Here is a 63,285-nt window from a genome sequence, read left to right as displayed (position 1 = left end):
AATTGGTTGTTGATTTTCCAACAATCAAGTTTGATGTCCGATTGTTCCAGGATAAGGGCCACCCTCAGTAACACGTGGATATAAAGAAAAGAGTGAGAGCATCTGTATGCTACGGGTTTCATTTTGTTTCTGATGCATTTACCTGAAACTACAGATGAACTTGAAGTGGCTTGGGTTTCTCTTTTTCCTGTGTAAAATATCTCCAGGAGCCTCAACACAAATCAAGGCTGCGTTAACCCAACATTAATTGATAAAGGCGTTTGTTGTGCAGCTTTTCCCTGTTTGAAGCTTGTCACATGCGCTTGACTTAAAGCTGACTTTACCTGGCAAAAATTACTGTGTGTTTCCATGGTCAGCAATTAAAAATACTGGATTAGAAAACTCAGATTTCTTTAACCCATTACTTTCTGTTTCTAAGAAGGATTTTGTTTGGATCTGTTTTAACAACGGCTTCAGTTACTGCTGAGCTTGGTCCTTTTAATGTAGCTTATGACTCCTCCCGGTGTAGTCAGCAGAGACAGCAGTCATATTTGTTGCCATTTCATTGTTCATATGCTGCAAGTTACCTCAGGGTGGGTTTTGTACCTTGTTTAGCACCTTCTTAATGTCTTTTTCTTTTTTTTCCCCCCTCTCCTTTTCTTTGGCCCATGCTCAAACACCAGCTTTCTGGTTTCTGTGAGTGACAGCCCTTTGTTGTACCAGGCGGCACATGGGAGGAGGACTGAGCCCGTGGCATCCCGCAACATGAGCGGGGATCCCTGGGGGTACAGTTTTTTTACTTAACGTTGCTGACAGGATCGGGCCCAAGTTAATATCAGTACTCTGCACTTGAATGCACCTTTTGTCTAAACCTGTGTGATTGTGGCTGAAGGAGGACCGTGAATGGGTCAAGACCGAAACCCTGCACACTGGGAAGACGTCGTGATTTGAGCACCACGAGGAAGGGAGATGCGTTTGTAGGGGCGTGAGAGACGGAATGAATGTGCGTGCGCTGGCTCAGTCTCCAGTACTTTCACAAATTTTGGTCGTATTTCTTTTAAAGGAAAGGGAAGAACTAGGTAAGTTTTATTTATTTAATGGCTCTGCAGTGTGCTTTTTCTTCAAACAAGGCAGAAATACTTGTCTTTTATTTCTATGTGCTTGGAAATACCATTCTGGTTTTGGTCCTTCAAGTAACAGACAGAGTAACTTCAGGTTTCCTTGTATGCAATCCTACCCCTATGAGCCAGGGAGTGGCAAAACCTGCTCCAGGGCCTCTTCTCTGGGCAGAGTAAGTTTGAAACCTTTCGTGTGGCCCAGCAGTGCATTGTCTTGCTGCTCTTGGGATCTGTCACATGTCCTTCCCCAATGCCTCTCCTAGTGGGGGCGTGGGGAGGAGCAGAGTCCCTGGGATTTTTTTAGGGATTTTTTTTTTTCTTTGAAAGGTAAAGAGTGAGATATTCCTCTATCTCAAAGAACAGGACCCACAAAGAGAGACCTGAAAGATTTTCCATAGCCTGACTGTCCAGGCCTCATTTTTGCCAAGTCCTTTTACACTGATCAAGGAAAGTGAAGAGGCTTTAGCATAAAAAACAATTGGGCTCTGTCTGTAGCTTGTCCTGACAATGTCCTCGCTCTTGTAACCTGGGGTCTGATGTTTTCCTGCAAAGTTCAGTAAAATGGTTCTGATTCATATTGGGAATCACTTTTTAATTCATCTGGAGCTCATCTTAGGACACTAAACCTAGGTGGTGCATCAGTTCTCCATGTTTCTTAAAAATAATAGATCGAATATTTATTTCACTTCAAAGCAAGGCAGCTTGTGCGAGTTCAGCTGTGAAATGGGCTGCCAAAGTGTGGTTACCGACCGAATGACAGCCACTGGCCTGTGGAGAGCAGGAGGGTTAGGAATGACAGCCAGTCCTCAACCCCGCCTAAGCGCGCTGCAGGTCTGGGTGTTACCTGATGAGACTCTTGATCAAATTGGTTTCCTTAACGCGGTAGATCCCGAAGGGGCTGCCTCAGGTGGCGAAGTGAGATCCGTAACGATGAGTGGCTCCGTGGGTTGTGGATGATAAAGTCAGGGGTATTGAATCAGCAGCTGCGCTGTGCGTTACATACTCGTCTAAACCTTGAGGAGGGAAGCAAAACAGCCATTCTTGCTCTCTTTAAATGGCATCGTGTGTGCAATGGTGTATTTGGCTTTCAAGACAAAGAGGTGAAAAATTAAGCCCTGGCTTCCAGGACTTTATAATATAAAGATGTTAATCCTGCTTAACATTCCAGCCGTTCACTAGTACCACATTAGTTTCCTCTGCTGGGCAAACTACACTACTTTATGATGTCTTTGAAAACTAGAGTGAGCTTGTAAGCTTACATGGACCAGTGGCAATAGTTGAATGTTCCTAAGTCCATGGGGCCTGATGGGATTCACCCCAGAGTGCTGAAGGAGCTCATGGATGTTATGGCAGGACCCCTCTCGATCACATACCAAAGATCTTGGGAGTCTGGGGAGGTCCCTGCTGACTGGAAGCTGGCCGGCGTTTCTCCAATCTACAAAAAGGGTGTGAGGGAAGAACCCAGGGAACTACAGACCTGTTAGTGTAACCTCAGTTCCTGGAAAAATTATGGAGACGATTGTACTGGGTGCTGTTGAAAGGCATTTAAAGAGCAGTGCGATCATCAGGCACAGTCAGCATGGGTTCACAAAGGGAAAGTCCCATTTTGCTAATGTGATATCCTTCTATGATAAGGTCACCTGCCCAGTGGATGAAGGGAAGGCGGTGGGTGTAAGTTTTCTCTGGATTGTAGTGAGGCTTTTGATACTGTGCCTCACAGCATCCTTCTGGACAAGTTGTCCAACTGTGGGATGAGCGGGTTCATGGTGCGCTGGGTGAAGAACTGGCTGAAGGACAGGGCTCAAAGGGTTGTAGTGAATGGGGCTACATCTGGGTGGTGACTGGTCACCAGCGGTGTTCCTCAGGGCTCAGTTCTAGGGCCAGTTCTGTTCGATATATTTATCAGTGGTCTGGATGCAGGAGTTGAACCCACCATTAGCGAGTTTGCTGATGATACCAAACTGGGGGGTGCCGTTGGCTCTCGAGGCACAAGAGGCCTTGCAGAGGGATCTAAATAGGTTGGAGCGTTGGGCAACGGTTAATGGGATGAAATTTAACAAGTCCAAATGCCAGATCCTGCACCTAGGATGGAGTAACACAGGGCACAAGTGTATGCTGGGAGAGGAGCAGCTGGAGAGCAGCCCTGCAGAGAGGGACCTGGGGGTGCTGGTCGGCAGCAGGCTCCACAGGAGTCAGCAGCATGCCCGGGCAGCCCAGAGGGCAAACTGCGACCTGGGGTGCCTCAAACACGGCAGAACCAGCCGGTCAGAAGAGGTGATGATCCCGCTGTGTTCAGCATTGGCGCAGCCTCACCGTGAGTGCTGTGTGCAGCTCTGGGCCCCACCATTTAAGAAGCTTGTGAAGGTCCTTAAATGCATCCAGAGAAGGGCACCAAAGGTGGTGAAAGGGCTGGAAGGCCTGTCCTGTGAGGGGGAACTGAGGACTTCGGGCTCAGTTTGAAGAAAAAGGAGGCTGAGGAGCTCTCTACAGCTTCCTGAGGAGGGGGCATGGAGAGGGAGGTGCTGATCTCTTCTCCGTGGTACCCAGTGCCAGGATGCGTGGGAATGGTTCAAAGCTGCGCCAGAGGAGGTTTAGATTGGACATTAGGGAGCATTTCTTACTGAGAGGGTGGTCAAACTCTGGAACAGGCTCCCTAGAGAGGTGGTCAATGCCCCTTCCCTGTCAGTGGTGAAGAGGCATTTGGACAATGCCCTTAGTAATATGCTTTAACTTGGTCAGCCCTGAATTGGTCAGGCAGTTGGACTAGATGATTGTTGTAGGTCCCTTCCAACTGAAATAGTGTATTCTATATCTTTATTCCTTCATATTGATTTCACTATTAATTTAACTGGTTATATTGAGGTTAAATGCGATCTGAGTCTTCACAATAGAATATGTCAGCTGTGATTCTGGTGGGGTTTATTTTAATGTTGTACATCATTTTTTGAAGAGGCAGTAGCTGTGTCAGTAACTTTCATGTGCCCCTTTTCTGTTTACAAAGACGACCAAAAATAGTGACCTTGTTCACGTGATACCTGTAGCGCAGGTAATCGCACCACAGGCATTTTAGTGATACAAAGATTATTGTGACTTTGCAGGAACTGCACAGTTTTGCAGTGTGTGGCTCAAAAGTAATTACCATGTGACCCTCAGTCTTCTCTAAAGGGTTGTACCTCGCAGTGGTGTGACAGGGCATGGTGATTCCTGCGTGATCACGCCACTTTGTCGTCCTTCTCAGGACTTTTTCTGAAACTTGCCATGACCAGGATGGAGAAATGTAATTTCATTGCCCTCCTTGAACATGGCAATTTCTGTTGAAGTTCAACCACATACCAGTGTGAGTCTTTTGATGTGCCATAAGTGACGCTAAATGATCCTGCGGCATTGGTGTGGGGTAAGGAAGAGTGCTGTGAAAAGGATGGCAGACCTACCTGCGAGACCTTCATATAAACGCTTTGGCCCAAATTCTTTTACACTGATGACTGGCTTTTAGATCGATTTAATTAAAGGAAAATTGGCTCTGTTGTGCAGTCTTTTGGTCTAATTGACTGTCCAAGATGGTTTTTGAATGTTGAATCTGGCCAGGTCCCCTGGTTTAAGAGCAGCTTGTGAGTTTGCCACAGGTTTCAGCTTCTCACGTGTTTGTCCTCATATGCCTTTAGGGAGACTGAATATTTCACATCAAAAGAGAGAAAATTAGCTGTTAAGTAATTTTTGTTAGTTTTTAATTATGAAATTATTTTGGTTTTCCTCTTCACTGTAAACTAATCACCCCTGCCGTTCCACATCGACCAGGCTTCTTACATCTAGCCTTGTAGGTCGGTCTCTGACACAGGTCGGTGTTTCAGCTTCCAACTGCTGGCCCCTTCCCAGGACTTTGGGCTCTGCTCTCAGGAAGAGGAGCGACTACAACGTCTTTGCCATTGAGTGGAAATTATTCTTTCTTTTCTTTTCCTTTCCCCTGCCCTTGAAGCTGTTGTGTTTAGGTATCCGGTTGATAAGATGTTAAGGAAGGCTCACCTTATCTCGATCTATGCTTGGCGGGGGGGGGGGGTGTTGGTGTTGAAAAAAGGAGCCTCTGTAAGTTTTGCAGATCAAATTATTCTGTTATGAAAACAATTTGACAAGCAAATACATTTTCTTCAGCAAACATCTATGACACCAACAATTTATCTTTTTCTCCGAAGAATTACCTGGCAATTAACAGTTCCTTTGTTTTTCAAGATACATTTCAAAAAGATTTTGTGGGTTTCATTGCAATTTGTTAGCCTGAGAATGGCATTTTCTCTTCCATAATACCTTTTTGAAGGTTACTTACACTAAGCAGGGGTTTGTTTTGGCTTTGAAGAAAGGAAAAATGCCCAGTACTTCTTATTTTAGCAAAATAAGCAGCAGAAGGGAAAGGTTCGGCACTGCTGGGGGGGTGAGCAGGGGTGGACTCCCCCAGCTGACAAGCATGGTGTAGCTGAGGCTCTCAGCTTGGCCTAAATGACATCAGCACACAACGGTACAGAGCTGGATTGCATGTGTGTCGGTGTAGTCCTTGCTTAATCCCTCAAGAAGCCTAGGAGAATGAGAGCATAGTCAGACTAAGTTGAAAGCAGGCAATAAAATAGTAGTGTATTAGCATTTATGTACCTTTTCATTGAGAGAAAGGACCTCATTTAAGAACAGGTAAGGAAATGGAGAACTGAAGTGATTTGAGCTGGTGGCTGAGCCTTACTGGAATGTGTTTTCTAGCTCCTGCTCCCAGCTCGAGTCGCTGCGCTGCTGCCCAGGTGGACAAGCACCTCTCTGAAAAAAAAAATTACGCTGTGCTAGTACAGAGCCTCCTGAATTTTGCACAGATTTCCTACTGCACTTTAAAGCCACGCTGCTGCTGCTGTGGTTGGTGACTGTGGTGCTGTGGCAGGAAACAAATCATGTGGCAGGGCAACTGCAGAGGGCATTGCTGAGGAAAGGGGTCGTTTCATTATTTCTGATCTCCTGTTGTCTTCTCACCTCATTCAGAGGTACTTGCGCAGTCCTGGCTCAAGGACTTGATCAGAAACTCATGCTCTTTCTGAATGAGTGTAGTCAGCTGTGCTAAAAGAGCTGTGATCTGCTATTCCGCACATAAGTTTTGTGCTCATCACTCTAATAACGATCTCACTTTGACTGGAAAGACAGAGTAGCATTGTATCTATTTATTTATACCAAATCAGCCAAATTTGTGTTGTTTTCTGATACAGCGATATAAGGAGCTCCATTCTTTATCATCACCTCACCTAAGTTGTCTACTACTGCTGTTCCCTTCTCCCGCTGCCACTGATCTCACACGGGTAGCAGCCACATGGGCAGGAGTGCCAGTGCAGACACAGGTTTGCACGTGAGGGTGTTTTCAACTTCCTGCCACCCCTGCGATCCCTACAGTGAATCCAAAACCTCAGAGCACCAAGACTTTGTGCCCACTAGTTATACTGAGAGCGAGTTATTCTGTGAACTAGTGAAAGATTCAGCAGAGGATTTTGGTCATGACAATACAAAACTGTTTTCTCTCTGCGAACAAGCCCTGCTGAGTTACACAGAAGCCATTTATTATTTGCTGATACCAGTTTTTATGAGATAAATTTAAAAGAAAAAAGAAAAGCATTTCTTTCTTCCTCACCAAAAGTATTTTTACAAGTAGGTTTCCCAGTTTGCAATATGCGCTGCTGTTCCAGCAATCTCAAATGTGACCCAACCAAGCTCGCAGTGGGTTCTACCCCCGTTCCTGCCTGTTCACTGTGAGAAGGGAAGCAAATATGGATTTTGCCACAGGAGATTAATCAAAGATGCTGTTGCCCTCCATGATGTAAATTATTTATATTCAGTCCAGAGTTTTCTGCTGTGCTTCTGTTTTATACAGCTGTAAATTACTTGGATACAGTCCCAGTGGAAAGTCCTTACTATTTTGTAATGGAAAAAAGGAACTCTGCAGTAGAAATCTGCAATGAATGAACAGGAACATCATCTTCCAATTGTAAATAAGATCTTGTTCTGTTTATTTTGACATCTTTTTACAAATGTGTTGCATTCAGGTGTAAATATCCCAAATCATGATCTTGTTCAGAGTTCTGAGATTTCTATTGTTAAATGTAATACTTTGTTTAATAGTTGTAATAATTATTTGTATAGATATGAACATGATAGTATTTTATTAAAAAAACCAAACCATTCATTGAATGCTGTGTTCTTGTTGGTACAGCTTCTTTCCCCAGGGAAAGCCATGCATTTCACTCTTCAAGATAGGTGTTAAAAAAAAAAAAAAAAAAAAGCAGCACTTAGTTTTGGGACTGGGGTTTTGCAATTACAGTTCTCCACTGCTGTATGTTCTCTGCATAGATCAGAGTTATGCACCACTTTATTCAGATGATACATAAAACTACATAATCCAGAAGAAACATATACTGATAATGAAGTACCTAAATAACACCTGGCAGATGCTGTCCCTGCCCCTGTGACAGTGATCACTGCCTTAAGAGACAACTTCAGCTTTATAAAATGCTTCTCATCCCACACTGCTGTGCTGGTTGTGAAGTGGTCCAAGATAGTTCTTTTGGCAGGATGTGGTTTGGGTGAGACTGGTACAGAGACACTGCAAGGTAAGTAAAGGCTTTTTGGGAGGCTGCATAATAGAGGAGGAGGTGACAGAATTGCTATGAAACAATTCCTTTCGGAGGCTCCAGCATGCCTTGCTTGTGAACCTCAAAATTCTCATGGACATGGAAGATACCATTATGGAAATTTTTTTTTTTTAATTAAAATTCAGCAGTAAGACAGATAAGCTTCTATTTCATTACTTCAGTGACAGACAGTACCTGTAGTTTAATGAGGAGGCTGTGTTCAGAAAAACCAAGAAGATGCATTAGGACTAAGGATGCTCTGTGGGCAGTCACAGTAACCTACTCTCAGCCCACTTTCCCTACCCTGAGATCTCAGGTTGGAGAGCTGGCAGGCAGGGTACATTGCACCCTGCACAGTCAACTGCACCGAGCACTGCCCGAGAGCAACAGCCCCAACTTCAGTGTCTGCGTGTTGCCAGCACACTGCACAAAGGTGGAGGTTCCTGCTGTAGCGACCTGCTCTTTGCTGTCATAGTAGAGGGGAGGGGAAATGGGACACGAGGCATCTGAACACCTTCAAGGATGGGCTGATGCCCTCACCACTGGCTCACTGCAGCAGATGCAGGTGCGGGGCTTACCTGTGGGAGCTGGAGCAGGGCTGCTGGCGCAGGTTCCACCGAGGCCTCAGCAGCACCCCTGGAGCAGTGAGGTCCCCCTCGGTCAGCCCTCCTCCAGCTGCTGGGGGCCCCTGGGCCTGCTGGGCTCATACAAACTCTTGCTGCAGCCACATGCATGGGTACATGAGGGAAACCACATACAAAAGCTCAACTGGAAGTGGCTCAAAGTGTTTCTTCCCCCCATCTTAAGCATACCCACGGGCAGCATACCTCAGTCTCAAAGACACCCTGTTAACACCATGGATAAACTCAGTATCTCCCTGCTGCCATCATTGCTAACTGGCCCCCACCCCCGCAAAGACTCTTTTGCTCAGTGTAGATGCTGCTGTTTTAATAGGCACAAAAAAATCTACATTTTACCTGTGGGCAAGTTAATATTGCTCCTAAACCTGTGCCTTCACATTTCACAGCGCAGCATACTGCCCCTGCCTTGGCGGTGCTTCTGCCATCCCAGATGTTTTGGTGGGAGTTGTAGCACTGTTGGCTCGCATGATCCCGATAGCTTCCCTATCCTGTGAGGGGGTTTTATTGTTATTATTATTATACTACAAAAGCTGTTTCTGACCGCCTTGAGTTGTACCGGGCAGAACAACAACTTTACCTACGTTTCCTAAGAAAAGAGGGACTATATGGTTGTACCCACCTTCTCTCTGTGGCTTAGATCGACACAGCTGTGGGAGCAGGGAGACACCTTCAGGTGCCCGGGAGCTGTGTGAGGAGAAGAGCGCAGCAGAGGCAAGAGGCAGGTCACTTTGCTACCGGGGAGTGGGGAGGCAGAGCAGAGCCTGCTCAGCGGCCACTTACTGGCTGTGCACCACCCAAAATTGCTTGACCCAACCACAGCACTGCATTGGCTTTTACTTGGGAAAAAGTTAGAGGCCCAGGCTGGTGCAGGCCCAGGGAAGGCATTGCAGGTGGTGCAACACAAAAGTTATAAAAAGCCAAGTGTTAGCAGCTCTTTTGCTTGTAAAAACCCAACAAATGTATCTCACGATTGGCAAGTGAGCCTGAGTATTTGATGACCGAGCGCAGAAAGCTTAGGGCAGGCATTGCTGGGCAGGCACAGCTTCCACCACGTACAGAGTTACTTCCCACCAGGCCAACTCCTGCTTCCTTCAAGCCCCTCAGCCCCTGCAGTGAGCCACTGGATTCACCAGAGAAGGGAGCTGATTCCTTCCCTCTCAAGAGTTGTCACAGCCGTTCGTGCTCAGCATAGGAGGGACGAGCACATGGTGGGGGAAGCAGGGACCCCGCTGCCGGCCCGTGGGCAGCAGAAAGGCCCCCCCCCCCACCTCCTGACACAATTCACATCAGCCGCTCTGCTTTTCTCCCTCCGCACCCCTGACTAACACTGTGACACCTGCAAATCAGGGAACGTGAGGCCCCCACCTACCCAGGGAGCAGTTCTTCCTCCAGGTGGCTGCCCTCGGGGAAGAAGGGCAGCAGGACTAAAGGCACAAGCCGCATTTCAGGTGCGGAGGGCTGCATAGCCCAGCTTGTCTGGGACAGCTGGGAGACACAGAGCTGCCCGGGGGCCCAGCCAGGCACCCCACCAGCCAGAGCCATCGAGGCACCCCTGCAGCCGGCGGGTCAGGCTGGGCCCTGCGGCCGCTAGGTGGGAGAGTTGAAGAACGAACAGGAACCGGGAGGCGGGGCACAGCTGAGAGGAAATGTTAAAAATTAATGCACCAAGCCGGAGACACAGAAGCAGCAGGGAGATGATTCTGCCGCTTCCATCTCTTAGGCTTGAGGTGTCTTTCCTTGTGTTTAATTATCTCAACGTTTTTCTGCTTGTTCTGTGCTGTTCTCCACCCTTCTCCAACCTCTCCCTCACTGCTACCACCTTGCCATTGACATACTGTGCTCATCTCTGCTTAGCTCAGGAAGCCCATATGTCTACCTCCTACATCAAGCCTCCAACTGCTGCTCAACATTAAATAGGAATGTGAGAAAAAAATAGAGAAGATAACCAGCTTCCTGGCTAGAAACAAATACAGGCTTGGAACAAGGTCTGAGACTACAGAGAGAAGGAATATCTTTTATGAAAATGTGTGTCCAAAACTGGACAAATTTTGGGACACACAAGCCATTCTTCAGTCTAGCATAGAAGCTATATTCCTACTACCCCAACACCTTGTCCTACATCCTTGACTTCTGTGCACCATGAAGTACATCAAGAGCGAGCAGAATACCCTTGTACAAGAGGAAAAGCTAGTCATCTTTCTCCACACCTAAACACAGGGTAAGGGCAATCCTGCAAGGCAAGAGCCCATCCTGCACCTGATTAAGCAGGTGTGTGAAGGCAGCACAGTGAGCAAAGAGGACTTCAGGTTAGACTCACAAACAGCAGGATCCAACACTCCAAGTCTCAGTCCCTCCCCCAAAATACCTGCTTGTACATCAGTTCTGATCATCTGCCAAGATCAACAGGTTTTTGAACTAGCATCCCTCTTCTTCATATCCCTCTGGCTCAAGGGGACTAAGGGAGGCAGCATTTGCTGGTTCCAGCAAAAAAAAAAAAAAAAAAACACCCTACATTGGTTCCCTGGCCAGACTTGCCCACTCCATATGAAAATATTCAGTGGGCTCTGGAGTTCTTAGTGTGGTGCAATTGCAGCTGCACGGTCTGACTGCAGCATGGACACCAGAGAAACCAGGCAGTTGAAAGATAAAAGGCTAGTGAAGTTCCTACAGGAGGCAGATGCTCTAACTGTTAAGCCACAGGCAACAGCAGGGCATATCTCATAGAATCATTAAGGCTGGACAAGACCTCTAAGATAATCAAGTCCAACCATCAACCCAACACCACCATGCCCACTAAACCATGTCCCAAAGTGCCACATCTACAGGTTGTTTTTTTTTTTTTTAAACACCTCCAGGGATGGTGACTCCACTTCCCTGGGCAGCCTGTTCGAATGTTTACTCTTTCAGTAAAGAAATTCTTCCTCATGTCTAATCTAGACCTCTCCTGGCACAACTTGAGACCATTTCCTCTCATCCTATCACTTGTTACTTGGGAGAAGAGACCGGCCCCCACCTCACTACAACCTCCTTTCAGGTAGTTGTAGAGAGCAATAAGGTCTCCCCTCAGCCTCCTCTTCTCCAGACTAAACAACCCCAGTTCCCTCAGCCGCTCCTCATAAGACCTGTTCTCCAGGCCCTTCACCAGCTTTGTTGCCCTTCTCTGGACACACTCCAGCACCTCAATGTCCCTCTTGTAGTGAAGGACCCAAAACTGCACACAGCACCTCACCAGTGCTGAGTACAGGGGCACAATCACCTCCCTACTCCTGCTGGCCGCACTACTGCTGATACAGGCCAGGATGCTGTTGGCCTTCTTGGCCACCTGGACACACTGCCGGCTCACGTTCAGCCGGCTGTCAACCAACACGCCCAGGTCCTTTTCCACCAGGCAGCTCTCCAGCCACTCCTCCCCAAGCCTGTAGCGCTGCATGGGGTTGTTGTGACCCAAGTGCAGGACCTGGCACTTGGCCTTGTTGAACCTGATAGCACTGGCCTCAGCCCATCGATCCAGCCTGTCCAGGTCCCTCTGCAGAGCCTTCCTACCATCAAGCAGATCGACGCTCCCACCCAATTTAGTGTCATCTGCAAACTTACTGAGGGAGCACTCAATCCCCTCATCCAGATCATTGATAAATATGTTAAACAAGACCGGTCCCAATGCTGAGCCCTGGGGGACACCACTTGTGACCGGCCACCAGCTGGATTTAACTCCATTCACCACAACTCTCTGTGCTCAGCTGTCCAGCCAGTTTTTAACCCAGCTTAGTGTGCACCTGTCTAGGCCATGAGCCACCAGCTTTCTTAAGAGAATGCTGTGGAGACTGTGTCAAAGGCTTTACCAAAGTCCAGGTAGATGACATCCACAGCCTTCCCTTCATCAACTAGGTGGGTCACCTGGTCATAGAAGAAGATCAGGTTGGTCAAGCAGGACCCGCCTTTCATGAACCCATGCTGGCTGAGCCCAGTCCTTTGGTTGTCCTGCACATGCCCTGTGAGCACCCTCAAGATGAACCACTCCATAATCTTCCCCAGCACAAAGGTCAAGCTGACAGGCCTGTAACTCCCCAGATCCTCCTTCCAGCCCTTCCTGTAGATGGGTGTCACATTGGCAAGCCTCCAGTCATTTGGGACCTCCCCTGTTAATCAGGACTGCTGATAAATGATGGAGAGTGGTTTGGCAAGTTCCTCCGCTCCCTCAGTACTCTCCGGTGGATCCCATTCAGCCCCATAGACTTGTGAGTGTCCAGGTGGCATAGCAGGTCATTAACTGCTTCTTCCTGGATTATGGGGGGTTTATTCTGCTCTCCATCCCTGTCTTCCAGCTCAGGGGGCTGATTACCTTGAGGATAACCGGTCTGAGAATTAAAGACTGAGGCAAAGCACCTTTAATCACCCCAGAATAGCCTCCCACCTTGACAAGCTCCCACCTTAGACAAGATCTATGCATCTCCCTCTAGGTCTCAGAGAAGCAAAGCAAGCCTTGCCTCAAGTAGAGGCTTCTTTTGGTTTAGTACTTTATGGCAGTTGGTGCTCAACCTACTGGTGCTGGTGGGCTGCGTGCAACATGTGCCCCCAATACCCAGGGATTTATCCTGCCCACCATAACACTGCTGTCCTGCAAACACCATCCCACACAAAGCCTTGTAACCCACCCTGAAGGCACACACGGGGCTCAAACTGAACTTTTCCAGGCACTTCATAGAGCAAGATACTGTTCATGCAAGGCCCATGACGAGGACTCCATCAGGAAGTTTTCTCCCCTCCTTCTCCTGCTACTTCCCCGAGTTGTGGCCCCAAAGCACTGCCCCACTTGCTCACTAGCTCACCCAGCAGCAAGTGATGTGACCACCACACGAGCACATCAGCTCCCAATGGATCTAGCAGCTCTTCGTGCAGCTTCCAGGTGCCACCATGCATCAGGGCTCGATCTAGCTGTGCCTTAGACCCCTGCTCCTGCTGCGAGGGCCAGGACTAGAGGCAGAGAGCAGGGAGGGAGCGGGTGGTGCTGGCAGCAGTGCTATCACTGCGTGTTACCACCTGACCTCCAAGTAGAGCTCTGGAAAGAGCACATCCGGCACACCCCAGCTTCCTGCACACCCCAGATATTATTACAACAAATTTCGGTTTCACTAATCAGGGAACTGGAAGTGCAGCACTTGGGCTCCTACAGCAGCCCTTGCATTTGCAGGGAGGGGGACAGGGCAGCACAGAATACATGATGCAAAAAAAAAGCTGTCAGGTCAAACATTCATGCACGTCTGGGTACAGAAACCCAGGTGGCTCCATGTACACAACATGTTTATTACCATGCTGGGCAAGACAGAGCACCACAACCCCACCAGGAGTCCCTGACAGCAGCATCTCAGCCTTGCCGCCCACAGCAGTAATGATTTGGGGTTTTTTTTGCACCCCAGACTTCCTGGCAGCCTTTCCTTATGGGAAGAGAAAGGAAGCTGCAGGCAAGCCTATGCAGCTAATATTGGATTGTGCCATTTTAGACACACCAAGAACATATGGCAAGGCTGCAGGGTGGCTGAATGAAAAACATGGACTATCCTCAGCTTGACACTCCTCTGCTGCTGCTACCCAGACAAAAACAAGTGTCACCTCCTTCCCTGTAGCCCATGCTGACACTGTTAAGGAAGAGAAGCTCATGCTTTGCAACAAGCCTGAGAAACCTACCCCTCTTTCAAATACAAAACGTTCACGACTCCATCTGCATGGCAAACCTGCAAGTCAAGCCCAAAGCACTGTAATACACTGCAGCACACAGAGACCACCACCACCTTCTGCATGCCCTGGCACGCCCAGCCTGAAACACAGCTACATCTCTAGAGCAGTGCAGCCCTGCTCAGGAACGTAACGGCTGGCAGCCTCTTGTGTCATTCCTCCTCCAGCCCTCTTCACTCTACCAAAGCGGCTACAGTGACAAACCAGAATGTCTGTTCTTTATTCTGTTTAGCCTCACAAAGGCAATTGATTAAAAGAAAAAGCACATCATCCGCACTTATGCTCAGGAAACTGTTTGCAAGGGTCCTAAGGATAACAGCAGCTGTATGACACCACTGAGCACCCCCCTGCCCCAAGTGCTCTCTTTGCTGCTGCTGAGAGCTGGAGCAAGAAGAATTCAGATCAACCTGCACAGCAGGGAACCAGGAACATTCGTTTTATTGACCATCTTGACAAACTCCAACTTATAAAAAAATGAAAACCAGCTAGTGCAAAAGCTTTCCAGGAGATACAGACTTCTTGGAGCAGAAAATTACTATAATATTCTGCTTTGGTAAGCACAAATGGAACGGAGCCTTTGCGTCGCTGGGTACATGCACATACACCAAAGGAAAAATGCTCAGACAATGACAAGAATAAGGACAGCATGCCTCAAAGAATACTTTTTAATTCAAAATTAGCAAAACAGGTCACACTTTAGATGCAAGGCCTGAAATAATTCACACCTTATTCTTGTTTTTTTAAATTACTAAGAATTGAGGAAGAATGCAGAAGCCATTTAAAAACTTATTTCAGATGCAGAAAAGTTGGAGAGGGAAGAAGTTTGGTTCAGAACTTTCGCTAGAGAGCTCAACCCCAACTGCCCCCAAATCTCCTCCACACTCCCAGCCCATAAAGGAACCTGCTTTGCCAAGTTTGCCCAAAGCAAGCTTGTGGAAAGAGAAAGTCTGAGGCTGCTGGACAGCCTTCCCGTTCCACCTTGCCCCTTTAGCAAGGCCACACAGCAGGAGCCAAGGAGCTGCCACAGAACAACCCAGCACGCAAGGCTGCAGCTTCACCTCACCACCTCTCTTAGGGTCGCCCGAGGACAGCACTTCTGGTGCTATGAAGGAGACCATTACACTGACAAGCGCCTGCGTAGGAGCCGCCAGAGAGAAGCGAGGCTATTTGATACGCGTAAGTGAGAGAGGCCGCCAGAGCAAGGTGGGAAGTTCTGCCTTTGGCAGAGCACTTGTGGGCAGCTCTAGTCTGCCATCTCGCTCCAACACTGCGGCCTCTTGGACTTCTTTCTCTTGTTACTGTGGCTCCCTGACAGCTACAGGAGGAGCCTCTCCAACAGAAAAAGAAACCAGTCTCCCACCGCTGCCTCAGTTTGGAGTTATTTGCTCGCTTGGCAGCTGCAGGACAGGAACAAAGTGCTCTCCCAGTGCTGCTGAAGGGACTCTCCAAGGGCAGCAGCCTGCAGGGCACAGACACTGGCTGCTGATGCAGGAGGAGCTGCATCGCACTTGTCAAGCCTGCTCACTGGAGAGGAAGAGGAGCACATCAACAGGAAGGAATGGAAGCAAAGGCCTCAAACACACCTCCTGTTTCCTCCCTTTTCACTGGCTCTAGCACCTGCTGCACTTATAAGCCAGAGGGCTGTGCACTGGCCTCGGCCGCTGGGTCATGCCTGCCCCAGAGGATACAGTGGGAAAGGAGCAAATGTTGTCTTCCCTCCCGGTCCCGCCTCAGTTACCGCAGCACCCTTTTGTGCTTGCTGTGGGATCTGGCTCCCCTGCTCCCATGCAGCTGTCGGCCACAGAAGCAGGCTCATTCCCCACAGATGCCAGTGGCCTGGTGCCTTTGGCTGAGGGGTTTGGGACACCCCTGCGCCCCCGTCCCCTGGGGACTCAAAACACTGGGATCTTGTCCCTGCGCACCGTGTCCAGGTCATCATCCAGGGTCAGCAGGACCTGAGGAGGAAAGCACGAGGCAGCTTCAGGTCTTGCTGGCCAGCCCACAGCTGGGAAGAATGACCAGCTCCTGATGGCATCTCATCACAGGGAGTCTCCAGCTGGGCCACGTCTCCAGCAGGATAAGGAGTTATGACAGCAGCCCATGTAGATGTGCCAGATTACCTTTGCTTGTGTAGTGCTCCCAGCAAGTCACTCTGGCAGAACAGCTGACAGGTACTTCTGCCTACAGTGCTGCAAGGACCTGAGCAGGTAATCCTGCCCCAACCACAACAGAGACGCTGCCTGTGAGCTGGTCACTCATTACTAGCCTCTGAAGAGCCATACAGGAGGCAGCAGGGTAGGAAATGCTTGACCAAAGCTCAGGCATTGCATGTGGCCAGGCAGCTCCTTCGCAAACAGTTTGTGCCTTGCACAGCACAGGGGATACCTCCACCTTTGCCACCACACAGACCATCAGGCTTGAAAGGAGGTACCAAGTAGAGGAGCACAGGAGTCAACTACGGAAGTGAGGGCAAGCTCAGAGTGAGCTAAGCTCCACACCAGTGACACTGCTGCCTGGGTCAAAGGGAGTAGGGTCCCCTCCTGGGAGTGACTCTCAAACCCATGAGAGTGTCGGTCACACCAGCAGCCTCTCGGGTCCCCCACAACAGCTGTGTAACCCACTGCCCCAGAGGGAATTTGAGGCTAGGGAGCAACAAGCCGGAGGAGAAAGCCTGATCCCTGATCCCACTGACAAGGAGCATCGCACTGTGAAGGATGTCTAGAGGCAGAGGCAAGCAGATGAGTTGGGGCCCTTGGACAGCTGCAGCTTCAGGCAGATTGAGAGGGACAAAGAGGAAGAGGAGAGGGTGAGGCCATACAGCAGAGCAGGAGGCTCAACAGGACTCACCAGAAAGGAGAAGAACAAGGCAGCCGCAGAGAGGAAGTGCCAGACATCATGGTCATCGAAGAAGCCCAGCAGGATGCACGGTCGGTTCTTTTCCCGGGACTCTGCTGGAGTCTCCTAGGGGAGCAGGCAGGGGGTCAGGACCTGTTATCCACTCACACAGGGCCCTGGCTGGCCATATTTGGACCCTCTGGGGACCGCTCTGTCTTAACCCTCCATGCAGGAGCCAGAAAAAGGCAGTGTGCTGGCTGGATACATGGTGAGAGCAGGGCAGGAATGCAGTGTTATACCTGGATATAGATCTAGGGCCACGGCTAGGAGGACGCCTCTGGTCTCAACACCTGAAGTCCTGCATCTCACAAGCTGCACAGCCTCCACCAGACCCCCCTGCAGCAAGCCCCTCACTTCCACAGAGATGGACACAGAATCTTGTTAGAAGGCATCCAGTCAGAATTTAAGAGCCTCTCAGGCCAAGGAGAGCCCCCACAATGCCAGGCAGGTTATTCCCCATTGGCCATCTGCTCCAGGGAGAAGCCTTCCATCCAGCACTAGTTTTTCAGGATTTGCCTAGTTTTGCTTTCAAATCCCCAGCTCCTCTTCTGTGAGGGCCAGTCACCTCCAGACCACCTGGGTCATAAATAGTCTCTCCACAGCTACACACATAAAGTCATATTTGGCTCAGCACAGCTTCCTGTGCTTCCTTCTCAGTCTGCCGAAGGAGTTAAACCCTTTCAGCTCTCCATGAGCAGCCCAAGACTCTTCCCTAGAGTATTTTTTTCTACAAAATGAACAACAGGATGGAAAGAAGATGATAAGCGGAGATGGACAGAAGGAACTTTACCTCCCAGCTGCTGAGGGTCTGGAAGAAGAAGTAGAGGGCAGCTGCCCACACCACTGCTGTGGCCACGATGCAGAACAGGGGGATTGGCAGGAGCTTCTCAGAGCTGCGGAGCTGCAGACAGGGACATAGCTTCACAACACACCCCAAGTTCTTCCCAGGGGCCGGAGCCATGCATAGGGCTGACACATCATCCTGGACCATCTGCATCTTCAAAGGGCTGTCCACCCCAGAGAGACACAGCCCAGCCACCCCCTGAGATAGCTATACATCATCCCTCTCCAAACACCAACGCCTTGTCCCACCCTGAGCCCCACAAAGGGCTCCTCCACATCCCTCTGCAGCCCCACAGGAACCCAAACTGCAGCCAGAAGAGAGGCCCGTCCCTTCCCCTTTGGAGACAGGCACCCCAGGGGCAGCTACAGTTCCCTTCCTTTACCTTCATGATGATGTAGAAAGCCAGATACAGCAACAGGTTACAGATAAAGATCCCCAGTATATAGGAGGCGAAGTCTCTGGGCCGATACACCAGCCCAAAGATAGCACTGAGAGAGAGGGAAGAAGGGATATTAGACAGCCTCTTTCACTGAGGACAGGGTACCTCCCCAAACAGCCACCCACTGCCCACCCCCCCCCCCCCAACAGCCACCCACTGCCCGCCCCCCCCCGCCCCCCCCGAGGGTCTAGGACAACTCTGCACAGGGACAACTCTGTGTGGGTCAGCAGATTCCACTGGTCCTCAGCACCACACCAGTCCTTCCTGGCGCACAGCGAGCTCTGCAAAGCCCTTGAACATCGGCAGGGGCTCCGTGCAGCGAGCCCCAGGTGCCTGGCAGCGAGCAGCATCTCACAGGAGGCGGAGGGGGCACCTCCCGCAAGCTCATTCCCGCCGTGCCTGCAGTGTGCGTTGTGTTAGGGGGAGGCGGTGGCCAGGCAAGGGGGTGAGTGGCAGCAGAGGGGAGAGCAGCTCTGGGCACTGTGGTGGATGCCAGTCAGTTGAGCACTGCCTGGCAGGAGACGCTGCCATTTTGTTGGCCGCAGCTTAGGTTCGGTGTCGCCGTCGTCCCCCCCCCTCCTTTTTTTTTGCCAGGGGGCAGAGAGTACTTGTTTTGTGGAGCTTGCTGCGCAGCAGGGAGGACCAGCAGAATCTGCCGACCCACGCCGAGTTGTCCCATTTCCCACCCCCAGACCACAGGACATAGCAACACTGCCACAACCTTGCAATTCCTTGGAGGAAATGCACCATTCACCTCTGCTCCCTGCCGAGCAAACTCAGCCATGGTCATCTGCTGAGAGCGACTGGAGACCCCAGAGGACAGGCAAAGGTGCTGGGTTGCTTCCAAACACACCTCGACCAATAGAGTTGGCCAGACATGTACATTTAGTAGAAGGCATGTCACTTCAGTGAAAAGTAAGATCTTAGGGCAATGATTGTAGGTCTCATCCAAGAGCTGATCCCTCCCATCCATACAGTTAGTTCTGAGCCAGGCTCTGTGACTAATGTCTGTCAAGTCTCCTGCGCCTTGGCTATGCCAGAGACCTCCCAGCTACATGGAAAGCGTGTGTACAGCACAACATGGCACCACAGTACCAGGCCAGCCCTAGACAAGCTTCCTCAGAGGCAAGCCATGACCCAGCACCTGCTGAAACGCTTAGGGATGCTTCACTGTAGTGCTGCACTGCATCCTGTGCATCTGCCTACCACCAGTGCTCATCAGATCAAGCTCCTTGCCAAAACACGTCAGACGGGCCCCAGCACAGGATTATTGCACAGACACTGCTGCATTTCCCATCACTTCAGGCCACCTGTGTGTCAACACCGAATCCTGCCCCACATGTGCGCAAGCATGCAAGACACCAACACCCCACTACTTACAAGGACCAGTTGACCAGGTTTCCAACAATGAGCAGCACCATCCTGTCCTGAAGAGAAGACACTGACATTCACAAGAAAGCAGAAGGAAATGCAAGAAGAGGCCTTTGCCTCAAACTCAGAATATCATTAGGCGAGGATTTGGAGTTTGGTTCTTGCAAACACACAAGCACCTGGCTCTGAAGTTTGCTCTGTGGAAGCTTTTGCCACATGAAAATTGCTCTGGCCCTCACAAATTTGAAGAAAATGTTGCAAGGAGGAGACTAAACATCTAAAAAAAAAAAGGACAAGCCCAACTCTTGAGGATCGACCTCAGAAGGTTCTGCAAATCCTTTGACCATTTCCACTGTTTTTCTAGTTAGATTCCTTCCCTCCCACCATTTTACAGAAAAATTATTGCACAGAGCAAGGATGTGCTTGAAAGAGGCAGAAAGGGAAGCCTTGGATAGCATCCTGCCCATATCCACAGACCTTTTTTTTCACCCATCTCACCATTAGCTAGGGAAGCGCTGTAACTACAGCAGGCAGAAAGGTTACATCTGTGGGGCATGTGCATTTATGCTTACAGCTGCTTTCATGATGTAACTAGTTCAGGCTGGCCAGGCTTACTTTATGCCCAAGTGCACAGAGTTTGCTTGCAAAACTTGCCTGACACTCATTCAGAGGTGGGATAATAAATAATTTAAAAAAACCCAAAATAAAAAGGATGATCATGGATAAAAACTTCATTTGGCTTCAAGCGCTAATGAGCGCACAGTGCCAAGAACAAAGTAATCAGCGGGACACAAGGTAACAGCTACCATTTCTTACTTTTTTGCTGTCTGCCCTGAGGTGCTGTAGAAATAGCAATAACAGTTGCTTAAGCCACAGAGCCAAAATAGTTGCTGCCTTCCCTGGAGAGGCTGTTCTGCACAGAGGCTCATACACTTTCCTTTGAACAGGTGCCCGCAGAGAGCAAGAGCAAAGGCAAATCCTATCACGCTTGTATCGCCTTTGCTCTGATGTTTTCACCAAACCTGAGATCAGGGGAGGCCTGGAGGTGGGGGGTAAACCACTCAGCAGAGATCTACACTTACCCAAACACTTTGGAGGGAGGGCAAAGAAGGGAAGCAGGGAACATCACTTTTTCAAATAGCCACACCTTTTTGCTTTGCGCATTGCCCAGAAAGTGAGCAATTGCTGAGAAAGGTACTGAGATTAGACATCACCTACCATGTACATTGGTCGACTGCACTGCTGGATACAGTCTGTGTACAGCACCATTGCTGCCCGTCGAAATATCCCCAAGTCTGTCAAAGAAGAGGATAAAAAGCCAGAACAAACAGCAGAGTGAGCTCCAAAATGCCTACAGGGGAAAGACGTGGACACGCGCTGGGTGACAACAGAAGCCCAAACCTGCAGATAGTCAGGGCGTCAACAGATTAATTTCACACCTTTTGGAAGCAGTCTGTGCTGAGCATAAGGGCAGCCACCACAGGATGTGGATGGCATTTGTCCAGAACAACAGGTTAAAAAAAACAAAAAAACAAAAAAACACACACACCAAAAAAGAAATCCCTTCAACACTAGCACTGCCCAGAAGTCAAACAGGCCCTCTCTGTATGGGTAAACAGGCTGGCTTTGCAACCACATCTCTGGAAGAGGTGTGTGCGCAGGAAGGGGTAAAGCACCTTCCATGGAACAAATGGAACAAGCTGCCAGCACAGGGAAACAGCAGAAACAGATCCCACAGCCCTTAGAGGGGCAGAGCACACTCGAGACACTCTGCTTCACTAGAGACCCATCAGTGGCAGTGGAGACGGATGGACATGCATGCACACACCCCCCCCCCCCCCCCCCTTCAGCAACAAATGCAGATCTTGAAAAGGCTCCTGCACCAAGGTCAGAGCTCTCCTGGGCTATATCACCCCCCTTCCTGCCAAGGAATGGGCCTGGCAGTGCTGCTGGCAAACCGACTTCACTTCTCCAGAGCTGACCCCAGGTGGCATGCAAGCCTGCCTCCCCACACATGTCCATGCATCCCTCTCTGCTATGCCACTGCTCAATCAGTTCAACAGAGAAAAATGAAAGCTGCTGACAGTTACCTGAGTCAGGGCCATCTGAGGCAGACAAGAGCAGAAGAGGAAGGAGAAACACATTTGTAAGCAGAGCACAAGAGCCAGGTTCCCAACCAGACCCTCTCTCCCCTCACCCCATGACAGGGTTTTATGTAGCTCATAGCTCTGAGCACAGCACTAGGGAGAGCTGTAGCAGAAGGACAGGCTCCCTCAGGGTCCAGCTCTTCTGCCACCACAGAGCAGACAGGTCCTGCTGACTCCCATGGGTCTGGGAAGCAGCAGCACAAGGACTTCAGAGGCCAGGAAGAGCATCAGATGGGTGAGAGGACAGGATAGTCCAAAACACAAGCACAGGCCATGAGACTGTGCTCACAGATGTGCTGCAACTCCTGCGGGTGAGGACAGGAGGCACTTGCACACCCTAGAGCAAGATGTTTTAGTCACAGCACTTACCGATTTTGAAGCGGCCCATGTAGTAGATCTGGGTGCTGAGAGCCAGTGAGGCCAAAACGTGGATCATTGAGAAAATGACCCAAAACCACATGTCATTTTTCCCAAAGACCTGAAAGCAGACATATTAAAACAAACTGAGCCCTGTTATCAGCAGGTTGATGCTTTTCTCTCCTATGTCACCATGGGGCATTAGACAACCTCACTGAATATGGAAGAGAAACCTCCAAATCTTCAAACCCAAAAACCAGATCTATAAATCCAAACAAAGCCCAGAGAAGCAAGAGGAGCTCAGCACTTCTGGGGAGCAGACCATTCTTTCTGAAAACCCCTTCAGACAAGGGTGACAGCTTGGAAGGACTGCAGCTGGCCCAGAGAGCAGAAATGCAGGGACTCTCAGGCTAGGCAAGCTCTCCCTGCTGAGCTGGGCAGCAGCTTTCTGGCCAGGAGCTAGATTTTTACAAAGGCAGTCAGGGAACCAACACTGTAGCAGACAAAGAAAGGACAAAGCTGCTCTGCAGGCAATTGCACCTATTTTACACTTTCACTTTATTTAAGAATTGGAAGTGACATACAAAGGCAGGTGAATGCTATATTAAAACTTCAGTTTTTCAATTGACATTAAGGAGTCCAGAAACTCGGGTCTGCCATCAGGCTGTGACCAGACACTCCCCTCCCCTGGGGCACAGCACGTGCCTGAATTTAATTTTTTTTTTTTTTTTGGGGGGGGGGGGGGCAGGGGGAGGGGCAGGGAAGCAAGCAGAAAAGCTGCCTCTGCGAGAATGAAGCAAAGACAACATGCTCTGCTCTACCGCTTCAAAACACCCCACAAGAAAAAAAATACATCCCATAATAAAAACCCAGTGTTTTGAGCCTGGATGTGCAGATATACCACAGCTGTCAAGAGACTCTTGGAAAGTTCCAAGTTCACCAGCTGCTCCAGCATGCCTTATCCCACAGCCTCCTACCCAGACACCTTCACAGAATCAACTGTTATTCTGCGTTATGTCAGGCAGCGAGGGGCTGCCAGCACGCTGGGACCCAGCTGCTAGGTTCAGAGCAAGAATTCAATGGACTTTGCCTGGTAACTGCCAAATGAAAAGGAACAACCCAAAAAAAGAAAAGCAGAGACCTCCAAGGTAAAGCCCAGGCTAGGGATTCAGGCAAGCCGAGCTCAATACCTACAATGCTATGAGCAAATAGGCAAAGACCTGCACCAGCTTCACCTGTCAGCGACTACTGCCACACAAGAGTGACCTTCTTGTAATTCCTTCTGCTCCAGTACCCTTCTATAGGCAGGTACTCCAGAAGCTTGCCCAGGAGCCCCCCAGCCATTTTTCTAGCCCTCCACCTCTCTAAAGACAGCAAGGCCAACTTGCAGAAGCTGTGCCTAGCAACAGAGTTTTCCAAAGGGGAGAAAGAGGCAGAAGCAATTAGGTAGAGGACACCTGTCTCAGAAGTTCAGCCAGTCTTACTTACCCCACAGGAGAACGGTTGCATGCTTGGTCACAGACACCTGGATGCATGAATTTCTCCTCTTGAGGGCATGTGGTGGGCAAAGCCCAAAAAGCAGCCCACCTAGAGGAAACTGCTCTGCTCTTCCCCTCACTGCAAGCCAGGGAAAGGAGTAGAAAAACCCAAGAGTACTGGGAATTCAAATGCTAGCAGCTGCTTAACACACCCTTATCCTACCCTGCTGCTCTCCCCAGTCGTTTGTCCACTTAAGCTATGTTCCCAGCCAAACCACCTCCATCCCAGAGAAGCAGGTAGGTAAGAGGGAGCCATACCACTCCAAGGACAGCCAGACAGATGACCACAGCAAACGAGGCGTAGGCAGAGTAGGCGCTGGCATTGATGTCTGGGTGGCGGGTCTGGTAGAGCTTGAGCATGCACAGTCCTGCGATCATGTACATGAAGGAGGTGTCTATGGAGGGAGCACAACAGAAACAGTGAAAACAGGTAGTGTCAACAGGCTGAAAAAGCTGCTCTGAGTGCATATAAAGAAGTGCAGCAGCAGGGCCAAACCCAAGGCTGGCAGGCACAAATCCCTGATGCTGCACTTCGTGCTTTACCATCTTGCAGTAAATCTACTATGCTCTGGGGCAACAAAAAGGGTCTCAGAAAATAAGTGCCCACAGTGCAGCACAGAAACGGGCAAGGAATCACACAATGGTTGAGTTCAGAAGGGACCTCTGGAGGTTGTCCAGTCCAACACCCACTGCTCAAGCAGGTTCAGCTAGAGAGGGTTTGTCCAGGACCATGTCCAGTCAGGTTTTGAGTATCTCCACAGAAGACTTCACAAGCTCTCTGGGCAACCTGTTCAGTCTTTGACCACCCTCAAAGAAGGGGGGAAGTATTCTCCTGTGTTCAGATGGAGTTTTCTGTGTTTTAACTTGTGCCCACTGCCTCTTGTTCTGTCACTGGGCACCACTGAGAAAAGCCTGGCTCGCTCATCTTCATTCCCTCTCAATGGGTATTTACGCACATAGACAAGATCCTGCCTGAGTCTTCTCTTCCCCAGGAAGGTGAAGGAGCCCACAGAGGAAAGTTCCCATTGAGACAGCAGACAGAGGCTTCCTGGGCTTGAGCACTCAGGCTGTGCACTTGCTGTCTTCAAACACTGAGGTGCAAAAGCAAAGAGAGATCTTGCCAGCAGTGCAATACCAGAGTCCCAGGTTCTGGAGAGAAGGCTGAAAGGTGTTAGCTGCCAGCATCCAAAGCCTCACTGCCTCCTGACTGAGCCCTGGAACAGGTGGACTCCAGGGCGGTTGGGAAATGCCAGCAACTCAACAGGAGATAGAGCATGGCAATCCTACCTCCAGCTCAAAAGGAGAAAGGAAACTCAGCTTACCAAACTGGAAATTGGAGTAATTAGGGCAGACGTGATAACAGGCACTGAGCACCCCTTCCATCATCAGAGCGATGCCCATAGCATAAAAGAGACCAAAATGCTTTGGGATCCCATAGTCCTGGAAGAGAACAGAGCTGCGTAGTGAGTACCCTCACTGTTCTGATGACAAGCAAGCTTCTGCACTCTATCACTTCATCCCTCCTAATCCCTACGTGTGTCCTTCAGTCATCGTGCAGCAGTGTGCTGCGTGCAACCACAGGCCACACTGCATAGCCAGGAGAATCCAACAGGCAGCAAACTCAAGTTAATCACACAGAAACATCTGGGTCTGAAGTGTCTTGGTGCTGACATCTTGAGACTGAAAATCTCTGTCCTGTACCTTGTGCCATGCTACACCCTGCTCAAGATTGAGAGAGCACTGGGGACCTGGAGTAGCAGCCTTGCTCTTGTCATCAGTAGGCAGTTAAAAGGATCTGAGGAGCAGAGCCCATCAGCCCAGGTGAGCAGGCATCTCCATCTCAATCAGGCTGAGATCTCATCTGAAAACTGTTAAGCAGCAGACCCTTAAAACTGCTGAGGGATTTATTTGCTACCAAGACAGTGGAAACAGAGCTGTTTGTCTCCAGAAACCACCAGCACCACTCCCCACAGGGCTGCAGATTTCTCATTCCTCTCCCAGAAGATACTGAAGAGACTGCAGAAGGTCCAGCTACAAGCAGCTCTGCTTCAGAGCTAGAGGCAGACAGACTCCTCTGGGTTATCATAGGCAGCTCTATTCCTTCTTGCTAAAAAGAGTGCCAAAAAGGAACTCTTGATTGTGTAAGACAAATCAAACCTCACTATAATCAAAAGCATCTTAGGACACTCCTACTGTCCCAGTTCCTCCACAGTGAGTGCTGGAGGAAAAGCCACAGCCATGGGCGTCGTTCCTCTGCTCATGTCCTTGCCCTCACAAGCCCAGGCTGGGTCACCACAGCAGTGTGGACACACTATAAGCAGCAAAGTACCGGGGTGTTTAAGAACATAAGCATCCCACCTAGACACTTTTTCAGAGGAGGAGAAAAGAGGAGGATTCAATCCTCCAGCAAGGAAGGCAAATGGAAACGCACTGTGTATCGCTCTGTTTTTCAAGTTCTCCCCGTCTTTCCTCCCTCTGCTCAGCCCCATGCAACCATGCTGCCTACCAGGGTATAGACATCTTTCATCTCCATGGCCCGACGGTGGAGGATGTCCCTGCGCAACACAATGAGGAGGAACAGAAAGCCCAGCAGCATGTGGCCCACGTTGCTGAGGATGTTATTGAAGGCACTGCAGGGAAAAAAAGAGGTTTAAGACAAAGGCAGCACAGCAGCAGGAAGCTGAACCCTTGGCCAAGATAAGCTGAATCCATTTAGCTCCTCCCCACCACCTTCCACCTCAGCAGCTGCCAAACACCTGCCAGTTTTACATCCTGAATGAAGATTTTAGGTTGAATAGTTCACCTGCCCCAGTGGATTTAACTGCAAGATTCCCAACTCTGGGCTTTCTCTGCACTCCCACATTAGTTCAGAGAAATGCTGTACTGAAAGGACTCATCTGAACTTCTTTGCAGAGCTGCTGTTCCTTGGATACAAACAAAAGTGTCCAAAAGAACACAGGAGCACCTCATTGCTGTGCCATAGGTTTGCTAGGGGAACCCAGGTGCCATATGTTCCTGGGTGCACGTGTTTCACTGCAACAGAAAGCCAATGCTGAGCAAAACAGAAAGCTCAGAGTCCTAAACTCTCAGTGGTCACATCAACACAGTTACTGTAAGCCTGGCAAAGACAAAATCCTGACCTGGGCAGAGCACAAACACTCAGAAGGCACAAGACAATAATGCAGTGACCGCAGGGCTCACTCACCTCAGCACCCCAAGGGGATGAGCACACAGAAAGTTGTAGTAGCAGATGTCCTGATTGCCCGTCACATTCACTACCTGGACAGAGAGGAGGTGGGAGACCTGATATTAGCAAATCCTCCCTGTTCTGGAGGGTCTGCTCCGTGCAAACACTGCATGTACACAAGGTGTACCAGGACACAGCCCAGCTCTAACACTGGCACAGGGGAGTACTGACATGAAGTGAAGATTTTTCGGGGGGGACAAGATACTGCCACAGGCCACAAATCTGAAAACCGTCTTCAGAAGTGTACTGTGTGCACTCAGTCCCTAACAGATCTGCTTGAGATATCTGAATAACAGCAGGATAGCAAGGGTGGGGAGAAGGGAGGAGAAGTCACTCATATCACAGAAAACCCTACTTGCTTTCAGTTGTCTTTTAGAGATAACAGCAGATTTCTCATGCCTCTAAAATGAAACGGGCCTCAAATGAGGAATCAGATGAGCAGGAAAACAGCTGCATTCCCACTTCCCAAGCAAAAATAGCAGAACTGCAAGCTCAGCGAGCCAAGCCAGCACCAATACTCAACACATGGTCCAGAGAAAGCAGCTAAGATACACTGCCCCTCAGACAGAGCAGGATTCCTGGGTGATCCCAGTTTCACTGTGACTGTTATCCTTACACCATGCAACCAGAGAGCAAGTTTAAAGGCAAGAAGACTCAAGTGTAGGGGATAGCCACAGAGCCCAACGCACCGTCTGGTAAGTGATGACGAGCTGGATGACCGGCAGGGCATAAAACACTGCAATGGTGATGATGTTCCTGCAGAGAGGAGACAGTAGCAGCAGTTACACACACCAAAATAATTGGTGCACACCCAGGACAGAGCCCCACAGTGCTTGTGGAGGAATGTGTACACTTCAGTTCTTAAGGGCGCAGTCCCTGCTCTCCCAGCTGGAGCTTTATACCTCTGCTTACCATCTCCTGAAGCAGAAGAGGCAAAGGCACTAATGCAAACAGGAGGCAAATATTAAGAGCACAAGAAAAGCCAGGATGTGGACCACAAGCTCATGTGTTCCAGTGCAAATTTCTCCCCTTCCCCAGTATGCTCCAGCACACCAGTTGTTACCACACTTTAAAGCAATTACGCAAACCAGAATCCATTGCCAGGATCATGTATGCACTGGTCCACAAATATCCTTATTTGAGGTGTGTGGGGGTCTGCAGTTACTGGCTGGAACAGGTCAGAACGTGTAACAGAATGGCTGAAAGAATATCCTCAGGTCTAAAGTGTGGTTCAGAAGAAGGGCATGTGGACAGACTTCACAACCAGAGACTGGGTCCAGAGCTTGGGCCTTACCAGTTTGTCTTCTCCTTACCAGAAATAGATTTTGTATTTTTTGCTGACAATCCTTCGGTCCTTCCTGGACAAGTCTGATAGATAGAGGAACACCTAAAACATTAGTGGGTGGGGAAAGAGGGAAGAAAATAGAGAAGAACTAATGAAGACTTCAGAAGTCAGTAGAAGATCTTGACATACCTGGACAATAAGCAGCTTGATGATATTTGGACCATTTTTTACACAGCAAGATTGTTGTATCCCTTGATTCTACGGGGAACGAGTTCTGCAAAACCCTCTGACCTCCAGGAATGACTCTGACCACATGGAGCAGTGCAGAGTGATAAAATGAGGCAGTTTGAGAGCTGCTAGCTTAAAGCCCCTCTACATCCACTGTAGTCACACCACTCATACCAAATAACTACCTACTATTGCACATTATTTTCTCCCTATGCTGTTCCACCTCCTTGGACTTTCTGGGAAACTCTGGGCTTCTTCCTCCTTTCTTAATAGTTCCCAATACATTCTGATTTTCCATACTGAATCACTCATTTCAGCAGCACACTTAGCAGGAAAACTTTCTAGACTCTGAAAAAACATCAAGAAGCACATTCAGCTTTATTAGATTAAACCCACCTAAAAGGGAAGCGGAAACTTAAAAATCCTGGCAAGTGACTAGTGCTGGTCCTGGCCCAGATGTGTCCATGACCCAGCATCACGGCCACAGCTGCAACACCAGCTGTACCTTAGTGCGGATGACATTCTTATCACTTTCGATTTCTGGCATGGTGTCAAAGTCACTCTCCTCCTCCACAGAGCTGTCTGTGTCAGAACCAGCTGGCAGCCCACGCTCAGGGGAAGACAACGGACGTCCACCACTGGAGCTTGATTCATCTGGAGCAGAGCAGGGAGAAGGAAGCAGGCAGGGTAAAGGCTAAATCCTTCTACACACAGCAAGAAGAAATCTGCCCCAGATACCAACCACAATCTGTTGGGAGAAGCTGATACGGCCATTTCACAGAACAAGCTTTTCCACAATCACAAACTTTCCTAAAAGTCTCAGATTATCAGCTAAGGACAGTTTCAAGGATCATCTTCTTGCCTATGCAGCATTTTGGTTTTTCCTCTGCTTATATTCTACTATTATTCATCTCTAAAATTTTCTACTCTTTACTAGCTTGGGCTCTGAAATCTGGAAGTCTGAGACAAGCCAGAAAGCTCTAGTGAAAGCAGCAGACTGTTCAGGGGTCAGAAACAGGCTGACCTAGTTAATCTCCAGATTTTAGATAAGCTTTATATAGAAGCTTTTCTAAAAATATTGTAGAACAAAAGACAAAGAGGAAGAAAGTAAATTTTTCAAAGCAGGCAGAGTATCAGCTTCTCTCCCATTGCATCCATAGTATTGGCCACCTGCAGGTCAGCAGGACCTGACTGCACTTCCCGTAGGCTGGCCAAGCTCCCAAGTCCATTGCCCATACTGGCATGAGCAGAACACAAGTTTCTTCCTCATTTCCCAAATGCTTTTAAAGCATTTCCTTAGGAATTAGGGAAGACAAGCAGAGTGGTGCTGAAGACCTCAACTCTATTCCAGGATTTAAATCCTCCTGAATTTTTCCTAAACCTCATGAAATACCAGTTCTGTGTTTCTTTGTCAAGCATTCAGAGATATCGTACCTTCGCAGCCCAACAACTGGGCGACATTTGTAGCGTCAGGGGTGTCTTTACACCACAGTGAGCAAAGGCATCCTGAGCAGGGACCAAAAAGTACACAGAGCTGCTCTCATTTGAGCAGCTGCCGCACACTGCCCTGGACCTGCACTATTTCACCCTGCAACCTGAGTCCCCAAGCTGTCAAATGCAAGCATTATACCCCAAAAGTCCACTGCACTGAGCTATTCAATACCAATCCCTCCACAGGAGGGAAAACTGTTGTAAGGAGACTAAGAAACACTCTGGCAAAAGCAGGTATTTCCCATCATCTCATATTATCTGGACCCTTGGGACTTTTATTTCTCCTCTGCAGCCAGGGTATGGTTCACTTGTTGACAGCATGACATTTCTCCCCTAATGAAGCCTCTGGACTGCAAGAAGCTCTGATTCTGTCTTGCCTTGCAGCACACAACCCTTCAGCCTTCCAGTGAAAGGCATGCTTTGGTCTAAAGGCAGGCTTGGTGAGCTAATAACAGACTCCTAGAAGCTTGGTTGGAAGGGACCTTTGTCAGTGCCTAGTCAGCTTCCTGCCTGAAGCAGCATTGTCACCAACACCTATCAAGTGACTGTGGCTTTGTCTAGCTGAGACGAACACTTCCAATGACAGAATCTCTCTAGGCACCTCTTCCAGAAATTGGCCGTCTTTTTGATGTAGATATTTTGCCCTAAAGTGCAACCTGAACCTCCCAAGCTGCAATTGTTGTTTTTTTTTTTTTTTTTTCAAGTAGTTGAAAGCTGCTTCTAAAGCAGCTTGCAGCTTTATTCCCTTCCATCTCTAAGCCACCTTAAAGTGCTTTCCCCTGCCCCAGGCAGAACCCTCCCGTGCCCCCAGTTCTAGAAGACAGCGTACCGATAGCACCATAGCTGCTTCCCTCCGGGGTGCTGGCTGTGATGGGGTGCGAAGATGTCATAATCCCAGATCCTGCAGTGGAAACATACCCAAAAGGGACAGTTAGTTTCATGTCAGTACTTCAAAACACAGCTCTGAGGTGAATACAAATAGCTTAAAGAGCTTGAAGGGCTTAGGAAAAGCAGCATTTCTCCAAACAGATGGCAGTCTCCCTCTAGAGCATACTGTGCAAAAGGGAAATTCTTGCTTTGCAATGTGAAGCAAACCCATTCCCTTCAGCCTCCCCACACAGGCTGCCAGTTTGACTCACAAAACCACAAGCCTCCCTCCAGCACCCTGTAGGGATCACATTATGGGGCTGCAAGACTTGGCGAATTCCAGAGCAAGTCTCACAGTATTCAGAGCCCCCTTATGGATCTCTAATTCTAGAGCAAGTCTCACAATATTCAGAGCCCCCTTACGGACTTCTAGTTCTTCTCCTTCCCCTCCTCACACATTGATCTATTCAAATATTGCTACCTCCAGTTATCCTTGCAAGAGTCACAGATAGCTTTTGGCAAGACAGCCACTACATAGTTTTAACGAAACAAGGAGAAAGCAGAAATGCTCTGTGCAAAAAAGTGGTCATGAATTTGTGCTGATGACAAGAGGGACAAGTCTTTGAGGGCTGAGAAGTCCCTGCTCCCACCCACACATCTAAAGCAAGGAGGGCTGCATCTCCCAGTCGGGTTGCACAGGGACTTTCCCCACCTGGCTTCACATTCTCTTTTTGACTGGTACCTGTTTGATCCCTCTGTGGTTGGGCTCAGCTGCTGAACTGGCAGCAGACAAACATGTCAGGAAACACAGCCAGCTGAACTCCCTTCCCAGAGGGGTCGAACACCCACTTCCCCAAAGGGGAGGGAGCATGAGCAGGAGGAGAGGGGCCACATCTTCCAGTGGTGGAAAAGAGTGAGACAGGTCCAGCTGTTTGCAAAGCTTTACCCTCATAACAAAATAGCACGGCCAGTCAGCAGCAAAGGGACACAGGTCATGGGACAGTATTTAAAGCCAAGCAGCCTTACTGCAGCCTGGCAATGACCTGGCTTCCCAGTATCTACCTGCCCCAAAATGACAGGCACAGTCAGACTCCTCTTTCCAACTATACTGGGCACTTCTGCAACACCTTGTGTAGGTTTTTATACCATTTCCATTAGTTACATATGTAAAACGCCCCATAGCTTTTCCCTGCCTGAGCCCGATTCCTAGGTGGGGAGCACGCATACAGCCATGACATTTGATGTTTCAAGTCCAAATTACTGCTTTCCTGTGACACGTTCACTGTGCTTGTTGGGCTGTGGGCTAAAGCTTGACCTGCATTTCAGCTTCTCTACCCTCCTGCCCCACTGCTCTGACAAGGCAACAAACAGCTCAGAGAAGAATCTGAAGTGGATGACATGGCTGGACTGAGCACCAGAGGGACGGCTCTGGCACACTGCAGCCCCCTGACACCCCTTCAGCCCTGAGCTGGGATTAGCAGGATGTTGTTGCAGGTTGCTGCAGGAGCAAGATCCACCTACTCTTCACCTGTTGTGCACCCTTCCCTCTCTCATGGCAGTTTTTGTTGTTGCTTTAAAGTCATTTGGAAAAACAGATCGCTGGGAAGACGGTGAGAGACACATTTCCCCACGCTCATGGCACCAAGGCACATGCACAGTTCCTACTCTTGTTGGTCCTACCCCACAGGGATGCTCCCTCCTTATTTTAGACCAGGCTTTATGCTCTCAAGTGACCTGTCAACCTTCTTTCCCAAGTTACCAAAGGGAAGATTTAAATCTGGGCAAAGCAGGGACACCAGGCTGCTTCTAACAGCCACTTTGGACCCAGTTCAGCCACTAATTTCAGTCCCCTTCCCAGTGTGTGAGTGAGTCAGCAAAGTAAATGTACCTCACTAGGTGTGGTTCCTCCAGCTATTGCCTCCACCAGACAGTGATGATGTGGAGTGGGAGGCGTGCCACAGGATTAAAAAAAAAAAAAAATTAGCCACAGAAGCTGGGCATAAGATGGGTGACAGGAGCCTTTGCTCCCAGAGTTGCAGGATATTCAAAGACAAAGAGCAGAGACAGATTGCTCAGCACCTCCATCCACACTTTTTGACAGGGAAGGGGAAGAGAAAGGGGATTGATAGAGAAGCCAAGACTCAGGAGTACTTTGGAGGAAGAGAAATTCCAGCGGGTGGGAAGAAAAAAAAAAAAAAAAAAAAAAAAAAAGAGAGAGAGGGAAAGCCAGCATGCCCTGAGTGATCTGGAGGATCAGGAAGATGCTAATTACCATTTTGTAGGCATCAGACACGCTCAGAAGAGACAATAGAGATAGAAACAGCACATGGGTAGGACATTGTCCCTCCCCAGAGGAAAGGACATGGCTGTGACATGCAGTGCCAGGCATGTGCAGGTGGGAGAATGTACAAGGGAGAGGACAGGTCAGAGAAGGAGCAGGTGCCTCTGGGAGGAAACCTGTGAACTGTGAAGGAAATACACTCCCTCTGTCCTTCCACAAGGGTGCTGTTCAGCAATCCTCCCTGCACAGGAACCCAGTTCTCTGCCCTCCAGATCCATGCTAAGCACAGCATCTGTGCCCTGCAGCTTCTTTGGGAACTTCCCAAGTACCAGAATTGAACTTCCACCTCTCATCAGAGCAGCTTGGAAAGCAGCTTCTAAACTGCCTTCAGCACATACACCCTCAGCTGCAGCACCAGCAGCACTCCCTGGGGCTTCTGGGCTCACCTGGCTGAGACTGCGCCTCCTTGCCTTAGGCAGGGATCCCTTGTCAGCACCCTGGAGCTCTTCCAGGGCCTCAGGCAGGTCACTTCAGCTTCCCCAAACTCCCTGACACACAGGCCCTTCCCATTTCTCCAGTGCCTTAAGACCTGCTGTTGTCTCACAGCTGGATCCATCCCAAACGACTTAAAATTAGAATATTTTTAAGCACATTTTTACAGTACCCTGCTCATTAAGTTGTGAAGAGAACCTTTCACATACATTCCGCATACAGGGGGGAATATGTGGATCTCAGCGGCTGAAGAAGCCACTCCTCAGAATCCAAGTGCCCCCAGGTACTTGGCAGAAATATTAACCAAAGTAATGCCAGGTCACAGTGAAGTTCCACTGCTGATCCTTTAAGCACAGCTCAGTTATACTAGTATGCCTCTTTGGTGGTATATAGCAAACTGGACAGACTGAAGAAGCTGGGTATTAAAAAAGGGAACACACTAAGAACATTTCAGTGCTGCCAAAACATAATGTCCTCCATTTCCCCAGAAGAGAGGTACAAATGATGATGCCTTTATCCTCAGACCAATGCTTTGAGCTACTTTGCAGGCACTAAATATTTAAACAAAATGAAACGGCCAGCCTCTCACACTTCTCCAGAAACCAGAAACTCCCAGTGTGTCCCCTCGGCATCCACATGACAAAATTTCCACCTTTCACGGGTAGCCTCTCAGATGCAGCTATGTTTTTATAATGCAGGAATCTGCAGTATGTTGAAATGTGGGTGCAGCATAAAGTAAACTGAATCCAATACCAAAGTAAATAACATAAACGCCAGTACCTATCTATATTAGTCATTCATTCACTTGGTTGTCTGCAACTCCCAGTTATAAACAAATTAAAATGTAAATTAAATTAAAAAATTAGAGACCACGTGCTTAAACCAGGCAGAGGAAATATCAGAGCATAAGAGCTGACAAACTCGAAGTGCCTTGCTGAGGAACGAACAGACCTGGCACCAGGAATATTAGCCTGTAGCCAGGTCTAGCAAAGGCTTGCCGTTCCTCCACCCCTCTAAGAGCCAGTTCCTCAAAGTAGGAGTCATGACCAGATTCAGGGGAGCCTGCTTCAAATGCCGTCTCTTGTGAGGGCAGAGAGGAAGCTCTAACATCTTTCATCAGCACCAGAGACTATGTGGTACATTACAGGGAAGAAGGCTTGAAGGGACGGAAGGTACTTGACTGACAGCCTGTCCCTTGCCTGGCCTGGGTCCTGTCCTGTAGTTCACTTAAAGCTGTCGCACAACAGAAAAGAGATCTTACCATCTTCAGGACTCAATCTCCCAGCTGAAGCCTTCCTCCAAACCCTGAAAAAGAACAGGCAGCACTCATGTGATAGCCAACAAACCCCATGACCTGCCAGCCGTGTCAGGATTATCTAGGATGCAGAAAGGTAAATATGGTGCAAGCTCTAAAAAACAAACCAACCCAACAAAAATAAGCCACAAAAGAAAAACAAACAAAACCAACAACAACAGAGAAAATACTGTTTGAACTAGACATGGATCAGTCATGACTGCTGGTTGTCCACCTCTCTGATTTCCAAAGCAACAGAGTTTGGGGTTTTTTTTCCTCCCTCAACTACCCACCAGAGGTAGGACAACCAGTTACATGACCATCCCATCCTACACTGCTTAGCGTGTTGGGTGAGACTCTCAGACCACCTTCCCAAACCCAGATCTTCAGGGGACCAAGCACATAAGAATCTACTGAAAGCGCAGCAGAAGCTAGAGGTGCACATCAGCACGATGCTTAAGCAGCCAATACTGCCTCCTTCAATGAAGGTGCCAAGCAGGGTAGGGTAAAAAAAAAAAAAACAAAAAAAAACCCAAAAAACACCTATGCCCCCAACAAAGAAAAAGTAACAGGAAAAAAAGAGCACACACATGTACACACTTAAGTAATTTCATTGAATTGTTCCGATGAAATGTTGTTTCATTGATGTGTCTTGAAGTTAAGTCATGTGCCCATCTTGAAGTTTTTATTTCAGAACATCAAACTTTGAAGAACCCCTCATCTGAAGCAGCTTTGCCACATTTGGTCTGAGGAGCTGGCTGACAAGCGTCGCTCCCACAAAACCAACCTGCTATCTGCTGAAAGCCTTATATATCTCCTCTCATGCCAACCTTCACCCAGCAGGGCAGGAAGGAGTGTTGAAGGGGCCTCCTTCTTCTCAAGCCTCCATGCTTTGGACAAAGGATTCGCTTAACCATTGTCACTGCTTACACAGGCAGCAGTGACTGATCCCAAAAAAATCCACCATCCCCGTCACCTTAAGAGCACCTGCCCACTGCCCCACCAAGGCTTTCATCCTGTGCTAGCTGTTACCTGCCCCACAGAGGCAAATCTCACCTCCCTTTTAGGCTACTGTCCCATTCCTGCCCTTCCAGTCCTCTCTCACTCAAGAGGACTTCAAGGTCACCTCCAGTGAGCAACAGGGGACCCTGGGGCAGCCAGGAAAAGTTTTGCCTTTTTTTTTCCTCTCTTTTTTTTTTTTTTTTTTTTTTTTTTTTTTTTTTTTTTTTTTTTTTTTGTGCTGCAGGGCACAAAAAGCTGTAGGGCAAACCCTTAGGTTTTCATCATTGCCATGACCCCCACAGCAAAGGAAGAAATTTTTTTCTGGCTGACAGTCAGTAGGAGCCCATCGAGTAGTCATGGACTTCTTTGGCTTCTCTGTTCAGACGCTTGCCACCCCGCTCACCCCAAACATACTGCAGGGTGAGGCATCTCTGGGGATGATGAGAAATAGCAAGGCTGTTCTTGTAAAACCCTTTGACTTACCTGATGTAGTGCACAAAAGCAACAACCAATGAGCCCAGGTAAAAGGAGAGGAAACCTAGGAAGCTGAAGAACATGGCCTGGACATAAATAGACTCTGAGGAAAGAGAAGGCATCAGTCAGCTCACAGAGCAGGGTCAGCCCCTCTCAGAGGCAGCACTCCTGTCCTGCTCTTCTCAACACCACCTGGTGACAATGCCCAGCCCCAAACAGCCCGTCAAAACCCATCCTCTTATCTTCAAGAGGAATTGCCAGAACCTGTTGCAAGGTGCCTCCCCATTTCTTCACCCCAGTGCTACCTGGTGTGCCTGTGAGACCACCCTGTGCCACACAGCACCTCCCAGAAGGGACAAGGGCTCCAATTGGTTTTGACTCCTTTGCTGGTGCTTTCTGCACCATCCCATCAGGGGGCTGCCAGCCCAGCCATACCATTCTATGCAGAAGTGCCAAATCCCCCTGTAAAGTTGCATTGCTCTTCCCAAAGACACTGACTTTTAATAGAGGGCACAACCGTCACTTGAAGGTTCTTTGTCCGCTGCAGGTTCCAGGTACGGTTGACATTCCCTGTGAGATGCAATGTGTACAGCAAATATAAAACCAATGAAACATTAATGATCTCTGTCCCTGATCTTGGTTCTGCGCACTTGCAAAAACACCAGGGTCTGGCCTTTTGCTACAATCAGTGTGTGGTTTTGCTCTAAACCTTTCTCAGACTTAGCAATACACAGCCTTTTCCATGTGTTTCCCCTCCTCCTCCCTTATCCACAACCTGGTTTTTGGACGAGAAATCCTTGCTTGAGCCTTCGATACATTGCTTAAGTCTGGATGCCTGAATCCAAAGGACATCTCATCTGCTATTCATGTAGTCCCCAAAGAAGTTTCTCTCACTACAGATACTGGGACACCATTTTTCCCTTTGGCCAAATCTCTGCTGGCAAAACACTTCTGTGCAGGATGTCATGCTAGCAACTTGCTGTGTTTCAGCAGGGCTTAGCACACCCTGCCAATACAGCTCTGCTGACAGCTTTAGGATAAGATAAAGACATCCAGAAGGTGACAATTCTTTTTTAGGGGAGAAATTTCTGGGGATGGGGGGCTGTTGAGGGAGCCCAGTGTATCTGTTGGTTGCAGTCTTGCTTCTCCTACATGGAGGAAGCCACCCTGCTTTGAGGACAGGAATGCCCCCACTCCAGTTACAGCCACTACGAGTGGTGGAGACTTTGCTTTTACCACTGTCCAGGAAGTGGACACAGTGTTTTCTGGCTGGGAAAGGCATTAGAACAAGTCTCTTGTAAAATTATTCTCCCCAAATTACTAATTTTTCCTGTTCCCCCAAGTCCATGCCTATCATAGATCCCAAGACAGCAGCGGGAGAAAATGTTTTCTGCAGGAACTGCCATTTGGGCCTCCATGTAGGCAGAACGATAATACAGTAGGGAGGAACCAAACAAAACACTGACCAAAAAGCTGTAAGCAGCATTGCCTGGATGTCTTCAGTATCTACCAAGACACCAATGACTTCAAAAAGCACAAAAGCACTCTACTGGAGGCACAGCAGAGCTGGAGGCACAGCAGCAAGCCAGGCACTATATTAGCCAGCCACCTCCTGGATTGATCAAGACTTTTAACCTACCAGACAATATTAAATTTATACTTCACTCTTGCTCACAGCTACTTGAATGAGACAGAGCTATATGACCATCCTGTGTCATCCCACAGGAAGGTCCCAAACAACTCCCACTGCTCCATCACCCAGTTGCAGCAACCAAATCCACCTCCCAGCACAACTTACCATGAATGGAAGAAGGCACAGAACCCCCACAGGCATAATCCTCTGGCTTGATGACGAACACAACGAAGAACTGCTCACCTGGGAAGTCCTTTCTCTGCACGGGACAATGCAAGAAGACAGAATCTGTGAAGTGTGAAGGAGTCTCTCCCTCCAGTGCAAAGCAGAGGCGGTGCTCCAAGAGGTGTTAGATCAGGTTTTAGTTGCTACACAGGCAGCAGCCTTAGTGACCTGCCTGTTCTGGACAGAGCTTGGCTTCTGGGGATGCTCCCCTCCTCCTTCCTGACAATAAGCTGTCTAAGTTCACCAGTATGCAGTACAGCAGTGGCCCGGTACAAGCAAGCCAATATTAACGCATTTTTTTCTTTAATTAGTGCAAAGAATCTACTTAAGCTTTGCTTATTAGATACTATTGTATAAAGACTCTACTATCACCTCTCAGTGGGAGAAGAGACAAGATTTGAACAGAAGACACCTGGCTGCAGCCAATCTGATCTAGAGCCTCAACACCTAAGATATAACACATGCACCTAAGGGAACATAAGCAAATTGTGTAGTAAAAGGTAACATTGCTTCTTCCACTTATATCAGCTGATCTAATAAAAACAAAGGCTCACAGCCATACCAGAATCAACAAAAGAAAACTAGGAATGCATAGGACAACCCACTGGAAAAAAAAACACAACACTGGGACAAAAATCAGCATCTCACCTGCACTGTTATGGCCGCCTGCTTAGTCATAGACTGGTAAACACCGTTGAACTCCACATTATGATCCAGGTCATACACTGGGCACTAAAACAGACAGAGCTAAGGGTTAAACCAGGGACAATATCTGAACTAATTTCACAGGGAGCCAGCAGGAGAACAGACAGTACAGAAGAGCGGAAAAAGGCCCTGCTCGGGGTGACAAAGGGAACAAAACAACCAAGACCCATTGAGAAGTTAGAAAAGCTGCTCTGCAGACACCCGTTGTGGTCTGCACTCGCCAATCTCTGCATTCTCACAAGAGGGCTGCAGTTTAATCCCAGGAGAGGATTCAGCCAGATTGATCACTCCACCATTCCCACAGGGCAGTGCATACATTCGGCTGTACTCTGGTTGTGTCACAAGCTTTGCAGTCTGTACTATATGCCAAGTGCTTGCCCTCGTTTTACTCTTTCCCACTACTCTTAATACCAGATAGGTTGAAAACGAGCTGTCACAGTCTCCCCTCCTGCCCCTCTACCATTCAAACACAGGGACATGGGCAGGAGTTGATGTTATCCATTTCTCTCCTCACCCCAGGTATTAAAGGTGACTGCCAGGACTTCAGAGTGAGCAGCCAAGGCACCTTGCACCTCTGTCACTACCTTGTCGCTTTCACACTGCAGGTCCCTGCATCATTCAGGGAGGTGGGAAAGGAGGATAAATAAGGGGCTATCTCCCAGCTACAAGCAACAGCCAACCTCCATGACAGGGAACAGCTGTTCTCCTCGTCCCAAGAAAGGGGATGGGTAATTGCATAGAGAGGAAATCGAATTGGAAAAGAGAAGACACCTCATGTCTAGAAATCGGAAGCTCCCCATGCTGCCTTGAGCCAGGGGAGAGCCAAGGGAACAGCACTACCCCCCTCCCTCAGCTACCAGCATCCCATCCAACACTACTCCATGGGGAGACAGACCTATGTCACAAGGCACGAGGGGAACATAAATGCCCTATAGATAGGCTGCAGAGGAACAGCTTGTTCACCTATTTGCAACAACAAAAAAAAATCTCTGTATGAACTGATTGAACTCAGCATTTCTGTCTTTGTCTCCTTCCCAAAGCATTTTCACTCCTCTTTCGGGGCCTCCCTTCACCACCACCACACTAGGGTGAAGTCCTTCCTAGGGCTTTTCTCTCTGTTGGGGAACAGACCCCCCTCACAGCAGGACACAGAGCTCCAGCAGCCAGCACCTTACCCTTCTCTGCTCACACTTACCACAATATCCTGGACGGAGACGACTGAACATGGGTAGACTGCATCAGACACCACTTTAATAATGACTGAATCGACATTCTGAGGAAATTTGTACAGAAAATACTGAGGAGAAAGCAAAGTGGTGAGAGTTACAGTCCAGAAGTCACCCCTGCCAATAGCTTCAGTACCTGCACAGCCCAAGCTGGGCTTTGGGAATGGATATAGAGGGCTTTCACATACACACACACACACACAAAAAAACCACAACAAAAAATCAACCATCCAAATTTCACATATTAGGACCTTACACTACAGAAGAGCAGATTAAATATATACAGACAACTCTCCCCCTTGCACAGCACGCTGTTAGTGATTGACATCTTCAACATACAAGACACAGCATAGCTTCTGCTCCCCTTAAACTTTTTTCCACCTGATCAAGCTAAAGTGACTTCATTTTATACCCTACTCCATTTTATGTTGCTATGAGCAATTTCCAGATGTTTCCATATTGCTGGCTGTGCTTTATACATGGAACATATCATGGAGTTCATCTCAGATGCGTTGCCTCAAAGACAGACTGTGAAAAGTATTAGGTCAAACGGTTGAAACTCTGTCAAGAGTTTCATGAATAAACGACTGATACTTGTTGTAGGATTTCAGTTTTTTGGTTTTGTGGGCAAAAGGTAATGGGTGTTTTCTCACTTCAGCTTTGAAAATAATCCAGCTGTAGCTCTGAAAAAATTTAGGAGAGACTAACAACTGCCAATATTCCTACTTTTCCTCTAGGGGAAAGGAACGGTGTTTCTTGAGCTTCCATGCTTTGAGCAGGCCCACAGGACAGTCTGTGGGGTCAGGAAATGCCCTTCCCTGTCCTGGCAAGCACCTTTTCAGATTTGGGCAAAAGATGTCCCAGGCAACATCATTATTTGCATATTTTTCCAGTAAGAGCTTGATATACTATGCCAACCAGCTGCTGGAGAAGTAGAGTTTCTGTGCCTGCCCCAGCAGGCAGGCTTGTTGCAAGGGTTTCCATCATTCTGCTTGGAGCCCAGACCCTGAGAGCTCAGGCTCACAGTCACAGCTACCACAAGGGGCTGATGGGCACTTCACCCAGCCTTGGAGAGGAAGCAAAGCTGAGGACTGCCAGCAGATACCTTCTTCCCTTCCTTATAGTCACCTGATGGCCACTGCTGCCACCCCAGAAGCTACAGAAGCTCCAGCTCCAAAAGCATAACCTGAGACATTCCCAGCTGGTGAACTCCCTTTAGCTCCCGTAAACCTTAGTGCTGAGCAAGGGCCAGCCATTTCCTATTTCCCTTCCCCCATCCCCTTCCCAGGAAGTAGGGCCCCCAGCTGGAACGGCAGGGATAACAAGAAATCACCCAGGCTTTTTCCAAGTTTGCCATTTCTACTAAAGCATTTATTCCCATCACCGCCCTCCAAGCAGGGTCCCTTCACTCTGAGGCAGCGCTGGCTCCAACTGCAAGTCCCTACAAACTGAAAACTCACCAAGCCGGTTTCTTCAGCACGTTTTATCTCCACCAAGCAATGACGCTGGCAGTCTGACCTTCTTGGTTTCCCAGGTGCACTACCCTTGGAAAGCTCTAGATCCTTGAGGAAGTCACCCATGAGGACCCTTCTATAATTTTCTTATTAAGCCATGCTTATACTAGAGTACAGAATTAACATGAGGGGCATTGAGACCTACAGTTCTCTGCTGCACAGATGGTGAGGGATATAAAGACATCCAGACAACACTCCTGACCTATACGAGTATATCTAATTTCTTCTTCTGCCCTCAGACATGAGCTGGGTTCCAGACAACTCCTTCGGTTGTTATGCATGTCTTTTTCCAGTCTTAGAGCTATTCCAACATGCAGCTAGATTTTGAATTGCCTCTTTTTTTTTTTTTCTTCCCCCCCCTGCAGACTACTTAATACTTCGATTTACAAAAGCCTCAGCATTATATAATTATATATTAAGAAGCACTTATCTTCTACTCTTTACATCTGGTCTGTAATTAAAAGTCACAAATCTCATTATTGAAATATTACTATATAAAAATTTTATTCCAGGCCAGATCCTAAACACCCTACATTCAAATTACAAGATCCTAAGTAATGAGGGTTTATAAAGAGCCACCACCATTCCCTATGCTTCTACAGTATAAAATACTGCATGTATCTGCAAATCAGCTTAAGACATTTGACAGAAAAAAAGATTAGCTGGGATGCCTGGTAATAGGAAATCTAAAAATCAAGTGGTGTTACTAACAGTGATAGCAACAACAAAAATGGAGTACCAGACAGCCTGGGTAAATTACATACTTTCCCACCTCTACAAGCTCCCGTAGCAATATAGTTACTGCAAACAGCATTTTCATTCAAGAGAGGACTTCCAGTATCCGCAGGGCTCTAAACGAGGCTGCTCAGCTGGATGTGCTATACATGTGCTCTCTTCTGAGCTAATAACCAGACTTATCAGGCATTTAATTTATCACCTTGCAGCTTGACTTGGTGCCCTGAGCAAGGAACAGCAGTCTGAGATCTGCTGTACCTTTACAGCTTATTTATTTATGTATTTATTTTTCTCCAGTAAAGACTGCATCTTAGCAAGTCACACCTGGGCACTTGAACCGGCACTGGCTGGAACAAGGCACTGGCGCACACAATATCATTTCCCATGAAGTACAGCAGTCCAATGGCCTCTGGACTTCTTTATGTTTCTGGAATTTCCTGACACCATTCATTGCTGTGGTCATGGGTTTTGGCTCAATTAATTGCTTTGCAAGAGGACTCAAACGTGCCTCTAGAGGGGCTGAGGCACTGCTACCTTTTCACTATATCCACAGAAAATTCATCAGTAAGGAAGTTTCCCTGCATCCTAAGAAGGAAACAGCCTAGTCATATAAGGCTTTTGCTATCTCTAACAAAGGATCACATCAACCATTACCATGTGGTAAGACATACAAGCAAGCCCACACAGGACTCCTCCTTACCTGGGGCTGGGAGGGGCTGGCAGTGAAGTTAAAGGCTTTGTTCGTCCTAGAAAAGAAATGTCAGTATGTTGAAGCCTAAAACTTTTTCAAAGCTGGAATACACACAAAAAACCTTCAGATTAAGCAAAAGAATTTTTTTTTTCCTGAGAAGGGAACAGTAGGCAGATGGACAAATCCATGTATAATAGATACATGAAGAAATAACATTTGTATTCTCACATCCCAGCTTACTCAAGTTGGAAGTTCTTGAGCCTGGTGACTAGCAGCTCATACGCAATATTAAATGGTGCCATGGAAGCGACATCCACAAATATAATCTGGTCAGAGGGTCCTGTCTCAGGTGTTGGCTCAGAGGGACAAAGGGTCCGACTCACTTCTTGGTAATTGTAGGTTCTTTGATAGCTACAACAGCCAGGGGAAATTGGATGGGAGAGAGAGAGACAGCAGTTAAAAAGTTGTTCTGCAGTTCTAAGAATAATGTAATTTTTCCCCTGCTTGCATAACTGAAATACTAATCTGAAAGGCCAAAACCATTCCGTTTTTTGTTCAGAACTCAAACTCCACCTCTGTGGCCTCTTGTGGTCTACACAAGGGACTGGACATCCCTTTCATTTCCCTTGAGATTGGCTGTGCCATCTGCAGATCTGGCATATCTGCCATTTGCTGGAGGCAGAGTGCGCAACAGCAGCCTAGAACAGCCACTGCTGTAACCATCCCTTGCATCAGGCAAGACACTGCAGGATGGCTGCTGCCTGCCACCAGGACTTCAGTCACAGGTTGAAGATCCATATCTGAGATGGTCTAAGGTGCCTGCAAAGTCTCAGTACTTGTAGCCTAGCTAGCGCTGAGGTTGCTGGAGCTACACAGCAGCAGCACTTTCACAAAGATCACACTCCCAAAACAACCACCAGCCCTGAGAACAGACTCAACTTAGGTGTACTTGGGGCGAGAAACAGAGGAGTGCCGTTGTTCCCCAAATACACTGTAAGCCAGCAGTTAGGGTGCTCTTTTGAGACCTTGTTCAAACCCTGCTCCAAACCAGAGACCGAGAACTACTTGCAGGCACCATAAGCAACTGTGGAAATGACAACACTACCATTTGGTAGATTCACTGTCTAGCAACATAGGCAGATCCCCAGCAGACAAGCCTCCCAGTACTCCAAGTACATATTTGAGAAACTAAGAGAGAAGAGCAGGTGGCCAAGTAAGGTTACCTGCCAAATCCTGATCTTCCTATGTTCAGCTGACAGGGAGCAAGCATGCTTTGTTGCGAGGACAGTGGTTCAGGCTTAGCTTGAGGCCTAAAGTTTTGCTAAGTGAGCCAGCCTGAACCACTGTCCCCGCACTTTGCAACCAAGCCGTGCAGTCTACACAAGTAGCAAGATCTAGCACTTGAGGAAGGCTGATGATGGATACTGTTGGCAGACAAGTGTGTAATAAGGAAGAGATTCCAGTACTTACAGGCCTCGAAAAATTAGTGGGACCTGCCATGACAGCACTCCTTTCTGTTGGCGAACTACAAACAGGACAGGGTATTGGAGGTTCTCAGAGCTGCTGTTCACATACACCCGCACTGCATCTACCTGTGGGAAGAGAAAAGAGATTAAATGTGTTAGCTGAAGGCAAAGAACAAGACAGCTCCAAATCTAGGTGAGAGAAGCCTGTCCCCCTTCCTCAGTCTGACCTAGATGCTGGCAACATCCACAGGGATATCAACAGTGTTTGTCACTGGACTGGTTATACAGATCCAGAGGTCATTTACAGAAGTGCCTCCTTGCTGCTGCTCTAATCCGAAATCACACCCCTGTCCCTAGGTCAAAGGTGACTATCAGGCAAGACACAGTGCACAAATGCAGCAGACTCAAGAGGAAGAGTTCAGTAGCTTCCACTTACCCAACTGGGAGGAACCTGAATAACTTGTGTTGTAAAACTAAGCAAACACACATAAAACATAGTGTCAAGGCTACAACCGAGAATTTTCTTGCTTGGGACTCTTATGTACCCAACTCAATCAATGTCACAGGGAAGGCCATGAAGATGACTGAAGACGACATTAATAGTTAAGGATGGAAAAGCAGATTAGCAGCTAGCACCTGGCTCTGCTATAAATGATACTGAGATGACCATAACCCATATATATCCCACCTAACAAAACAGGAATACATGGCTGACTGCCCTCAACCTGGCAAGGAAGGCTACTTGGGTTTGTGAGCAAGGGGTTTAATGCAGCCCACGGCACCAGCAACTAAAATTTCTCCTTACATTATCTGGCCACTAGATTACATCCTACCTCTGCGACCATGATCTGGATGCAAAGGTAGGACAGCTGTAGGGTGGAATGCCCTCAGGTTACTATTTGCTTTAAGAAGCAAGCAAAAGGCAGATTGTCTGCATCAAAGGGAAATGGCACCGCTTCCATTTGAAAATAATATCTCTCCAGAGCTGCATAAATTGCTCAGAAGAGGGTATGAGAATGCAACTCATTAGAAGAGAGAGTACATCTATTAGAGGCCTTTAATTGATGAAAGCATATTAGGTAGATAAGATTTACACATTTTAAGCCCACCACATCTTGAAAGATTAGAATGGACCCTCACTAGATCAGTGAAAGTCTTTTCATAGATATCTCGACATTATATCCTCCAAGAAGAGTAAAGGTAGAAGGGGGGTGCCACCTTCTGAAAAAAACATACAGAGTTAGCAAAGTAGCAGAAAGGCAGCTACCTGAGATGGTACCTTATGCTTACACTGAGGACACCAGGTTCAGAGAAAGGGTTTACATCTGCAATCGCAAGTCTAAAAGAAAATTTCCTATTTATTTTCATTTAGCAATTCAAATCTCATATGGGGATTTAGTTTACTGGAACATCTTTTTTTAAAGGCATAATCATTATCAATTTTCCTGCCATCATCACCATAATATAGAGGCTACAGCCACCAATTAAAAAAAAAAATTAAAAAAGCCTTCAACAAAAAACATAATAAATTTAATTAAAAAACCCTTGAGACAGAAAGGCAAACACTGGAATAATTTTCCATTGCCTTCTAGTTTCTAAACCTTTGTAATACTCTTTTAGCATGCCTTTCGTCTTTTCTTTCTGACCACAAAAACTGCATACTCAATTTTGTTTCCAAGTATATTTCACCATAGGGTGCTAAAACCACATTAAGACAAACACCGTCACAAAGGAAGACACCTGAAGGGTATCACCACAGTAGGTCACCACCACCAGACAGCACTGGAAGGTTACTCTGTGGCTTCCTCAGTCTCTGTGTCCACCCTGCTCAGCTGGAGGAGCCAAGCTGGAACACTTTTATGTAACTGGGGAATGCAGGGACTTGGCTGAACAAGCTGCTGCTTGTTTGTGGGTGTTTGCTGTAGTCACTGTGATGAGGAACAGGGACCCAAATGAAGCGACATTGGAACTGAACAAGAAAACAAAGCTAAGGATCATGAAGACATGATGGTCAAGCCAGAGTCTTGCAAACACACAGAGCCACTCTTCATCCATAGGAAAACCAACTATCGTTGCAGAAAGGACACATTCCAGCTACCTGTCCAGCAGCTTTTTGCCTATGAAACAGTTAGAGCAAGCCCACCTCCACAGGTGAAGTGATTCACACTGACTCTGGTTGGACACACTCTGTCAACCCTCCAGGGCTCAGCCCATCAGCACAGTGCAATGGGGAGCTCACACCAGACTTGCAGCAGAGAGCACTACATACAAGCTAGACGTTGGGAAAGTCTCTTCTGCACTGAATTCACAAATACAGAACATAACCCACTACATCGATTATGCATATGCTGCAGATAGTCAGGTCTACTTCCAATGAATGCAAATGAATTGTACTCATTTAAAGACTTAGAAAGTTGCATCTCTACTTCTTATAAATTCTCAATTTAAGAAGTGTACTGGCTATTTGAGGTATATTCTAACGCTGAGCGGTATAAAAAAAAAAAAAGTACTACTTGTACAGTTTGCCCAGGCTTTGGACACAGAAGTGAAAGCTGCATACATGTGAGTGCCTCTTCCTCCCACCTTGGATCTTCCCTTTCAACAAACTAAGTATTTTCAATATTGATTCTAAGAGGAAAAAACACAAACAGAAACTCACAGTCTGTTTGCAAAAAGTCAGCCAAAAGAAAAAAAAAAAAAAAAAGACTGCTCTGAGGTATCCTACAAAACACAGGAGAGTGCTCTGTCTTTCTGTTATTAAAAAAAAAAAGTATGGCTTTTGATATCTATTAAGATACAGTAAGAATAATTCTGTGATTTAATCTTAAGCCCTTTGGAAATCCCAGCTCTTCCCACTGTTGCATTATAGTGCCTGTGCAGCAAGTCATTTATCTCCAGTGGCATAGTGTATTTTCCAGCTTTATTAGTTTCGCGTGCTGCTTGGCTTACACAAGTAAGAATACACACTACCTGCATTGTACAGTGTATTATTTGGGAGCCATGGCCATGTAATCAAGTACTGTTTCATAAGCACTGCCAACACAAGGCTGAAGGACTACTTTTAATACCAGTATTTCATAGTCCAAGACATTCATTAGACATTTTACGTAATCTTAAATGTCAGTTGGGCCAGTTTGTGAAATTCCTAGATTTTAACATGAAGAGGGGAATACCACACCAAGACCACATCCCTGAACACTTCCACATATGATGATGCAAGGAAGTGTTTTCTTAATATTCACAAAACAAAGCAGAGCCCTCAATCCTGTCCAAAAAGGGAGGATTTGTGCAAGGTACTGAGGTCTGCCATCGCATCCTTCCTCCCAAAGGAGCTTCATAAGACCCTTGGCTGCCTCGCAGAGCTCTGCATCAGATGTAGGGAATGTGCTCTGCTTCACAAATGAGCGAAGTATTGCATGGGCAGACAAGAATGACCACCGCCTACCCCTTTCACATAGCTCATAGCCAAACAGAAAGATGAGAGAAGAGCCCTCACCTACTCCAGGAGTACACAACAGTAGGGTCTGGAGCCTTATGGAGATGTAATCCCAAGCATGCCTTTGGGTGAACAAGATCACCCAGCCAGCAAGGCTGCTCATGGGGACAGCAGCTGGGAGCTTGTGGCTGGAATTAGGCTGCCTTACAGATGTACCATGCTGCAAATGCTGCAGCTCTATTAACTTGACTTCCTTCCCCACTAAACCAGACTGGAGAAGGGGAACAGGGCAACAATGGAAAGATTTACTCCCAGGCTCCACCTCACACTCTGTAAATCCCAACAGAGGACAAACCTTCGTAACCGTGCTATGTCTCCACCTCAGCCTTGACTCCTATGTTGCATTCTGCCAATGTGGCCCAGAACCTGGGAGCAGCAAGTACCTGCACAGCGTCGCTCACTGCTGGACAAGGCAGGCCCTTAACAAAGGGGACATGCAAGTCTTGGAGTCTATTTCCCTTGGGAGCCTCTATTAAGAATCCAATTTGAAATGGCAATTCCTGACCTTGAAGGAGACAGTAAGGGTAACCTCTCAGTGCCTAACAGGACACAAGCATCCCATCCTCACCTTTTGTAACCCTACCATATCTTGCTCAGGGCAAAGTTACTTAGGGTTCAGTCAGCTTCTGGACATCTCCGCAGATGGAGACTCCACAACCTCTCAGGCAACCTATTCCAGGCTTTGACTGTCCTCACAGTTAGAAAAGAAAAAATAATTTTAAAAAGCATGTTTAGATGGAATTTCTAGTGTTTCAGGTTGTGCCTATTATCTCTTGTGCTGTCACTGTTGTCCTGGCACCCACCGAGAAGAACCCACCTCTCGCTTCTTCATTCCCTCCCCTCAGGTATTTACACACATTGATGAGACCCCTCTGAGCCTTCTCTGCTGCAGGCTGAACAGCCCAACCCTCACAGCCTCTCCTCATGGCAGAGATGCTCCAGCCCCTTCATCATCTTTATGGCTCTGCACTGGACTAGCTCCAGTAAATCCATACCTTTCTCATACTGGGGAGACCAGAACAGCAGTCCGGGTGTGAAAGCTTTGCAGCCTTGTAACTGCCCAAGGCAAATCTGTAGAACATTACTCCCCTCTCTTTTACAAGACAAAGCCACCTCTGTAAGAATTTCCTGGACAAACCCAAGGTTTAAACTTCTCATAGTGTGACTCATTTGTGCTCCATTCACACACATTTTTACCCTGACACCCTCCCAGTAGCCTTAATGTCCGTTGCTGAATCTAGCCAAAAAATTCAGCATTTTTGTCTCCTGTGAAAGGAAAGCTAATTAAGACCATGGCTGCAGGTGCAGTAACACAGCTGATAAATTTTGCAAGCTGGACCTAGTCAAGGCTCTACTCAGCACAGGCCTCCTGCTTCCCACTGCCACTCCAGTTTTTGCTCCCAAGGTGGCTGGAATGTCCCTGAGCAAGAGCTACAGACCTTACGAGCACAGGGTTACAAATTGCCTCCTCTTTGCTGACAACACTGGTACTCTCTTCTCTCTCCTCAACCTACAAGTGAATGCACTGAGCATATCTTTGAGATCTCAAGCCTCTTCCAGATTAGATGCTATACCAGTCTGAGCAGTCAAGTTTCCTTTAAGGAAGCAGGGGGTGGACAAAAAGAAAGAGAGGCCTGCCTATGAATCCAAGGCTATCAGATGTTTAACTAACAATAAGCAATGCCAAGATTAATTCATTCTGTTAAAGACTGATCATCTATTTTCAGGCAGCCTTGCTATTGTGCCACTCCAGACGCCTGCAGGGACTGCTCAGGTAACCAAAGACTTCTGTGAGTTTTATCTTCCCGCATAGAGTTAATACACAACTATTGAAAGGCCTCTTTATTTTGCAGTGACATGCTGTATGCCCACAGCAGTAATCATCTCCATGTTTCAGATGCTGAGAATCAATTGTGCAAAAAGAGGCAGAGGGGTGGAAGCAACGTGTTTGGAGCTTAACTGGGTACAAACAGTGACTGAGACATTCAAAGCCTGAGATCTGCTCCCTGTACAGTTTCTACTGCATGCCTCTCAGAAATACCAGATTAAGAGGGACAGTGTCATAAAACCTGCAGCTCACAGTACACAACTCTGTCACCCTCCTGCTGCAGTACTGAATGGCCAAGAAGCTGCCTCATTTCCAAGTACTTGGGGTGCATTCCACACACCTCCCCACTAAGTCACTTCCCTCTCTTTCCAGCAGTTGCCCAACAATGCTTATGCTCCCCAGATGACAGATCTGGACAGCACTCAAGCATTCCACTCTCCTCCTCTTTGATGCTCCACTGATATCTCACCTGGAGACCCTAACCTGTTTTTCAAATCCTGGTCGTCCTCAAAACTTGTCTTTGCAAACAGACCTCAAAGCAACTTTGTTCATGCAATTACATGAATTCTGATCCCCAGGTTACTATAAAATTAGTGGAACTGACCTCCCCAAGATGATACCTCCATCTAGCTTGATCTTTGATTCTGATGACCAAAGCTCACGGCAAGAGAAGTCTTGGAGGATATTAAGTGCATGGCTTACCTGTGCCTCTTGCACCACTATGCCAGAGAAGGCCTGCAGCATTTACCTGACGGTATCAGAGCAACAGCTGCTGCAGAGCAAACGTTCAGGACTAAGATTTCTGCTCCACATCTAGGCCAGTATCAGGAGACAAATCCTGCAGCTCACAGCCTACTATAAGAAAGGATTTATTGCTGCCCCTGTGGCACCTCTTCACCACAAGGGCAAAGGTACAAGCCACTTACATGTTTGGTGCCCACCATGGTATAAGGCTCAACCATACAGTACCTCTCAAAAGGACGTTGCTGTAAATCACAGAATCCCAGGTTGAGGTTGGAAGGGACCTCTAGAGATCACCTAGTCCAACACCACTGCTCAAGCAGGGTCAGCTAGAGCCAGTTGCCCAGTTGGGTCTTGGGTATCTCCATGGATGGAGACTCCACAACCTCTCTGGGAGACCTGTTATAGTGTTTGGTGACCCTCAGTTAAAAAAAAAAAAAAATCCCATCTATCCTATAGAAGGGCAAGGGAAGGGAGACAAGAGCCTTGGTGATTAGTGCTTTCACAGGGAGAAGCCTGAGAGGGTGGAGAAGGTCCTTTCCCTCTGCTGTGATCCAGCAGTTAGGCACCTCGTTTGGTTTCCCTTCCTTCACAAAACTAAGCTGACTGTACACCATCAACAACATTTATTCAGCTTTGCTGCCATTTCCATTACCTTATAATATTGCTAGTGTTATACTAGTAAGAAATAGTATTATCAGGAGGAGGGACACAAGATTCTCACGGCTCATTATTCTTTAAAATCTAAGCACTGACTCTTATTTCTTACCGACATGAAAACTGGTATACGCTATATTACCAACATACATGCCTTCTCTCCACCTTTCCTGTGTTCAGTGCTCTGTATTTGCTCTCTGTAATAGCTTGTTAGAGCTCCTTTCAGGTGCCTTGAGCTCTTTTAGTTTGGTAATATCTGGGGCAACATCCAGCTGCATGAAGGCAGGACCACCTCTGGCCTAAGTATGGGCTCACAGGTACAGTCCCATCACACTTCTTTCATCCCTCTCACCTTTCTCTCTACACTCTCCACAGGCAAAGCTGCTTCCCAGGCCACATTCAAATAGGGCGCTTCAGACAGAGAGGAACATCCGAAAGTCAGAAGTAACATTTACAGAGCAGCTTATTAAGAAGATGCCAATGTACTTCAAATTTTACCTCAATACATTAACAACTCATTTGCAATTACTTTCTCTGCTTGTCCTACATTTTCACATAGCCCAGACCAATCAGGAGCATCACACCACCTAACCCCACCAAAATATTTATAATAAAACCGAGGGAAAAAAAAAAACCAGAGCAATTAAGAAGTTGGACAGATGGCAATTGAGGTTCCGGTCCATCTAGTTATTTACCCTGCCACCATCACCACAGTAACATGGGGCCTCTCAAGGGCAGATCCTGCACTTCCAGTGGAGGGATCAGATCCCAGCCTCAGGATGCAGCTCCACTTTCCCCATCACAGGCATCAGGGATACAGCAGCAGCACAAAGCTTGAGTTGATGGGCCTTTGCCTGACACAATAGCTATTCCTTCAAAACATGGCAATCAGACAGGTGGTATTTGCCTGTGGGCCAAGCCTGCTCAAGAAGTTCCCAACCAGTGGTCCCTCCAGATTCTCCTCCCCACTTGCAAATGAGCTTGGGGATATCAGAGCAAAAAAGTTCAGGAGAATCTAGGCACAATTATGAGGAAGCTTGGGACAGTGAAGAAAGGATTAACAGTTAACTGCAAGCGGGGCTTCTCTCATTTGCTCTCAATCACTGATTTTGTGCTACAGAGTGGAAGGAACCCTGATTAGCGTGTTGGAGAAAGACATTTTGCCTGGCAGGGTGAACTGTCTAGCAGAAGCATCACAAGGGACAGGGATAGCAACGCAGCACCTGTGAACTGATCTGTGTGCTTTTGCAAGCTTTTACAAATTAATCTACCTTAAATTTTTAATCCATGTTTTGCTTCTAGATTCTGTTGTCTTTATATACACAATAAACACATTTTCATGCAACAGTTTTAATTAATTCATCACTGAACCAGTGCTAGTAGTAGCATCTTTCTCTTTGAAAGTCAGCATTTGGCATTTCCCTCAAGGGCATCATCTCCAGCAAAATATTTTTAGAAGAGTGGAAAAAAAGCAGGAGGTAAAGGAAAAAAAAAGGTGATTTATTTAGTTCAAACATGATTCTCCCTCCACACCTTTCCAAAGGTTATTTCACTTCAATATCAAGCAGTTCTGACACATAACTCTTCCCTGCTACAGAACCACTGCTCCCATCACATACACCCCTCCCTCCCAACACAGAAATAAAATCCTATGTTGCATGTAGAGACAGGAGGAACTCCAGCTAAGAAGCACAGCATTTGTTTAAAATAATAATAATCTCAGCACTAGAACAAAAGACAATGAGCCTCTTCTGCATCCACCCCTACTCACTTAACATTGGTGAAATGAGGAGGAAGTTTTGCCTGGGCAGTAAGAGGGTCAACCAGGCTGCCATCACTCCTGCAATGCCACCACTGCTGAGGTACTTCACTTGGGAGCAGACCATTTCCAGCACCACAGAAAACCAGTTGTACCTCTCCCTTCCCCTTCCCTGTACACACATAAGGAGGCTGTCTACATTGGTACTATAACATGTGCTAGATTTCATCTATATCTCCCAAGCTGAAATCCTTGCCTCCTGCACATATCTGTGGTTAGGTTTGAAGTGGGACAGTCCAGACTTGATCATAGGAAACAACCTTGTGCACAAAACACTCCTCCTTCGACAGCCAGGCCTTTCACAAACATTTGTCGGTAATAACCACACTGCTGCCCTTTGTGCTGCAGGGCTGAGGCAGGGTCAGGACAGCTTCAGAAACTTCTGCTTGTTACATTCCTTCCCATTGCTAAGCCTCTGCCATGTGCATCTCTATTCACCAGCCAAGCTCATGACAGTTTTGTTTCTCAGATGACTGACCTTGAGCTTTTTTCTGTATTTCAAGGTGGACAGAGCAGTTAGCTGAATAAAGAGAGAGCTCTCAGCACTGTATAAAAGCGTGTTAGACCAGGAAAGACAAATATTTGTACTTCAGTTCTATCACCACCCTGGAGATAGGGGGAAGGAAAAAAAAAAAAAAAAAGAAAGAAATTAAAAAGTGCATCTGAATTCCATTCTCTAGATGGGAACAGGCAGAAGGAGCCAGTCTCAAATTCACACAGCTGAACAGGACCAACATGGCTGTAAACATTAAGCAAAATAAACTGGGCTCTTGTTGACACAAAAGAGTCCTTGGACTGATTATTAAGTCTGCATTTCCCACAGAGATTACACATCAGCTTAAGACTGTGAGGATGCAAGTGTAAGGGCAGGCAGGAGGTTGTGACAACAGTTTCTGCTGCAAGCAAAGGCTTTCAAGTTTTACTGTGGATTCCTTTCCACCACCTCATGCTAAGCTAAACCTTCGAATCGCACCAGGGCTTCACCACGTTCTCCACCGCACCCACACGCAAGCTGCTCCTTGCAAGACTGTTGGGGATTATCAGTCCACGTTGCAACAGCACTTGGTCGTGGGCCTGACAAGGCATCAAGCCAAGCCAGTGGGCAGGGAACACATCCGACAAGCAAACACACAGGGTGCTAGTTACAATGGAAGGTCTCCACGCAAGATACGTCTACAAAAGCTACTGAATTGCTGCTGTCGCATGAGAAAGAGGTGCTTTGTTTTTATATAAACCCTGAAATTAAGTGAAGTAGGATTCAGCCAGATGGGCTAGAGCAATTGAGGCAGTGAATGAAGCACATACCTGTCAGCACCAAACTCAGCTTCTCTTCCTACTGACAATACAAGGGGAAGCTGAGACCCTTGAAGGAAAACAGTTATGAGAGAGTGACATGCATTACAGAACCTCTTTCCTGCCCTCTTATTAGATATGAGCACCACTCCTGTCTGAAAACAAAACAAGTGGAGCTCAGAGGAGTATTCTCTTTCAGCCCTTCTCTGCCTGACTTTGTGCCCTAACGTCAATAAGTCTTCGTTGCCAAACACAGGCTGTCAAATAATGTTGGCCTAGAGTTTTCTTCCAGGAGTATTAAATATCCAAAGCAGCATAAACTAAGCGACAGACTCTGGGTATGCAAGCACAGCCTCATCACATTAGTATAATTGTTCCAGGATTAATATTTTTCATTTAAAAGTTCCACTTTGTGCAAATATGCTGTGTGGATTTACTGTCTGCCACGGACGTTCCCATGAGTTCACTTGTTTGCAACAGCATCTGTGCAGCATAAATAGAAGTAAGACAAATACGAAGCATGTTAATATTTATCTTTTTCTTTTTTTGAAATTTTGTCCTCTAACCAATGTCACTAGGGAGTCTCCAGGACAGCCAGAAAGGAAAAACTAGGAGTTTCCATGCTGGATGAAGTAGGTACCTGTTTCTGACCACCCTCAGACTTGAGGAAGATGTTAAAAATAAACAAATGAATCCTTTTTTTGAACAGCCAGCTAAGGAACAAACTACTCTTTAATAACTAGCATCTTCCTAACCCACAGCAGCTGGAACTCTGGGCTAGGGCAACCCTTGAAACAAAAGGGTTTATAACCTTTCCAAATTTTCCGCCACCCCAAGCTCACGGCAATAACTCCAGGGATTACTGTCAACAGAAATATCTCATTCTTTCTTGGCTCCCAAGTTCTTTGCCTTAGTGACACTTGGGATGTGGATTGAATTACGTATCCTACATGTTGTCTTCATTTCTTTTTTTTTCTTTTAAAACCATTGTTCATATGTTGTAAACCACACTGAAGTAGGTATTTCTATGCCCAAAGAAAAACATCAGCATAAAGAAAGAAAGGAAGGCTGTTTCTGAAATCCTCTGTGTTTCTCTAGGCATACACAGCAGGAGATAATGTTTGCTTATGCAAACATACTAAACTATATTCTCAAACCGAGCAGATGGCACACCCTTGCAATACAGCTATTACAGACTGCACTTTCATTCCCTATATACCCCCTGAAACGGCAGATGAGATCTGTATAGGGAAAGCATACCTTCCTACCCAACAACTTCTGCAGAAGTTATTTAAGGACATTTCAGCCTCCACTTACAATGCAAATGTTTGTATTATAAATTGCTGCACTGTTCTTGGAAAGAGTTCAAACTGAGGAGAGACATTTTGATGAAGTTACTCTTATTCAGAAAATTTTTCCTGTTTTATCTGAACATTTTGGGGGTGGGGAGGGAGTGGCAGGGGGAATAACAAAACCTGATTAGCTTTGATTTTAAACAACAGGACAGCCCAACAAGAAGGGAGTGATTTTAAGATATAGAACAACATCCAAATTCAAGAGATGCTTTAGTTCAGTGACAAGTTATTTGGCTTGAACACATTAGCCTACATATTAGAAACAAAATCAAAATTCTTGCCACCAGCAAAGTCACTATCTAAAGGTCTGCGGGCCACCCTGCAAGAAACCAGAACAGACCTCTCAGGCTTTTTTCCTAAAGCCTGCAAACTGATAGCCTCCTTCAACATGTACTCTCTTTTGCCCCTCTAGGTAAGAAAACCCACAAACAACAAAACCCTAGAAAGCCAAAGAATAATTTCAGTCTGAAGGGATCTCAGATTGGCACATGATCCCATCCCCAGCTTAAAGCAAAGCTGCCTCCCACACTATTCTTTTGCTTAGGATATCCCATTTTTGCCACAGCCAAAGTTTCAAGACTATTTTCTTCTGCAGAACGCAACAGTCAGGCTCATGTTTTCAGCAGATCCCCATGCCTTTCTCTCACAGTTCACTTTTGCTTTCTCCTGTAAGCAAGAGCTTTTCAGAGGACAGGGCGAGGAGTGGCCAAGAGACCCCACTGAGCAGCAGCGAGAACATTTCAAGTGCTGTGTGCTCTACACTGCCTATGCTGTCACCTCCTAGGGTTGGCTGTTTTCTTTAAAAAAGATAAATTATACATACAACAGTTATTCCAAAGGGATTCTGTTGAACCTTGCTTGGCTTCAGACATCATATAAAAGAACTTGCTTTGATTTTTCTGGATTTGACATTGTGCCTACATTTCTGCCTCATAAGGAATTTAATACTAGGCTCCAGAAATGGTGTGCTCAGACCCTTCCAGTGTCGTGTGGTGAACAGACTAGAGCCAGCAACCAAAACGCAACAGTGTTCAGGCCCTGGAGATCCTGCAATAACAAAAGCTCTACTGACCTTAGGAGATCTTCTCGTTCAAACATTTGTAGTCTTCCCAATTTATTTGTTTTTTACCTGCATCTTTGTAGCTAAAGTGGTGAGCTTCTACTCAGCATTAAGGAAAAACGGAACCTAACCTGTTCCCCCCATTATAGCTCAGGTTCAGCCACCTCCAAACAGAAGACTAAAGTTTTATTGCACACCTGGTGTAGCTGTGGGTTGAAACTTGGTCTGGAGCCAAGAATAACATTATGGAGAAGAAGTGCAGGAGAGCAACGGAATGCTTTGAGGTAGTTTAGTTTCAGCCTGAAAAGCCCTACACATAAAGCCCAAAAGCAGCTCAGAAGCAAGAGGTGCAAAAATTGCTTCTACAGTTGTTATGACAGACATGGGTGCTGCTGGAGTGGGACCTCCATTTGCACATGAAACAGCAGAGAACAGTAAACAGATTTGACCACTGACACTTATTAAACCAGGTTGCCCTGTGTAGCACATCAAGGCATTTCCCTGCAGCTATGACAGATGGCTTCAGTCTGAGCAAGTGACTCATCACACAATCCCAGAGGAAGGTATGGGTGAATTCCAGTTCTGGCTCTTTGCTAGAGCAAAGCAAGTGCCACTGCCATCCACACCTAGGATATAAAAGACCCATTCCCTAGGGGTCAGAGGAACCCAAATACATCATGCTCTTTGGGCTGGAAAAGGCACTTGGTGTCTACTAGAGCTCAAAGTTCAAGGCATCTACTTGAAAGACTTCTGTTATTCTTGCTAGTGTTGATTCCCCTCTTCCCTCAGGTCAGTCAACTTTTTCCCCATTTGCAACCATGAAAGAAGGAAGAGTTACGACGTTTTCAACCCTCCATGTTGGCACACAGCCTCTCTCACTCATTAACTGAGGGTAATTTTTTACTCATTACCTCTCAGATAGACTCCACTTAGGAAATGGTCACTCCAGGGCTACACATGCTTACATGGCACAACTAAGCTGCGGTTTCTCTGCTGAGTAATCTACTGCCAATCACAGCTTACAGTAAGGCTAGGCCATATGGGAACTGAGACTAGGCCTCTGTTCCTAGTCCTGGCAAGGGAGGAGGAGGAGGAAAATATCACCCACTCTTTCTCCTAAAATAGGTGCAGCCCACTTCTCAGCTTTTGAGCTCATCATGTAGGTGCAGCCCACTGCTCAGCTTTTGGGCTCATTGCAACCACGATGCACTGCATGAATGTCTTCAGAGCTGTGTCTGGATTGCAGCAGCTTTGCCTACAAATGAAAAGTTGGAAAGTTTTTCTCCTGAGAGATACTTGGTTTTCTAAATATAGTCCAGGTATCTCCCAAATCATGCATTCAGCTGACCTGAGCTCTGATTAGGAAGAACTTCCGTTGTCTCCAACAGTCATCTTCCTCATGATACTCTCTTGCACCACAGGAAATATCCACGTGCACAATATTAGTGGCATTTATGTTTTCAGCAAATTAACCATTAGCAACTGCCGGAGCTTATAGTGGTAGAAAGAGTCATTCACTTTAAATTCCCTCAGTACTCCCACACCCACACTTTTTTTTTCTTTTCGGAAGCCCGTGTATTGTTGCAATCACGGAACTAAGCAGGTTCTCTCACTTGTTATGTAAAGCCTCCGGTCAATGGTAAATCCAGCAGAAACATTTTACAACTCTTGTCAGTCTTCTGGGCAGGAACACACTGTATAAGCCGCTCCAGCAAATCAGTTGTCCTTCCTTCCTTCCTCCCTCCAAAGTAGGGACATGTTGAATATGTGGAATTGGAGATGCTCATGAGTGTGTTCATTTTTTTCCCCATCCTGGATGTCTCCAGTTTGAACAATCATAAAAGAAGATAATCCTGTTTGCCCAACTAATTGTTCACCAGACTTCTAATAATGCACATCTGCTTTGCCATTACAGCATGGGTGCATAGTGAGAGGCACAACAGCTGTTTTTATTATTGTATTTCTTACACTCACAGTTAAACATTAAACAAACAGCTGTGCAGAGGGGAAAATTTCAAAGTGCAACTAGGAGGAGGAAAAGGGAACTAGAAAAGCAGCAAGACTCTAGAAGACCCTTGCAGCAGAGGTGGCTATGCTTCTCCTCAGCACAGGTTTGCTTTTACAGCTCCACCTCAGAAATTAAGGCCTAAATCCTAGTTGCAAGTACAAAAGAGCTTGACAGCCCTCCTGCCTCAAGACACAAGGTGAAGTATTTCTGCACAGCACATAGGAGGGTTTTTTAGCCCTCCACACACAGAGAGAAGAGACATGGCAATATATACATGCGTAAGCGTTTCAACTAGGTGACTTGGTCAGCATATAAGTACCCTTATTTACATTTTACACACCCAGGAGCTGCACAGAAGAAAAGTCACTTGCCTGTCTCAAAGCAGCTCTCTCCAGAGCCCCGTGTTGTACTTTGTTCACAAGCAGATGTATACAAGGTGAAGAATCTCATAGGACTTGCTTTTCTCCTTCCCTCATGCATGCATACCTGTATCCCAAGGAGTAAGGAAGGTTATGTGGATGAACATCCTCCAAGATCAGGTGAGCACAACACTTTTCAGAAAGTGGTAAGTCTCTAAAGCACCAAACAGGAGTAACGATCTTGTTCCCTCCTTTCTCTCATCCATCATTCAAGCATTGCTCTATTCAGCTGCCTTTTCAGATGTGCCCGGCAGCCATAGTGTGTGAGCAAACAGAACATTTACAGAGGACTGATGGGTCACAAGCCAGCCCTCACACCTTGCCCTTGGCTCCAAGTTGTCTCCCTCATGAGACAGCGCAGCAGAGAGGGCCAAACAGGAGAATTCACAGCATCAGCAAAACAAATCCCTGCTTCAGAGCCAGACCAATCCAGATCTGGCTTTGCTTTAGAGGGAAAGCAATTAAACTCACCCACTGCAGCGCTTCCACACAGAAAATACTCCTTTTATTCAATTAAATTTCCTGTAACTAAGCTTAATGGTCCATGTGGTATCTGCCTCAAGGTATCTGAGGCTTCTGGCTGACCTACCATCAGCACTGAGACAGAAGGAGATTGAAAAGACCAGGAAGAGCAGAGAGCTCACAAGCGGCAGGCAACTGGCAAACACTGACTAACAGTCTACTCACTAAGAGTTTGACGTTAAAGATTGCAGTGAAAGGCAAGGACCAGTACATTCAGTTTTTGCAGGACTTGCGTTCCTTCAGAAGATCCAACAACTACCCAGAGGACAGCATGCCACCAAGTACATTCACAACTCTTGCACAAGAAAAAACTGCCGACAAGAGCACAGTCCCTGATTAAAGTCACGATTTCCAGTACCAAGCTTCCAAAACTTGAGCAACCCTGATCAACAGGGAGGTACAGAACCACCAGAATAGATCAACCTCTGCTTCTGACCAGGCTGGCAAGAGAAGACCTAGACATGTTTGCCTGTCATCAGTTCATGGCTGCAGCTGGGGAGAGGGCTGCATACACCCACGGCCAATTATCCCAATTAAGCCAGACACCTTCTTGCAGGCTTCACCTGGATCAGCTGTAGGGCTTCTCAGTGAGGAATCATAAGAACGGTTTGAGTTAGAAGGGACCTTTAAGTTCATCTAGTTCAAACACCCTGCCACAGGCAGGGGAACATCTTCACTAGATCAGGTTGCTCAAAGCCTCATCCAACCTGACTCTGAACACTCCCAATGATGGGGCATCCACAACTTCTCTGGGCAACCTGTTCCAGCATCTCACCGCCCTCATCATAAAAAATAATTTCTTCCTTATGTTGAACCCAAATCTACTCTCTTCCAGTTTAAAACTCTTGTCCATTGTCCTGTCACTATAGACCATTGTAAAAAGTCTCCTTTCTTATAAGCTCCCTTTATACATCGAAAGGCCACAATAAGATCTCCCTGAAGCTTTCTCTTCTCTGGGACCTTCTCTATCCTCAGTACCTGTTCTAGGCATCCCTCACCAGAAAGCCTCCTAGGACAGTCCATCTTTAAGTGGTTTTCCTCTTTCAAATTATTTTTCATAGCAGGAGCTTGTTGCATGGCCCTCTTTAAGCACATTCACAGCAGTGTTTGGAAGGTCCTGCATGAAAAAATATTAAGCCTCAAACATGAAGTTTCCCTTCTTAGATATGCTCTTGACCAGGCCAGTATCTCTGCAGAGATTTCATGTTCCAGCATACAGGAACATGGAAGTTAGTCCACTAAAGTTTCCCCTTAAATGCAGTGGTTGTCTGGACTAGGTGGCTTTTCACAGTCATAGGAATAGCCTAATGTCTGAAAGTAGCCATCGAGCAGAAGATGCATTCAGATACCAGCAAACACCACAGAGAAGTTGTGTCCTCCCTCCCTGTCTCCTTCCACTCCACTGTCACCCTAGTTCTCCAGAAGATAAGACTTATTTGTGGAAGGTGTCAATCAAAACACACCATTTTGAAGTCCATATTAAATTGAATGAACTAGATTAATTTTAACTGAAGTCAGTACTCACGGCATCTTTGCCAACAAGCCCCAGACAACATTTGGTCTGCCATCAGGCCCTCATCTTAATATCCAATACCTGTAACACCTGAAGAAGCCTAACTTACATCACCACCAGCTTCTACAAGGTGGCTCATGCCCAAAGTGTGCTTTTCACCTCCTGGGTTCAGTGGTGACACCCAACAGTTAAGTAATGCTGGACTCAGTTGCATCATAACCCTGACACACAACTCCTGTCCCATAAATACTGGGTGTATTTTATTATACAGTACCACACATAATAGAAGAAAGACAAGTCTTTGAATGTCTGGATCTTTTGGAATTTCACAGTAAAGCAAAGCAAGGGATGATTAACACCACCTCTCCCTCCTTCCCCATGCCTTTTATCATGCTCTCTACCAACTCCCTTCATATTGAAGCATTAGAAATACAGTGTGGAAAAAGCAATGTTTTCCATTTTATCTTGTCCTGTGCCATCAAGGACAGGAGGGAAGATTCATTTGCCTGCTTCACCATCTTTTGGTACATCAGACCATCTTACCCAGCAATTAATGCCGAATCCAAACAACGGGGGCAGAGTTTCCAAGGTACCACTTAGCTACTAGAGATAAACACGACATTAAAAAAGGGGGAGGGGGGAAACCCACAACAGCTAGGCATACGTAAATGACAGGTTTTCTTCCCCCGTCAAACAGCCATGGCTTTAGCAGTGCTGCCCTACAGCCTCCCCACATCACACCTCACCTGTGCAGCCCTGTCTCACCTCCCGGGCTCTCAGGGGAGAGCACCCTGATCCTACAGAATAGCTCAAGTGTCAAAAATGGTATTTAAAAAGGCTTAAATGCACACACATGCACTTTTTTTTTTTTTTTTTTAGGTAGTAGTATTAGCCTCACAATTCCCCTCTAGACTTTAAACCCATTTTGCTGCTAGAAGCGCTGGTTACCAAACCCCCGCCCGGGTGGTGCACCAAACCGCCTGCCCGCACCGTGCCCTCTGGGACGCCGCCGCCCCCTCGCCCCGCAGTGCCCTGGACGTGCCGGGGAACCCCGCGGGTGCCCCGCGGCTCCCGGCCCCCGCGGCGGCGGCGGGAGGATGCAGGCAGGAGCGCGGGCGCGGAGGCAGAGCCCGGCCCGCTCCCGCACGGCGGCAGAGCCGCAGCGGCGCCGGCCCCCCCCTTCTCTCCCCGGCCACACCGGAGGGAGGGCGGGCGGGCAAAAGGGGCACGGCGCATCTCCCCGCCGCGGGGAAGCCGGCGCTCCGAGGGACGCTCCTACCTGCCCGGGCTCGCTGCTGTAGGCGAAGGCGTAGAGCCGCTCCGCGCTGATGTTCACGGTGCCCCGGTAGACGCGGCCGAAGGCGCCGGGTGCGGGGCTACCCCCGGGGCCGTCCCCCGCCGCCGCTGCCGCCGCCGCCGCCCAAAGCAGGGCGCAGAGCAGAGCAGCGGTGGCCGGGGCCGCCCCGCCGGCCATGGGCTCGTCCCTGCCGCTGCCGGCCGGCCGGCCGCCCGGTGCGGCGCCCGGACTGTCTCTTCCCGGCAGGGCGAGCGCTGAGGCGCTCTATTTGCAATTTAAATAAATAGCTCGGCGACACGCACCGGCGCCGGGGGAGGCGGGCAGGCAGCCTCGGACACCCCCGCCCCTCGCTCGGGGGTCGCCGAGCAACTTTCCCCAGGGAAGGACCCTCCGCCGGCCGGCGGGGAGGGGAGGGGAGGGGAGGGGAGTGGTAGGGAGGCCGGCGGGCTGGCCGGACCCGGGGAGGAGGTTCTCCTCCCTGTGCCCGGCCCCAAATTCTGAGCCGGCCTTGGCAGCCGGTTGTCAGGGAGCTTTTCCCCTTGGGGAGCTGTGCTGTGAGCTTAGGGGCACGCCGGCATCATCAGGGACGTGGGGACGGCGTCTGCAGGGCTTCAACACCCCCGGCCCGCCGAGTCAGGGGCGTCTGCTAGCTTGCACCTGCGATGCATCTTGCATCGCGCCATCCCCAACCTTTATCTTTGGCTGCTTGTAACTTTGG

The 63,285-nt window shown here is 47.7% G+C and overlaps 1 protein-coding gene across 2 annotated transcripts; it reads right to left on the bottom strand.

Annotated features, from left to right (window-relative positions):
• Positions 1 to 16,004: 16,004 nt before the first annotated feature.
• Positions 16,005 to 62,744, bottom strand: SIDT1 (SID1 transmembrane family member 1). 2 transcript variants are annotated; one of them, XM_086464668.1, is made up of 26 exons: positions 62,550 to 62,744; positions 44,564 to 44,685; positions 43,334 to 43,504; positions 43,103 to 43,148; positions 40,123 to 40,224; positions 38,871 to 38,954; positions 38,163 to 38,256; positions 36,863 to 36,934; positions 36,374 to 36,467; positions 34,856 to 34,899; positions 30,784 to 30,855; positions 28,969 to 29,117; positions 28,264 to 28,337; positions 27,640 to 27,706; positions 26,909 to 26,982; positions 26,210 to 26,333; positions 25,026 to 25,143; positions 23,962 to 24,098; positions 22,178 to 22,286; positions 21,752 to 21,766; positions 20,880 to 20,956; positions 19,671 to 19,717; positions 18,234 to 18,339; positions 17,798 to 17,908; positions 16,960 to 17,073; positions 16,005 to 16,067 (listed from the first exon to the last, which is right to left on the bottom strand). In XM_086464668.1, the coding sequence occupies exons 1-26, from the start codon at positions 62,742 to 62,744 to the stop codon at positions 16,005 to 16,007; spliced, it is 2,481 nt and encodes an 826-aa protein (XP_086320794.1). The 2 variants fall into 2 exon arrangements, with proteins under 2 accessions (XP_086320794.1, XP_086320800.1); XM_086464674.1 differs by lacking the exon at positions 21,752 to 21,766.
• Between the last annotated feature and the right edge of the window lie 541 nt (positions 62,745 to 63,285).

This window comes from Leptosomus discolor, chromosome 1 (genome assembly GCF_034619465.1).
Source record: "Leptosomus discolor isolate bLepDis1 chromosome 1, bLepDis1.hap2, whole genome shotgun sequence".
Classification (NCBI taxonomy): domain Eukaryota; kingdom Metazoa; phylum Chordata; class Aves; order Leptosomiformes; family Leptosomidae; genus Leptosomus; species Leptosomus discolor.
This window is presented reverse-complemented; position numbering and strand designations above follow the sequence as displayed.

Excerpts from the sequence above, each read along its gene's own strand:
- SIDT1 (XM_086464668.1), bottom strand. The coding sequence starts at position 62,744 with ATGGCCGGCGGGGCGGCCCCGGCCACCGCTGCTCTGCTCTGCGCCCTG. Across the intron at positions 36,935-38,162 it reads TGTGCCTTCTTCCATTCATG|GGAATGTCAACCGTACCTGG; the intron begins GTAAGTTGTGCT and ends TGCATCTCACAG. Across the intron at positions 24,099-25,025 it reads TTACTCCAATTTCCAGTTTG|ACACCTCCTTCATGTACATG; the intron begins GTAAGCTGAGTT and ends CTCCCTCCATAG.